Source organism: Cetorhinus maximus, chromosome 21 (genome assembly GCF_964194155.1).
Source record: "Cetorhinus maximus chromosome 21, sCetMax3.hap1.1, whole genome shotgun sequence".
NCBI classification, from domain to species: domain Eukaryota; kingdom Metazoa; phylum Chordata; class Chondrichthyes; order Lamniformes; family Cetorhinidae; genus Cetorhinus; species Cetorhinus maximus.
The window spans coordinates 27,396,056-27,468,144 of NC_135899.1; the positions used below are offsets into that span (position 1 = coordinate 27,396,056).

At 45.6% G+C, this 72,089-nt stretch overlaps 1 protein-coding gene across 1 annotated transcript; it reads left to right on the forward strand.

The window, feature by feature from the left end:
* Window positions 1-15,241: 15,241 nt before the first annotated feature.
* On the forward strand, window positions 15,242-43,246 carry LOC144695547 (netrin-G1-like). Its single transcript, XM_078566418.1, has 5 exons — window positions 15,242-15,484; window positions 33,367-34,010; window positions 36,872-37,044; window positions 39,218-39,244; window positions 43,017-43,246. The coding sequence occupies exons 1-5, from the start codon at window positions 15,242-15,244 to the stop codon at window positions 43,244-43,246; spliced, it is 1,317 nt and encodes a 438-aa protein (XP_078422544.1).
* Window positions 43,247-72,089: the final 28,843 nt, after the last annotated feature.

Consider the following 72,089-nt stretch of genomic DNA (forward strand, 5'->3'; position numbering starts at 1 on the left):
TTGATTGGAGGAGGGTGTGCGTTGGGCGTTTGATTCAAGATGATACATGTCTATTGGGGGCTTTCTTTGGAATGGATGAGTGTGTGATGGGTTTGATTGGAGATGGTGAGTGTGTGTTGGGGGTTTGATTGGAGATGGTGAGTGTGTGTTGGGGGTTTGATTGGTGATGGTGAGTGTGTGTTGGGTGTTGTTTGGAGATGTTGAGTGTGTGGTGGGGGTTTGTTTGGAGATGGTGAGTGTGTGGTGGGGGTTTGTTTGAAGATGGTGAGTTTGTGTTGAGGGGTCTGATTGGAGATGGTGAGTGTGGTGGGAGTTTAATTGGTGGTGGTGAGTATGTGTTGGGCATATGTTGCAGATGGTGAGTTTGTGTTGGTTTGTGTTGGTGTTTTGATTGGAGATGTTGAGTTTGTGGTGGGAATTTAATTGGTGGTGGCGAGTATGTATTGGGCGTTTGTTGGAGATGGTTTGTGTGTTTTGGGGCATTGAGTGGAGATTGTGGGTGTGTGTTGTAGGTTTGATTGGAGATGGTGAGTGTGTTTTGGGGGTTTGATTGGAGATGGTGAGTGTGTTGGGGCGTTTCTTCAGAGTTGCTGAGTGTGTTGATTGTTTGATTGTAGTTGGCGAATGTGTGTTGGGTTTGACTGGAGATGGTGAGTGTTTGTTGCGGGGTTGATTGGAGAATGTGAGTGTGTGCTTTGTTTGATTGGAGATGGTGAGTGTTTTTTTGGGGGTTTTATCGGAGATGATGAGTGTGTGTTTTGGGGGTTGATTGGAGATTGTGAGTTTGTGTTGGGAGTTTGATTGGAGGAGGGTGTGCGTTGGACGTTTGATTCAAGATGATACGTGTCTATTGGGGGCTTTCTTTGGAATTGAGTGTGTGTTGGGTTTGATTGGAGATGGTGAGTGTGTGCTGTGTGTTTGATTGGAGATGGTGAGTGTGTGTTGGAGGTTTGATTGGAGATTGTGAGTGTTTGGTGGGAGTTTGAAAGGAGATGGTGAATGTTTATTGGGGGCTTTGATTGGAGATCGTGAGTTTGTGTTGGGAGTTTGATTGGAGGAGGTCGGTGGGTCTTGGGGGTTTGATTCAAGATGATATGTGTCTATTGGGGGCTTTGTTTGGAGTTGATGAGTGTGTGTTGGGTTTGATTGGAGATGGTGAGTGTGTGTTGGGTTTGATTGGAGATGGTGAGTGTGTGTTGGGTTTGATTGGAGATGGTGAGTGTGTGCTGGGTTTGATTGGAGATGGTGAGTGTTTATTGGGGGGTTTGATTGGTGATGGTGAGTGTGTGTTGGGGGTATTATTGGAGATGGCGTGTGTATAGTGGGGGTTTTGATTCTATATGGTGGGTGTGTTGGGCTTGAGTGGAGAGGATGAGTGTATAGTGGGGGGTTTGATTCTATATGGTGGGTGTGTTGGGCTTGAGTGGAGAAGGTGAGTGTGTTTTGGGGTTTTCATTGGATATGGTGAGTGTGTGTTGGCAGTTTTATTGGAGATGGTGAGTGTGTGTTGGGTTTTTGAACAGAGATGGAACGTGTGTGTAGGGGGTGTGAGTGGAGATGGTGAGTGTGTTGGGGGCTATAATCGGAGATGGTGAGTGTGTGTTGGGGGTTTGTTTGGAGATGGTGAGTGTGTGGTGGGTTTGATTGGAGATGGTGAGTATGTGTTGGGGGTTTGATTGTAGATGAGTGTGTGTTTGCTTTGATTGGAGATGGAGAGTGTGTTAGGTTTTATTGATGAATGTGAGTGTGTGCTGTCTGATTGGAGATGGTGAGTGTGGGGTGCGAGTTTGAATGGAGATGGTGAGTGTTAATTGGGGGGTTTGATTTGAGATGGTGAGTGTGTGCTGGGTTTGATTGGAGATGGTGAGTGAGTGTTGGGTTTGATTGCAGATGGTGAGTGTGTGTTTGGGGGTTTGATTGGATATATTGAGTCTTATTGGAGGGGTTAGATTGGAGATGGTGAGTGTGTGTTGGCTGTTTGATTGGAGAAGGTGTAAGTGTGTTGGGGGTTTGATTGGACGTAGTATGTATGTGTTGGGTGTTTGATTGGAGATGGTGTGTGTGTGTTGGGGGTTTGATTGGAGATGGAAAGTGTGTGTGGGGGGTGTGAGTGGAGATGGTGAGTGAGTGTTGCGGGCTATAATCGGAGATGGTGAGTGTCGGTTGGGTTCAATTGGAGATGGTGAGTGTGTGTTGTGTTTGATTCGAGATTGAGTATTTTTTGGGCGGTTGTTATTGGAGATGGTGAGTCTGTATTTTTGGGGTTAATTGGAGATCATGAGTTTGTGTTGGGAGTTTGATTGGAGGTGGTGAGTGTGTGTTGGGGGTTTGATTGTAGATGAGTGTGTGTTGGCTTTGATTGGAGATGGAGAGTGTGTTAGGTTTTATTGATGATTGTGAGTTTGTGCTGTCTGATTGGAGATGGTGAGTGTGGGGTGCGAGTTTGAATGGAGATGGTGAGTGTTTATTGGGGGGTTTGATTGGAGATGGTGAGTGTGTGCTGGGTTTGATTGGAGATGGTGAGTATGAGTTGGGTTTGATTGGAGATGGTGAGTGTGTGTTGGGTTTGATTGGAGATGGTGAGTGCGTGCTGGGTTTGATTGGAGATGGTGAGTGTGAGTTGGGTTTGATTGCAGATGTTGAGTGTGTGTTGGGTTTAATTGGAGATGGTGTGTGTGCTGGGGGTTTGATTGGAGATGGTGAGTGTGTGCTGGGGGTTTGATTGGAGATGGTGAGTGTGTGGTGGGGGTTTGATTGGAGATGGTGAGTGTGTGCTGGGGGTTTGATTGGAGATGGTGAGTGTGTGCTGGGGGTTTGATTGGAGATGGTGAGTGTGTGCTGGGGGTTTGATTGGAGATGGTGAGTGTGTGCTGGGGGTTTGATTGGAGATGGTGAGTGTGTGGTGGGGGTTTGATTGGAGATGGTGAGTGTGTGCTGGGGGTTTGATTGGAGATGGTGAGTGTGTGGTGGGGGTTTGATTGGAGATGGTGAGTGTGTGCTGGGGGTTTGATTGGAGATGGTGAGTGTGTGCTGGGGGTTTGATTGGAGATGGTGAGTGTGTGCTGGGGGTTTGATTGGAGATGGTGAGTGTGTGGTGGGGGTTTGATTGGAGATGGCGAGTGTGTGCTGGAGGTTTGATTGGAGATGGTGAGTGTGTGCTGGGGGTTTGATTGGAGATGGTGAGTGTGTGCTGGGGGTTTGATTGGAGATGGTGAGTGTGTGCTGGGGGTTTGATTGGAGATGGTGAGTGTGTGGTGGGGGTTTGATTGGAGATGGTGAGTGTGTGCTGGGGGTTTGATTGGAGATGGTGAGTGTGTGCTGGGGGTTTGATTGGAGATGGTTTGTGTGTGCTGGGGGTTTGATTGGAGATGGTTTGTGTGGGCTGGGGGTTTGATTGGAGATGGTTTGTGTGTGCTGGGGGTTTGATTGGAGATTGTGAGGGTGTGTCGGGGGGTTTGATTGTAGAGTGAGTGTGTGTCGGGAGCTTTGATTGTAGAGTGTGAGTGTGTGTCGGGAGCTTTAATCGAAGATGGTGAGTGTCTGTTGGCTTGGATTGGAAATGTTGAGTTTGTGTTGGGAGTTTGTTTGGAGGTGGTCAGTTTGTGTTGAGGGGTCCTATTGGAGATGGTGAGTTTGTGGTGGGAGTTTAATTGGTGGTGGCGAGTTTGTACTGGGCGTTTGTTGGAGATGGTTTGTGTGTTTTGGGGCATTGAGTGGAGATTGTGGGTGTGCGTTGTAGGTTTGATTGGAGATGGTGAGTGTGTGTTGGGGCATTTCTTCGGAGTTGCTGAGTGTGTTGATTGTTTGATTGTAGTTGGCGAATGTGTGTTGGGTTTGACTGGAGACGGTGAGTGTTTGTTGCGGGGTTGATTGGAGAATGTGAGTGTGTGCTTTGTTTGATTGGAGATGGTGAGTGTTTTTTGGGGGGTTTTATTGGAGATAGTGAGTGTGTGTTTTGGGGGTTGATTGGAGATTGTGAGTTTGTGTTGGGAGTTTGATTGGAGGAGGGTGTGTGTTGGGTGTTTGATTCAAAATGATACATGTCTATTGGGGGCTTTCTTTGGAATTGATGAGTGTGTTGGGTTTGATTGGAGATGGTGAGTGTGTGTTGGAGGTTTGATTGGAGATAGTGAGTGTGTGTTGCGGGTTTGATTGGAGATGGTGAGTGTGTGTTGGGGGTTTGATTGGAGATGGTGAGTGTGTGTTGGGGGTTTGTTTGGAGATGGTGAGTGTGTGTTGGGGGTTTGTTTGGAGATGGTGAGTATGTGTTGGGGGTTTGTTTGGAGATGGTGAGTGTGTGTTGGGGGTTTGTTTGGAGACGGTGAGTGTGTGGTGGGGGTTTTAATCTAAGATGGTGAGTGTCTGTTGGCTTGGATTGGAGATGTTGAGTTTGTGTTGGGGGTTTGTTTGAAGATGGTGAGTTTGTGTTGAGGGGTCTGATTGGAGATGGTGAGTGTGTGGTGGGAGTTTAATTGGTGGTGGTGAGTATGTGTTGGGCGTATGTTGCAGAAGGTGAGTTTGTGTTGGTGTTTTGATTGGAGTTGTTGAGTTTGTGGTGGGAATTTAATTGGTGGTGGCGAGTATGTATTGGGCGTTTGTTGGAGATGGTTTGTGTGTTTTGGGGCATTGATTGGAGATTGTGGAAGTGCGTTGTAGGTTTGATTGGAGATGGTGAGTGTGTTTTGGGGGTTTGATTGGAGGAGGTGAGTGTGTGTTGGGGGTTTGATTGGAGATGGAAAGTGTGTGTGGGGGGTGTGAGTGGAGATGGTGAGTGTGTGTTGGGGACTATAATCGGAGATGGTGAGTGTGGGTTGGGTTTAATTGGAGATGGTGAGTGTGTGTTGCTGGGTTGATTAGAGGATGTGAGTGTGTGTTGTGTTTGATTCGAGATTGAGTGTATTTTTTGGGCGGTTGTTATTGGAGATGGTGAGTCTGTATTTTTGGGGTTAATTGGAGATCATGAGTTTGTGTTGGGAGTTTGATTGGAGGAGGTGAGTGTGTGTTGGGGGTTTGATTGTAGATGAGTGTGTGTTGGCTTTGATTGGAGATGGAGGGTGTGTGTTAGGTTTTATTGATGATTGTGAGTGTGTGCTGTCTGATTGGAGATGGTGAGTGTGTGGTGCGAGTTTGAATGGAGATGGTGAGTGTTTATTGGGGGGTTTGATTGGAGATGGTGAGTGTGTGCTGGGTTTGGAGATGGTGAGTGTGTGCTGGGTTTGATTGGAGATGGTGAGTGTGTGCTGGGTTTGATTGGAGATGGTGAGTGTGTGCTGGGTTTGATTGGAGATGGTGAGTGTGTGCTGGGTTTGATTGGAGATGGTGAGTGTGTGCTGGGTTTGATTGGAGATGGTGAGTGTGTGCTGGGTTTGATTGGAGATGGTGAGTGTGTGTTGCGGGGTTGGAATAGAGATGGTGAGTGTGAGTTTTGGGTGGATTGATTGGAGGAGGTGAGTGTGTGTTGGGGGTTTGATTGGAGATGGAAAGTGTGTGTGGGGGGTGTGAGTGGAGATGGTGAGTGTGTGTTGGGGACTATAATCGGAGATGGTGAGTGTGGGTTGGGTTTAATTGTAGATGGTGAGTGTGTGTTGCTGGGTTGATTAGAGGATGTGAGTGTGTGTTGTGTTTGATTCGAGATTGAGTGTATTTTTTGGGCGGTTGTTATTGGAGATGGTGAGTCTGTATTTTTGGGGTTAATTGGAGATCATGAGTTTGTGTTGGGAGTTTGATTGGAGGAGGTGAGTGTGTGTTGGGGGTTTGATTGTAGATGAGTGTGTGTTGGCTTTGATTGGAGATGGAGGGTGTGTGTTAGGTTTTATTGATGATTGTGAGTGTGTGCTGTCTGATTGGAGATGGTGAGTGTGTGGTGCGAGTTTGAATGGAGATGGTGAGTGTTTATTGGGGGGTTTGATTGGAGATGGTGAGTGTGTGCTGGGTTTGATTGGAGATGGTGAGTGTGTGCTGGGTTTGATTGGAGATGGTGAGTGTGTGCTGGGTTTGATTGGAGATGGTGAGTGTGTGCTGGGTTTGATTGGAGATGGTGAGTGTGTGCTGTGGGGTTGGAATAGAGATGGTGAGTGTGAGTTTTGGGTGGATTGATTGGAGATGGTGAGTGTGTGTTGGTGGTTTGATTGGAGATGGAAAGTGTGTGGTGGCAGTTTAATTGGAGGTGTTGAGTGTGTGTTGCCTTTCATTGGAGATGGTGAGTGTGTTGTGGATTTGATTAGAGGTAGTGAGTGTATGTTGGTGGGTTTGATGGGAGATGGTGATTTTTTGAGGGGTTTGATTGGAGATGGTGAGTGTGTGTTGGGGGGTTGATTGGAGATGGTGAGTGTGTATTTTGGGGGGATTGATCAGAAATGGTGAGTGTGTGGTGGGAGGTTGATTGGAGATGGTTTGTCTGTGTTGGGGGTTTAATTGGAGATGGTGATTATGTGGTGGGAGTTTGGAGGTGGTGGTTCAGTTTTGTGGGGTTTGATTGGAGATGTTGATTTTTTGTGACGGGTTTGATTGGATATGGTGAGTGTGTTTTGGGTTTTTCTTTGGAGATGGAGAGTTTGTTGGCAGTTTGGTTGGATGTGGTGAGTGTGTGTTGTGTGTTTGATTGGAGACGGTAAGTGTGTGTTATGTGTTTGACTGGAGATGGTGAGTGAGTGTTGGGGTTTTGATTGTAAATGGTGAGTGTGTGTTGCGTTTGATTGGAGATGGTGACTGTGTTGTGGGTTTGATTAGAGATAGTGAGTGTCTGTTGGGGGGTTAGATTGGAGATGGTGAGTGTGTGTTTTGGGGGGATTGATCGGAGATGGTGAATGTGTGGTGGGAGGTTGATTGGAGGTGGTGAGTGTGTGCTGAGGGTTTGATTGGAGATGGTGAGTGTGTTTTGGAGGTTTGATTGGAGATGGAAATTGTGTGATGGAGGGTTTGATTGGAGATGTTGAGTGTGTGTTGGGTACCTGTTTGGAGACGGTTTGTGTGTGTTTGGCGTTTGATTGGAGATGGTGGGTTTGATTGGAGGCGGTGATTGTGTTGGGGGTTTGATTGGAGATGGGGAGTGTGTGGTGGCAGCTTAATTGGAGGTGGTGAGTGTGTGTTGGGTTTGATTGGAGATGATGAGTGTGTGTTGGGTACTTGTTTGGAGACGGTTTGTGTGTGTTGGGCGTTTGATTGGAGATGGTGAGTTTTTGTTGGTAGGTTTGATTGGAGTTGGTGATTGTGTTGGGGGTTTCATTGGAGATGGTGAGTGTGTGTTGTGGGGTTGATTGCAGAATGTGTGTATGTGTTGGGTTTGATTGGAGATGGTGAGTGTTTATTGGGGGGTTTAATTGGAGATGTTGAGAGTGTGTTGGGGTTTTGATCGTAGATGATGGGTGTATGTTTAGGGTTTGATTGGAGGTGGTGAGTGTGTGTTGGGGTTCGATTAGAGATAGTGAGTGTGTGTTGGGGGATTTGATTGGAGATGGTTTGTCTATGTTGGGGGTTTGATTGGAGATGGTGATTATGTGGTTGGAGTTTGGAAGTCTTTGTTGTGGGGTTTGACTGGAGATGGTAATTGTGTGTGAGTGGTTTGATTGGAGATGGTGAGTGTTTTTTTGGGGGGTTATTTGGAGATGTTCAGTGTGTGTTGGGGTTTTCTTTGGAGATGGTGGTTGTGTGTTGGGCTTGATTGGAGTTGGTGAGTGTGTTTTGGGGTTTTCTTTGGAGATGGTGAGTGTGTGGTGGAAGTTTGATTGGAGATGGTGAGTGTGTGGTGGAAGTTTGGTTGGAGGTGGTGAGTGTGTGTTGGGGGTTTGAGTGGAGATGGTGAGTGTGTTGAGGGTTTGATTGGAGGTGGTGAGTGTGTGTTGGGTGTTCGATTGGAGATGGTGAGTGTGTGTTGGGTTGATTGTAGATGGTGAATGTGTGTTGCGTTTGATTGGAGATGGTGAGTGTGTTGTGGGTTTGATTAGAGATAGTGAGTGTCTGTTGGTGTGTTTGATTGGAGATGGTTTGTCTGTATTGTGGGGATTTGATTGGAGATGGATTTTTTTGTGAAGGGTTTGATTGGAGATGGTGAGTGTGTGTTGGGGAGTTGATTGGAGATGGTGTGTGTGTGTGCTTTGGGGGGATTGATCGGAGATGGTGAGTATGTGTTGGGGGTTTGATTGGAGATGGAAATTGTGTGATGGAGGGTTTGATTGGAGATGTTGAGTGTCTGTTCATGGGGTTTGAATGGTGATGGTGAGTGTGTGGTGGCAGCTTAATTGGAGGTGGTGAGTGTGTGTTGGGTTTGATTGGAGATGATGAGTGTGTGTTGGGTACTTGTTTGGAGACGGTTTATGTGTGTTGGGCGTTTGATTGGAGATGGTGAGTTTTTGTTGCTGGGTTTGATTGGAGGTGGTGATTTTGTTGTGGGTTTGATTGGAGATGGTGAGTGTGTCGCGGGGTTGATTGCAGAATGTGGGTATGTGTTAGGTTTGATTGGAGATGGTGAGTGTTTATTGGGGTGTTTAATTGGAGAAATAGAGTGTGTTGGGGTTTTGATTGGCGATGGTGAGTGTGTGTTGTGGGTTTGATTAGAGATAGTGAGTGTCTGTTGGGGGGTTTGATTGGAGATGGTTTGTCTGTGTTGGGGGTTTGATTGGAAATGGTGATTATGTGGTGGGAGTTTGGATGTCTTTGTTGTTGGATTTGATTGGAGATGGTAATTGAGTGAGTTGTTTGATTGGAGATGGTGAGTGTGTTTTAGGGTTTTCTTTGGAGATGGTGGGTGTGTGTTAGCAGTTTGGTTGGAGGTGGTGAGTGTGTGTTGGGTGTTTGAGTGGAGATGGTGAGTGTGTGTTGAGGGTTTGATTTGGGGTGGTTTGTGTGTGTTGGGGCTTTGGTTGGAGATTGTGAGTGTGTGTTGGGGCTTTGGTTGGAGATGGTGAATGTGTGCTGGCAGTTTAATTGGAGATGCTGAGTGTGTGTTGGGATTTTGATTATAGATGGTGAGTGTGTGTTGCGTTTGATTGGAGATGCTGAGTGTGTTGTGGGTTTGATTAGAGATAGTGAGTGTCTGTTGGGGGGTTTGATTGGAGATGGTGATTATGTGGTGGGAGTTTGGAGGTCTTTGTTGTGGGATTTTATTGGAGATGGTAATTGTGTGAGGGGTTTGATTGGAGATGGTGAGTGTGTGGTGGAAGTTTGGTTGGAGGTGGGGAGTGTGTGTTGGGGGTTTGATTGGAGATGGTCAGCGTGTGTTGTGTGTTTGATTACAGATGGTGAGTGTGTGTTGGGGTTTTGATTGTAGATAGTGAGTGTGTGTTGGGCGGTTTGATTGAAGATGGTTTGTCTGTGTTGGGGGTTTGATTCGAGATGGTGATTGTGTTGGGAGTTTGGAGGTCTTTGTTGTGGGGTTTGATTGGATATCGTAATTGTGTGGGAGGGGTTTGATTGGAGATGGTGAGTGTGTTTGCGGGTTGATTGGAGATGGTGAGTGTTTGTGTTGAGGGTTTGATTGGAGACGGTGAGTGTGTTGGGGGGTTGGATTGGAGGTGGAAATTGTGTGATGGAGGGTTTGATTGGAGATGTTGAGTGTCTGTTCAGGGGTTTGAATGGTGATTAAGAGTGTGTGGTGGCAGCTTAATTGGAGGTAGTGAGCGTGTGGTGGGTTTGATTGGAGATAATAAGTGTGTGTTGGGTACTTGTTTGGATATGGTTTGTGTGTGTTGGGCGTTTGACTGGAGATGGTGAGTGTATGGCGGGGTTGAATGCAAAATGTGAGTATGTGTTGGGTTTGATTGGAGCTGGCGAGTGTTTATTGGGGGTTGAATGGGAGATGTTGAATGTGTGTTGGGGTTTGCTTTGGAGATGGTGGAGTGTGTCTTGGTCTTGATTGGAGATGGTGAGTGTGTGGTGGAAGTTTGGTTGGAGGTGGTCAGTGTGTGTTGGGGGTTTGATTGGAGACGGTCAGTGTGTGTTATGTGTTTGATTGCAGATGTTGAGTGTGTCGGGGGTTTCAGTGGAGATGGTGAGTGTGTGTTGGGTGTTTGATTGGAGATGGTGAGTGAGTGTTGGGGTTTTGATTGTACATAGTGAGTGTGTTGGGGGTTTGATTGGAGATGGTGAGTGTTTATTGGGGGGTTTATTTGGAGATGGTGAGTGTGTGTTGTGGTTTTCTTTGGAGATGGTGGGTGTGTGTTGGGTTTGATTGGAGATGGTGAGTGTGTTTTGGGGTTTTCTTTGGAGATGGTGAGTGTGTGGTGGAAGTTTGGTTGGAGGTGATGAGTGTGTGGTGGGAGGTTGATTGGAGGCGGTGAGTGTGTTTTGAGGGTTTGATTGGAGATGGTGAGTGTGTATTGGGGGTTTGAGTGGAGATGGTGAGTGAGTATTGGGGGTTCGATTGGAGATGGTGAGTGTGTGTTGGGGTTTTGATTGTAGATAGTGAGTGTGTGTTGGGGGGTTTGATTGAAGATGGTTTGGCTGTTTTGGGGGTTTGATTGGAGATGGTGATTATGTGGTGGGAGTTTGGAGGTCTTTGTTGTGGGGTTTGATTGGAGATGTTAATTGTGTCAGGGGTTTGATTGGAGATGGTGAGTGTTTATTGGGGGGTTTATTTGGAGATGGTGAGCGTGTGTTGGGTTTGATTGGAGATGGTGAGTGTGTTTTGGGGTTTTCTTTAGAGATGGTGAGTGTGGTGGAAGTTTGGTTGGAGGTGATGAGTGTGTGTTGGGGGTTTGATTAGAGACGGTGAGTGTGTGTTGGGGCTTTGGTTGGAGACGGTGAGTGTGTGTTGGGGCTTTGGTTGGAGATGGTGAGTGTGTGTTGGGGCTTTGGTTGGAGACGGTGAGTGTGTGTTGGGGCTTTGGTTGGAGACGGTGAGTGTGTGTTGGGGCTTTGGTTGGAGACGGTGAGTGTGTGTTGGGGCTTTGGTTGGAGACGGTGAGTGTGTGTTGGGGCTTTGGTTGGCGACGGTGAGTGTGTGTTGGGGCTTTGGTTGGAGACGGTGAGTGTGTGTTGCGGGTTTGATTAGAGATAGTGAGTGTCTTTTGGGGGTTAGATTGGAGATGGTTTCTCTGTGTTGGAGGTTTGATTGGAGATGGTGATTATATGGTGGGAGTTTGGATGTGGTGGTTCAGTTTTGTGGGGTTTGATTGGAGATGGTGATTTTTTGTGAGGGGTCTGATTGGAGATGGTGAGTGTGTTTTGAGGGTGTGATTGGAGATGGTGAGTGTGTGTTGAGGGTTTGATTAGAGATAGTGAGTGTCTTTTGGGGGTTAGATTGGAGATGGTTTCTCTGTGTTGGAGGTTTGATTGGAGATGGTGATTATGTGGTGGGAGTTTGGATGTGGTGGTTCAGTTTTGTGGGGTTTGATTGGAGATGGTGATTTTTTGTGAGGGGTCTGATTGGAGATGGTGAGTGTGTCTTGAGGGTTTGATTGGAGATGGTGAGTGTGTGTTGAGGGTTTGATTGGAGATGGTGAGTGTGTGTTGAGGGGGTTTGACTGGAGATGGGAATTGTGTGTTGGAGGGTTTGATTGGAGATGGTGAGTGTGTTGGGGCTTTGATTGGAGATGGTGAGTGTGTTGGGGGTTTGATTGGAGATGGTGAGTGTGTTGGGGGTTTGATTGGAGATGGTGAGTGTGTTGGGGGTTTGATTGGAGATGGTGAGTGTGTTGGGGGTTTGATTGGAGATGGTGAGGGTGTTGGGGGTTTGATTGGAGATGGTGAGTGTGTTGGGGGTTTGATTGGAGATGGTGAGTGTGTTGGGGGTTTGATTGGAGATGGTGAGTGTTGGGGGTTTGATTGGAGATGGTGAGTGTTGGGGGTTTGATTGGAGATGGTGAGTGCGTTGGGGGTTTTGATTGTAGATGGTGAATGTGTATAGAGGGTTTTGATTGGAGATGGTGAGTGTGTTGGGGGTTTGATTGGAGATGGTGAGTGTGTTGGGGGTTTGATTGGAGATGGTGAGTGTGTTGGGGGTTTGATTGGAGATGGTGAGTGTGTTGGGGGTTTGATTGGAGATGGTGAGTGTGTTGGGGGTTTGATTGGAGATGGTGAGTGTGTTGGGGGTTTGATTGGAGATGGTGAGTGTGTTGGGGGTTTGATTGGAGATGGTGAGTGTGTTGGGGGTTTGATTGGAGATGGTGAGGGTGTTGGGGGTTTGATTGGAGATGGTGAGTGTGTTGGGGGTTTGATTGGAGATGGTGAGTGTGTTGGGGGTTTGATTGGAGATGGTGAGTGTTGGGGGTTTGATTGGAGATGGTGAGTGTTGGGGGTTTGATTGGAGATGGTGAGTGCGTTGGGGGTTTTGATTGTAGATGGTGAATGTGTATAGAGGGTTTTGATTGGAGATGGTGAGTGTGTTGGGGGTTTGATTGGAGATGGTGAGTGTGTTGGGGGTTTGATTGGAGATGGTGAGTGTGTTGGGGGTTTGATTGGAGATGGTGAGTGTGTTGGGGGTTTGATTGGAGATGGTGAGTGTGTTGGGGGTTTGATTGGAGATGGTGAGTGTGTTGGGGGTTTGATTGGAGATGGTGAGTGTGTTGGGGGTTTGATTGGCGATGGTGAGTCTGTGTTGGGCTTTTGCTTGTTGATGGTGAGTGTGTTGGGGGTTTGATTGAAAATGATGAGTGTGTGTTGGAGTTTTGATTGGAGATGGTGAGTGTGTGTTGTGGGTTTGATTGGAGATGGTGAATGTGTATTGGGGTTTTGGTTGGAGATGTTGAGTGTGTGTTGGGGGTTTGATTGGAGATGGTGAGGGCGTTGGGGGTTTGATTGGAGATGGTGAGTGTGTTGGGGGTTTTGATTGGAGATGGTGAATGTGTATAGAGGGTTTTGATTGGAGATGGTGAGTGTGTTGGGGGTTTGATTGGAGATGGTGAGTGTGTTGGGGGTTTTGATTGGAGATGGTGAATGTGTATAGAGGGTTTTGATTGGAGATGGTGAATGTGTATAGAGGGTTTTGATTGGAGATGGTGAATGTGTTGGGGGTTTTGATTGGAGATGGTGAGTGTGTATAGAGGGTTTTGATTGGAGATGGTGAATGTGTTGGGGGTTTTGATTGGAGATGATGAGTGTGTTGGGGGTTTTGATTGGAGATGGTGAGTGTGTATAGAGGGTTTTGGTTGGAGATTTTTAATGTGTGTTGGAGGTTTTGATTGGTGATTGTGGGTGTGTGCTGGGGGCGTTGACTAGAGCCGCTGAGCATGTGTTGTGTGGTTTGAACAATGACGTTGGGCTCAGAATGGTACTGTGGATTTTGACGTTTGAGTTGAGGGGAAGCAACTTTAGGTGGGAGGTAGTGAGATATTCAGAGACTATTTCTGCTCACAGTGTAGCTGCTTATTAAAGCCCATAGTATTTATTCTGGAGGATGGGATATTAATATCCCAGGTACTAGTCTGTGTATGAGTCACAGCTCAGAGTAACACCTTGTGTTGTAAAATTGGCTGTGGGTGGGGTCACAAAAGCCAGAGATTGTCAGTGTTTAAAGGGAAAACAGACTGAGAATAATTTTGCTTTTCCAGTGGGAGCTGCTGCTGAGATTGAGTGGAGAGGTGTAAGAGGAATAGTTTTTTGATTTTGCTGTTACTCCTGACCTTTTCCGAATGAGCTGATTCAAATCAGTCCAGAGACTTAAACTCAGAATCCAGGCTGACACTCCCACTGCAGTACTGAGGGAATGCTGCACTGTCAGAGGGCCAGTGCTGAGGGAGTGCTGCACTGTTAGAGGGCCAGTGCTGAGGGAGTGCTGCACTATCAGAGGGTCAGTACTGCAGGAGACCTGCACTGTCAGAGGGTCAATGCTGAGGGTGTGCTGTACTGTCAAAAGGTCAGTACTGAGAGAGTGCTGCTCTGTCAGAGGGTCAGTACTGAGAGAGTGCTGCTCTGTCAGAGGGTCAGAACTGTGGGAGTGCTGCACTGTCAGAGGGTCAGTAGTGAGGGAATGCAGCACTGTCAGAAGGGCAATACTGAGGGAGTGCTGCACTGTCAGAGCCTCAGCACTTAGGGAGTGCTGCACAATCGGATGGACAGCACTGAGGGAATGTTGCTGTCAGAGAGGCAGCACTACTGTCGAATTTGCTTTCATTTAGTTTGGACCAAGGCTCTTTCTGTCCTCTCAATTTGATTTAAAAGTTCAAACAGCCATTATTTCTAAGAGTAACAGGGGAATTCTCACAAAAGTCCTGGCCAATATTTATCCCTCAATCAACATCACCAGATAAATAGGTTCGTTGGCCATTTGTCTTATTTGGGATCTTACCTTCTGCAATTTATCCGCCACCTATTGGTTTCTGTGATTCACAACTGGTCACCATTTCTGTACTATTGCAGATAATGGAAAGCGAAGACTGAAGGTGGGAGTTGATGATCAAAGATCAGGAGCAGCACTTGTTCTGAAATCCATTGATTTGATTTCTCTGTGAACACGGAGCTGATTCCAGAAGGAAGAGATGATCGGTGGGAAACAGACTCTGGTCAGGAGACATTCTTCACATTGGCTCCAAGCACTGACTAATCAGCCAATCAGAACATTTGTCTAACACAGTGAACAGCTGGGAAAAACAGCTGGATCCAAACACCCGGAATATCAGCACCAACGCTGGGAAAAACAGGTGGAATTCTAACACCCGGAATATCAGCACCAATACTGGGAAAAACAGGTGGAATCCAAACACCCGGAATATCAGCACCAACACTAGGAAAAACAGGTGGAACCAAACACCCGGAATATCAGCACCGACACTGGGAAAAACAGCTGGAATCCAAACACCCGGAATATCAGCACCCACACCAGGAAAAACAGCTGGAATCCAAAAGCCTGGAATATTAGCACCAACACTGGGAAAACAGCTGGAACCAAACACCCAGAATATCAGCACCAACACTGGGAAAAACAGCTGGAATCCAAAAGCCTGGAATATCAGCACCAACACTAGGAAAAACAGCTGGAATCCAAAAGCCTGGAATATCAGCACCAACACTGGGAAAAACAGCTAGAATCCAAACACCTGGAATATTAGCACCAACACTGGGAAAACAGGTGAAATCCAAACACCCAGAATATCATCACCAACACTAGGAAAACAGGTGAAATCCAAACACCCGGAATATCAGCACCAACACTGGAAACACAGCTGGAATCCAAACACCCAGAACATTTGTGCAAGTTGGGATCCCCCCTCTCTGAGTGAGTATCTAGTCAGAGTGGAGACCCCCCGCCCCGAATCATCCCCTAGACAGACTGAGAGCCTCCCTCTCCCAGTGGGGTCCAGTAGAAGCGATGTGTCTGTCCAGTTTGTTGCCCATCCAGGTCCTTTGTGCGACCCTGTCTCTCGCCGCACAGCACTTCCCGTCCTGGGGTCACTACGACCTGTGTAAGACTCGGCTTTACTGGGACCAGGGGATGAGTTGGGACTACATGGCCTGCCAGCCTGAGGCCTCCCTGCTCACCAGGTTCCTGAAGATCAGGTTGGATCCCCCTGACAGTACGTGTGGAGAGAGCCCTGAGATGTACTGCACGCTGGTGAGTAGAAACCTTTCAGAGCCAGTGAGTCACACTGCGAATGGACGCTCACTGAATGGCCTTTAGCAAAGTGAATTCTGTCCAAACTCCCACACTGGGTTTATTGACAGGGGCATTGAGTACAAAAACAGGGATGATATGGGAAACCTTTATAAACCACTGGTTAAACCCCAGCTGGAGGAATGTGTTCAATTCTGGACACTACATCTTAGGAAGGATGCCAGGGCCTTGGAGAGGGTGCAGGGGAGATTTACTAGAATGGTAGCAGGAGTGAGGGGCTTCACGTGGAGAGACTGGAGTCGCTGGGGCATCTCCTCTGGGGGATGTGTCCAAGTGTGTTCCTGACCCCGTCCTATCTCTTCTGGTGAATCATAGAATCATAGAAAATTTACAGCACAGAAAGAGGCCACTTGGCCCATTGTGTTTGCGCCGACCAATAAATGAGCCACCCAGCCTAATCCCACCTACTGGAAAAACTCAGCAGGCCTGACAGCGTCTGTGGAGAGAAAGGCACAGTTAACGTTTCGAGTCCATATGACTTCTTCAGAGCCTTTTGCCTTTATCAAAGGACTCCATGGGTCTTCTTAACCACCTTATTGACCTGTCCTGCTAGCTTCAGGGATCTGTGGACATTCATTCCAAGGTCCCACACTTCCTCTGCACCTCTCAGTATGCTCCCATTTATTGTGTGATCCTTTCCCTTGTTTTATCTACCCAAATGCATCACCTCACACTTCTCCAGATTGAATTCCATTTGCCACTCATTTGTCAACCTGGCCAGTGCACTGATATTTTCCTGCAGTCCATTGCAATCCTCCTCACTGTCAGCCGCGCGGCCAATTTTTGTGTCATCTGCAAGCTTCTTGATCATTCCCCCTACATTTACATCCAAGTCATTACGATATACCACAAAAAGCAGGGGACCTAGTACTGAGCCCTGCAGACCCCCACTGGAAACAGCCTTCCAGTCGCAGGAGCCCTCATCAACCATTACCCTTTGTTTCCCGCCGCTGAGGCAATTTTGGATCCAGCATGCTACATTCCTCTGGATGCCATGGGCTTCTACTTTTTTAATCAGCCTGCCATGTGAGACCTAGTCAAAAGCCTTGCTAAAATCCAGGTAGACCACATCAACTGAACAACCCTTATCAATCCTCCTTGTTACCACCTCAAAGAAAATTCAGTCAAGTTAGTAAGACATGACCTTCCTTCAACAAATGCATGCTGACTGCCCTGGATTAGCCCATACCTTTCTAAGTGACAGTTTATCCTGTCCCTCAGAATTAATTCCAACAATTTGCCCACATCGAGGTCAAACTAACTGGCCAGTAATTATTCAGTCTATCCCTCACTCCCCTTCTAAACAAAGGTACATTAGCAGACCTCCAATCCTCCAGCACCACACCTGTATCCAGTGAGGATTGGAGAATGATGGTCAGACCTTCCGCTATTTCCTCCCTGGCTTCTTTTAAGAGCCTGAGGCGCATTTCATCCAGCCCTGGTGATTTAACCACTTTCAAGGATGCTAATCGCCTGAATACTTCCTCTCTCCCTATGTTTATCCCATCCAGCACTTCACACTCCCTCCATTCCTTTCACACTAAAACTACCCCATTTAATATTGGGGTAGCTAAAATCCCCGACTATTACTGCCTTAATGTTATTGCACTTCTCCGACATTTGCCTACATATTTGTTCTTCTATCTCCCTCTGACTGGGGCTCTTTAGTACATTCTCAGTAGTGTGATTGCCCCTTTTTTGTTCCTAAGTTCAATCCGTATGGCCACAATTGATGACCTTTCTAATGTATCACCCTCCTCACAGCTGTAATTGCTTCTCTAACCAAAATTGCCACCTCCCCCTCCCTTTGTATCCTCCTCTCTATCCCCTCCGAAAACCCTGTGACCATGAACGTCTAGCTGTCATTCCTGTCCCCCTTTAAGCCATGTTTCTATAATAGCTATGGTATCATCGTGCCATGTTTCTATCTGTGCCCTCAGCTCACCTGCTTTATTTGCCCTGCGCCTTGCATTGGAATATGTACTCTTGGACATTGCCAAACTCTTTTATTTTTTATTTCCTATCTTTTGTTCCCTCTGTCTTCCAGACTCACTCACTGATTTCCTGCCTTTCATTCCTGTTTCTGATTTTGCCCCATCCAAGTTGACCCTCAGGTTCCCAACCCCCATCCCCACCCCACCCACTACCAAACTAGTTTAAACCTTCCCCAACAGCACTAGCAAACCTCCGGGCATGGATATTGGTCCCAGCCCCACTGAGGTGCAGACCATCCTGCTCTTTCAGGCCCCACCTGCCCCCAGAACTGGTCCCAGTGTTCTAGGAATCTGAACCCTTTCCTGTAAGGCCATCACTCCAGTCACGTATTCATCAGCTCTAACCTCCTATTTCTATGGTCACTAGCACGTGGCACTGGTAGTAATCCAGAGATTGCTACCTCTGAGACCCTGCTTTTTAATGTCTTACCTAAAATCTGCTTTCAGCACCTCATCCTTCTTTCTATCTATGTCATTGGTACTAATGTGGACCACAATCTCTTGCCGTTCACCCTACCCCTTAAGAATGCTCTGCAGCCACTCTGTGACATCCTTGACCCTGGCGCCAGGAAGGCGTCATGCCATCCTGGGGTCACATCTACAGCCGCAGAAACGTCTGTCTGCTCCCCTAACGATCAAATCCTCTATCACTATTCCTCTTCCACTCTTCTTCCTTCCTGCCCGTGCGGCTGAGCCACCCATGGTGCCCCAAACTTGGGCCTTGCTGTATTCCTCTGAGGAACCCTCACCCTCACCGGCTCTCAAGATGGAAAACCGGTCCTTGAGAGAGGTAGGCTCAGAGGACTCCTGCACTACCTGCCTGGTCCTCCCAGACAACCTGGCAGTCACCTATACCCTCTCTGCCAGCACACTCCTGGCCTCCGGTGTGACCACCTTCGTGTGACACGTGCTATCCACATAGTCCTCAGCATCATGGATACGTCACAGCGACTCCAGCTGCTCGAGCTCTGGAACCTGGAGCTGAAAACCTGGAATATGTCCAGTTGAGTTCCTGACCCTGTCCAATATCTCCAGTGGGGAATATGTCCAATTGTGTTTCTGATGTGCCGGGTTATGGGGCGAGGGCAGAGGATTGACACTTGGTGAGTTGCTCATTTGGAGAGCTGGTACGGACACGATGGGCAGAATGGCCTCCTTCTGTGCTGTAACAATCCTGTGATTCTTATCCCGTCCAATGTGTCCCGTGGGGAATCTGTCCAGTTATGTTTCCAGCCACTGATGTTTATAATCTTCAGTTTCTCCGGGGTCCCTGGGAGACCTTTCACTTTCCGGAGTTCTGATTTTCACCCAGCGGTCTCCAGACGGGATTCCGATGAACGTTGTTGTAACCTCACCATATCTGACAATCTGATCTGATCGGGCCTCAGTCCAGTATAAACTCTCCGGCAATGAAGTCACTGTAAATGTAAATTCGGGCCTGTTACTAAATATTAATTATCCCCTCATTAAATTAATCACTTCCTCAGGAAAACTGGTCCCTACATTATTGTTCAAGGGAAAACTCCTGATTTAATAATCAACCGTATGTTTCAGCAATAATTGGAAATGTATAATTTATTACAGAAGATGTGGGTTATCAGAGGGATTTATTCTCCAGGTCAGTTAGTAATCGGTTATAAAAATGATTGGAGTCTTCGAGGTAAATCCTACAGCTGTACCATACCGCACAGTGGGAGCTGTGTCTGGAACACTGACCGGGCCCAGTGAGACCAGGCTCGGTGTCACTGCCGCCATTTCACCGCCTAAGGACGTCCCAAAGCGCTTCACAGCCAACGAGTATCTCTTTGAAGGGTAGTCACTGTTGTCATGTAGGAAACACAGCAGTCAATCTGTGCACAGCAAGATCCCAGGGAAAGCAATATGACAACGACCAGGTCATCTGTTTCTAGTTGAGGGATAAATATTGGCTTCCTGTCCACCATGTTGGGGTTTACTAGGTCGGTTAGTGCCCGAAAAACATGACCGAATTTGGAGGCCCTTTTCCTCTAATTTATATTTTTGATTCTGTAGCTGTATTTTTTTTTTACACATGTCTTCGTTCCTTCTTTCCCAATCTGTTCCATCTCCTGAATTCCTGTTCTTTGATTCTGTATTCGGTGTGAGTGGGTGAGTGAGACGGAATGACTCGAGGGTGAGAATGTATTCAGCCTGTGGATGTGACGCTGGTGCAAAGATATTAATTCCTACACAGATGCTGTGGTGATATAACACCCCGGGGTATGGTGGTGCCGGGGTTATATTACTGAAGCAGTAACCCAGAGAGCGGGAGCTCAATCCCACCAAGGGGTTTGAGGCTGGACTGAGGGAGATACTGGGGGCTCTGCTGTTAGACCAGTCACATTGTCTTACAGCCAGCTGGTGGGATTTAAATTCAATTAATCATCTAGATTGAAAAGCTAAGCCAGTCTCAGTAATGATGGCCATGAAACCATTGTCGATTGTTGTAAAAACCCATCTTGTTCACTAATGTCCTTTAGGGAAGGAAATCTGCTACCCTTACCTGGTCTGGCCTACACATGACTCCAGACCCACAGCAATGTGGTTGGCTCTTAACTGCCCTCTACTAATGGCCGAGCAAGCCGCTCTGTCCAAGGGCCATCAGGGATGGGCAGTCAATGCTACACTTGCCAGCGATGCCCACATCCCATAAAGGAATTAGAAAAAACCCTGATCTGAACAGACAGCATTTTTCAGCAGAAACCCTGACTCTTCCCCCAACAGCACTGGCAGGAGTTCAAAGATCAAAGTTATCTGCCCATCGCCATGTCTGTACTTCTCCTCCCCTTTCAACACATGCCAGCACACACACAACACACACCCTAAGGAGATGAGACAAACAGCCAGTCACTAACACTCTAACTAAAGAGATCAGAAGAAAGAGTGATTCAGTCTCCCAGTTCTTCACAAAAACAACAAAACCTCAATCAGATTAATACATCAATTGAATGTTCGAATCAAAATGAAATGGGATGAATTTAATCTACTTTACATTTCAATGGGTTTTATTTAAGATGCAAATGAATGAAATGTAAATGTAAATTAGATATCAGTGATGGTAGCATAGTGGTTATGTTATGGGACCTAGTGATCCAGAGGTCCGGGCTAATGTTCCACAGGCATGAGTTCAAACCCCACCATAGGAATTTAAATTCAATTAATTAAATCTGGAATACAAATCGAGTCTCAGTAATGGTGGCCATTAAACCACTGGATCGTCATAAAAACTCACCTGGTTCACCAATGCCCATTTAGGAAGGAAATCTGCCGTCCTTACCTGGTCCGGCCTACGTGTGACTCCCCCAGCAATGTGGTTGACTCTTAACTGCCCTCTGCAAATGGCCGAATGAGGCACTCAGTTGTCAAGAAGGTGACTCATCACCAATTTCTCGAGGGCAATTAGGGATGGGCAGTATGGTTTGTGGGTGAGGGTTGGGTCTAGTGGAGAGAAAGTTTGTTAGTGGATTTTTCGGAGTGTCTGGCAGGAGAATAGGGAGTTGGAGAGGCGGAGAGGTTTAGGGAGGGAATCCCAGAGCTCAGGGCAATGGCAGCAGAAGGCACAGGCCGCCAGTGGCCCGCTGGTGATTTAAACTGGGCGTGTGCTGCTGCCAGAAGTGAAGAAGCTCCGAGTTAATGGAGGGTTGTGTGGCTGGAGGAGATGACAGAGAATACAGGCCATGGAGAGATTTCAACACACAAGAATATTGAGGTTTGTCAGACCAGGAGTCAACGTAGGTCAACAAGCACAGAGGCAATGGGTGAATGTGATTGGGTACGAGGATGGATCTGAGCAGCAGTTTTGGATGACTTAAGGCTTATGGAAGCCGGCTCAGAAAGCGTTGGAATGTTGACTGTATAAGGTACAGAGGCAGTGCTGAGGACTTCAACAGCAGATGGAGTGAGGCAGGGATGGAGCCAGACGATGTTATTCAGGTGGTCTGGGTTGTAGAGATCAGATAATTATTTTCTTGGTTCTTTCAGACTAAAAGGCGTCAGTTAATTCTCATCGATCCTGGTGTTGTAAATGGAATGTTCCACTGACTCTATAATCCTCCATTTGATGAATCTCTGGCACCAGCTCAAAGTATTCACATCCAATTCCACTTTAGTGTCAATTTGTTCATTGATTTGAGTGTTTCTCAAGCTACAAAAACAAAACTCGCAATGACTCTGCCCAAAATGATGGATCAGCCACATCTGGGATACAACTAACAGATTGGACTCCTCACTGTAGAAGAGAGATGGGACACAGGATACAGAGAGTCAGTGTGACCCAGAGAGAGAGAGAAAGAAAAAGAGATGGAACACAGGATACAGAGAGACACAGTGTGACCCAGAGAGAGAGAGAAATAGAGAGAGAGAGAAGGAGAGATGGAACACAGGGTACAGAGAGACACAATGTGACCCAGAGACACAATGTGACCCAGAGAGAGAGAGAAATAGAGAGAGAGAGAAGGAGAGATGGAACACAGGATACAGAGAGACACAATGTGACCGAGAGAGAGAGAAATAGAGAGAGAGAGAAAGAGAGATGGAACACAGGGTACAGAGAGACACAGTGTGACCCAGAGAGAGAGAGAAATAGAGAGAGAAAGAGAGATGGAACACAGGATACAGAGAGACACAATGTGACCCAGAGAGAAAGAGAGATGGAACACAGGATACAGAGAGACACAGTATGACTCGGGGGATGAGTGAGATGGTACGTTCGCTCTGTAATACCGCAGTCTATTCTATTGTTTCTGCGGCTAAAGCTTTCATACTCAGATGGAAAATGGAGGGTCTGAGCGAGAGTGGATTAAACCTGCCACTGTGGACTTTGTCTCCATTAATCCTCACCCTGACCCGTATTTCACTCACCGCCCACTGTCCCCAGTAAACCCGGCTGCACATTAAACTTTACTAATCTCTGTATTCCTGGAGCAGAGCTCCCCCACTGCACTGCTCTCTCTGGGGATGTTCTGCTCACTTCAGCGGCTGAGAGAGATGAATATTTGAAGAATTATTTATTGTTGTTGTGGCAATGACTGACTGACCTCTGACCCTGTCATCAGGGAATAAATGTTTCTATCGACTGGTTTGAATGATGAGGACTCTTGGTTCTGTCTCCTGTTATACACTGTTTCGTGTTCCCTGTAATGCCAACATGAAAAATTTAATTATGGACACAGATAGAGACAGACAGGCAAGGTCAAGGGTTCAAGTCCGACTCCAGAGACTCAAGCACCTAATCCAGGCTGACACTCCCAGTGCAGGACTGAATTCCCCCCGGCGTTCTGGGCCAATATCTATCCTTAAATCAAGATCACTAAAAGCAGTTTATCTGGTCATAATCACATTGCTCTTGGTGGGATCTTGCTGTGCAGAAATTGACTGTGGCGCTTTCTACATTACAACAGTGACTACGCTTTAAAAGTCCTTCACTGGCTGGAAAGGCACAATAAAAATCAATTGTTTTTCTCTATCATGCTTCCTCTTTTCAAGTCTCTTTCCTCTCTCTCATCCTCCCTCTCTCTCTCTCTCTCTCTCTCTATTTCTATCTCTCTTTTACGCTGTCCTTCTCCCACTCCCTCTCCCCACCCCCACCAAGCATTGCATTGACTCATTCACCAGAAACACTTTTTTTTGAAACCGTTCACAGGATGTGGGCTTCGCTGGCTAGGACAGCATTTTTTATTGCCCATCCCTAGTTGCCCTTGAGAAGGTGGTGGTGAGCCGCCTTCTTGAGCCGCTGCAGCCTACGTGGCATAGGAACGCCCACAGTGCTCTTAGGGAGAGAGTTCCAGGATCTTGACTCAATTTTGGATTTTGATGTCTTTTGATGATGGAGTTTAGTTCTTGCTGTGAGCTCCTGTTTTATCGTGCCCCCCGCCGCCACCACCACCACCACCCCCACCCCCCACCACCACTGACCCGCTCAGTAATGGAGCAGAAAAGAGACTGGGATTAAAGTGGTTGTTCCAATTTAGCTTCACGGACAGTCTGTGGGTTACCTGAGCACCTGCTCACAGCCCTGTGTCTCAGTGAGGGGCCGGGCCACTGGGGCAGATTCGTTTGGGGAGAAGATTCTTTATTGGAGACCTTTCATTAGAAGGAGGTCACCCTCTGGGGGAGGAGAATTTCAAAATGGGTGCTCAGTGTTTAATGAAAGGATGAACGTGATCTTTAAGGATCGATCTACACAGGGTCCTGTTAATAATGTGGGATTTACACTACTGGTGGTTGGAGATTTACAGAAGTTCCTCATTCTTTCTGCAGTCTGCTTTCTGTTCTCTGAAACCTCCCTCTGGTCTTCTCATTTCTGAAATGTTTAGACCCAAGCACCAGGTGCAGAGTTCTGGGTGTCGTGAACTTGAACAGACATTCATTTCTGTCAATTCCCATTGTTCCTAATTAAATCCCAACACTTATAATCCCATCGAGCTCCCTCTCAAGGTGTTGACATAAAACAGCAGTTCCTTCACTTAATTCATTCTCAGGGTGTGGGGCTCATTAACATTTATTCCCCATCCCTGGTTACCCTGAGAAGGTGTTGCTGGGACGCCTCCTTCTTCTGCCACTGGCAGATTTGATATGACTGAGTGTCTCCCTCGGTCACTTCAGGGAGTAATTGAGAGTCAACCATGTTGGCGTGGGACTGGAGTCACGTAGACTCCCACACCAGGGAAGGACAGTAAATCTGGAAGCTCAGGGTCTAATGAAAGGTGATTGTGATCTGTTAGAACTGATCTGCATTGGGTCCTGTCAATAATGCGTGATTATACCACATGCCCAGTACTGCAAGTCAGGCCAGAGAGAAGGTCAGACTGAAGGATCTGCCTGGGAAACCAAAGACTGTCAAAAACGGGTTTCCTTTCCTAAAGGAAATTAGTGAACCAGTTGGGACTCCACAGCAATCCGACTTTTACTGACCCTTTATGCAGGGTTAGAAAGAAAAAAGTTGCATTTTTATAGCCACCTCAGGATGTGACTAACAATTAGGCTTGTCCCACATTTCCAGCCCCCCCCCCACCCCCTGGCCTTCCCCTCACCCCACTTCAAACTCTCCTCATTAAAACCTCCCTCTTTGACCAAGCTTCTGATCACCTGTTTTAATATCTCCTTTGGTGTCTCAGTGTCAATCATTGTCTGATTCACGCTCCTATGAAGCACCTTGGGGCATTTTCCTATGTTAAAGGCGCTACATAAATTCACACGAACAAAGGGCCTGATCAATCGCTGCTGGGAAGTGACAGGAATCTGTGGTATTGAATTTAATGGAGCCACTGACCTCTCTCCTTAATAATCCACAATGAACATCATTAACCAGGGGACTGAACCGTACTGATAGCGAGTGGTTTACTTAGTGAGACCGACAGGATCTTAGGCAGATGACACATTGTAAATCCAAGATAACAACAATTAAAGCTCTGAAATAAAAGTCAAGTGGTGAGTGGGTTTGTCAAAGTAACACTGATAGATAAGATGCTGCGATTACACTCCAGTGTGGCAGGAAGAGTTTCTGGAATATATGATCCTGATTTTGAAATCTCTTCCCTTCCCGTGTTGATACAGCCACACACAGCAGGACCGTGTTGTGTCTCTCTCTCTGCCTGGGCTGGATGGTGAGGTTCAATGACTGTTTCAACAACAACAACTTGTATTTACATAGCACCTTTAACAGTGTGAAACATTGCAAAGTGCTTCACCGGACAGTAAATCAAGTCAAAAGTGAAACGAAGACACATAAAGTGATAATAGGAGAGGTGATCAAAATCTCTGACATAGGCACAGGTTTTAAGGAGTGTCTGAAAGGAAGAGAGAGAGCTGGCGAGTCAGAAAGGGGGGAATTAGGAGAGCATAGGCTCCAGGCAGCTGAAGGCACAGCCACTGTGGTGGCAGATTTAAAATCAGTGATGCTCAAGGGGCCAGAGTCGGATGAGCGCAGAGATCTGACCGTGTTGTGGGGCTGGAGGAGACAGAGAGATAGGGAGAGCTGAGGCCGTGGAGATATTTGAAACCAAGGCTGAGAATTTTTAAATTGAGGCGATGTTGGACTTGGAGTGAGTGTAGGTCAGTGAGCACACGGGGGGTAATGGGACAATGGAACTTGGTGTGAGTTAGGGTTAGGGGCAGCGGAGTTTAGGATAAGCTGAAGTTTACGGAGGGTGGAAGATGGGAGACCGGCCAGGAGAGCGTTGGAATAGCCGCGTCTGGAGGTGACACCGGCACAGATCAGCCCAGGGGAACAGGGAACAGGAAATCTTGTCGGGAAATGTGCCCTGGTTAGGGATTGAGAATAAGAAAGAGCTCGAGGGAATGGTGGAGTGAGACGTTCTCTCCGTCTCTTGCATTAACTCTCGCTGTGGTTTCGCGCTGAACTCCCCCCAGGGATGCGGCTCTCGAGATTCCTGTTTAAATAGCATCATTTCATCAAAGTTTCAGTTGTAGCGCTGGGACACGGGGCTGCTGTTGATGTACCGAGGACACAGCGATTCAGGAGCACTTAACCTCTGTCCTGTTCAATTAGTCATTCATAATTTACACAGCTTTAGGATTCTGTTACTAATATTCACTGGATTCGCTTAACATAGAGAATTAAAAATAATCACTGCCAACATGCAGCTTCAGTTAATGACTTCAGTCGATGCTGTGACAATTGTAGATTCATTAATCTCAATTCTCTCATTACCACTCTCCATCTTTAACACACATATTAGTTTGATAGATTGTTGCAAACAGCCACTTTATACAGATTCTTCTCTATCATGGTGACTGAGCTGTGTAATCATTTGGAAATGGAGGTCGGGCTGATTCAGTGTTGCTGATGTCAGGTAGAGCAGCAGTGTGGCAGATCATCAGAATTCACCGCAGCAACTCGCCAAGGCTCCTTTAACAGCACCTCCCACACCAATTCCCTCCATCACCAGCGTACTGTGGCTGCAGTGTGTACCATCTACGGGATTCACCGCAGTAACTCGCCAAGGCTCCTCCGACTGCACCTCCCACACCCTCTCCCTCCATCACCAGCATACCGTGGCAGCAGTGTGGCAGATCATCAGGATTCACCGCAGCAACTCGCCAAGGCTCCTTTAACAGCACCTCCCGCACCAATTCCCTCCATCACCAGCGTACCGTGGCTGCAGTGTGTACCATCTACCGGATTCACCGCAGTAACTCGCCAAGGCTCCTCCAACTGCACCTCCCACACCCTCTCCCTCCACAACCTAGAAAGACAAGGGCAGTAGGTACATGGGAACACCATCTCCTCCAAGTTCCCCCCTGAGTCACACACCACCCTGACTTAGAATCATCAGAAAACGAGGCAGCAAAGGAGGAGGCCATTCAGCCCATCATGCCTATGCTGGCTCTTTGAAAAATCAATCCAATTAATCCCCTGCTATTTCCATAGTCCTGCAAACTCCTCATGGAACAGCAGTTGTTTCCAAATCCTGTGCTGTTCTATAACTCATGTCTGTAAATATTTCAGCGATGTGAAGCTATTTTTAGTTAGACAGTGAACATCATTCTCCAACACGACAGTGATATAATTCCTCAGCTGTCTAACTGCCCAGTACAGAGTGCAGTGTGATGAGGCACCGACATATTTATGAAGACATCTCCCTGAGATAATTAGAGTGCGTGAATATTCCGACAGTCCAACATAGTATAGAGGCAGCTTTACTTTTTATCTAACCTATGCTGTATCTGCTCTGGGAGTGTTTGATGGGGACAGTGTAGAGGGAGCTTTACTCTTTTTCTAACCCCGTGCTGTTCCTGCCCTGGGAGTGTTTGATGGGACAGTGTAGAGGGAGCTTTACTCTGTATCTAACCCATGCTGTACCTGCCCTGGGAGTGTTTGACGGGGACAGTGTAGAGGGAGCTTTACTCTGTATCCAACCCCGTGCTGCACCTGCCCTGGGAGTGCTTGATGGGGACAGTGTAGGGGGAGCTTTACTCTGTATAAACCCCATGTTGTACCTGTCCTGGGAGTGTTTGATGGGGACAGTGTAGAGGGAGCTTTACTCTGTATCCAACCCCGTGCTGCACCTGCCCTGGGAGTGCTTGATGGGGACAGTGTAGGGGGAGCTTTACTCTGTATAAACCCCATGTTGTACCTGCCCTGGGAGTGTTTGATGGGGACAGTGTAGAGGGAGCTTTGCTCTGTATCTAACCCTGTGCTGTATCTGTCCTGGGAGTATTTGATGGGACAGTGTAGAGGGAGCTTTACTCTGTATCTAACTGTAGTAATTATGGTTTGGGGAAATATTGTAGTCGCTTTAAGAACATTCCTGTGTTGTAAGATCACATCATCTGTTTAAACCAGTGAGTTACCAGCACAGGCAACCTCTAGGGGAGAGTCCTTCTTTAAATATGGAGTTTGATGCACACGTGTAGCTGCTGCTGCTGTCTTGTAAATAAAATTAAATGTGTCCACCTGAAAAGTTGCCTGGAAAATCAACTCCATAACAAGCTGGCGACTAGTATTAATCAGATTGGGCCTGTACCTTGCCCCTCGATTGTGAGTATCTAATATAATTAAAAAAGAAAGGAAGATACATTCATCCAAAATGCCACAGTTTGGCAGAATTCGTCCCTATGAGCCAACCACAGATGATTGGTCTCAATATATAGAACGCCTTGCATTTTTCTTTCATGCAAACAAAATCACGGGGGAGGAAATGAGGAGAGCAATTCACCTGAGTATTTGTGGGACCAAGGCTTATAGTTTAATTCGAAGCTTGACAGCCACCAGTGCCCAGGATTTGAAGACTTTCAGTGAATTAGTAGACCTCATTAAGGGACATTTTTGCCCCAAGCCCTCAGCCACAATGCAGAAGTTCAGGTTCAATTCACAGAACAGAGCCCCAGGGGAGAAAATTGCCAGCTACATGGCGAACAACTAACAGAATATTGTAATTTCAGTGAAACCCTGAATGACGTGATCAGAGATCGTTTAGTGTGTGGCGTGCAGGAAGACACTATTCAGCGAAGATTGCTGGCTGAAGTGAATCTTGATTTTAAGGAAGCTTTAGAAATAGCGCTGGTGATGGAAAGGATGTGTAAGGGACTCACATGCAACTCAAAGGGCGCAAAATGGTGCCGTTCTCCTAGTCGGGTGGGAACAGTCAGTCGAAAGTGATGTGAAAAGCTGGGACTCCATCGCCAAGCAAGGAACAGCCCCGCCAACCGAAAAATGAGAGAAAACAGCTTAGCAACTAAATCAAAAAATAACTTTCATTGATGAGCAAACAATCAGTCTTCTAGTGATCGGCAGTTTTCAAAAGTGGAATGTTATATTTGTCACAGAAGTGGACACATAATGAGACAGTGCAAAGCGCAATTTAAACAGGCTCCCAAACAACAAACAAAGTCCAATGAAATCTATAGCGTAGAAGAGCCAGAAACAACCAGTTCTGACAATTATTAATTATTCAACATGAAAGTTGGGAAGACAGAGCCAATATTGTTACAGTGCAAGTGAATGGTAAACCATTAAAAATGGAAGTAGACACAGGTGCTTCTACCACTGTAATAGGAGAACACACTTTCAGATATTTAAATAAAGGTGATCAACAATTAAATTTGGGACAAACATCTGCCAAGTTGAAAATGTACACAGGCGAAGGAATCCAAGTGTCACCAGGCCAACTGTTCATTATAGACACCAGTCGGCACAACTACCAGTGATGGTGGTAGAAGGTGAAGGGCCAAGCCTTCTAGAGTGTGATTGGTTGAAGGAGATTAAATTAAACTGGTCCGAAATCTTCCAGTTGCGAGCAAGTGGACTACCAGAGCTGCTAAAAAAAATGACACCATCTTCAAGGATGCACTGGGAAAAATCTAAGCCCTACAAGCCAAGATTTACATGGACCCAGAAGCAACCCCTCGTTTCTTGAAAGCGAGACCGGTGCCATACGCCCTGAGAGAGAAGGTTGGCGCTGAGCTGAACTGGCTAGAGAGGCTGGGTGTCATAAAAACGGTTCAGTTCTGAGTGGCAGTACCCGTAGTCCCTGTCCTTAAACCAGACAGGACTGTCTGGATCTGCAGGGACTATGAACTAACGGACAGGTACCCTGTTCCCAAGATTGAAGACTTATATGCCAACCAGCAGGAGGGACAACATATACAAAGCTTGACATGAGCCACGCATATCAGCAACTGGAGCTGGATGATGCCTCCTGGGAATTCGTTACCATAAATACCCTCAAAGGGTTATACCAATATACGCGCCTGCCTTTCGGTGTTTCCCCAGCCTGTGCCATTTTTCAGGGGACAATGAAGAGCTTACTACAGGGAATACCTCAGGTTGTGGTCTACCCGGATGATGTACTGATAACTGGATTCACAGAAAAGGAACGCTTGGCTAATCTAGAGGAAGCTCTGAAACGATTTTTAGAAGCAGCAGTGTGCCTGAAGAAGGAAAAATGCACTTTTCAAGCAAATGAAGTCATTTATTTGGGCAGCCGGTTAGATGCCCAAGAGTTACGCCCGGTTGAAGAGAAGGTTAAAGCAGTAAGAGAGGCACATGCACCCAAGAACACCTCTGAACTGAAATCATTTTTAGGGATGATAAATGATTATAGGCGATTCCTTCCAAACTTATCAACAGTTCTATCCCCTCTACATTCACGGCTAAGAAAATACCAGCATTGATTTAGGGAGTCACCCCAAAAAGAAGCCTTCATGAAAGTAAAACAGCTCTTACACTCTTCAAATTTATTAGTGCATTATGGCCAGATGAAGGAATTGGTGCTAACCTGCAACGCGTCCCTCTATGGAGTGGGAGCGGTACTATCTCACAAGATGGACGACAGGCACAGAGAGGCCAATAGGCTATGTATCCAAGACACTTACCACAGCTGAGAAAGGATATTCTAAGATCGAAAAGGAAGGTCTGTCGATTATTTTTGGTGCAATAACATTCCACCAATACGTGCACAGGAAACATTTCACGATAGCATCAGACCATAAACCACTTTTGGGTCTGTTTAGTGAGGAAAAAGTCTATATCTCCCATAGCCTCTGCAAGAATACAAAGATGGGCCCTAATTTTGGCAGCATATGAATACACCTTTGAATAGACCAGGGATTCATATAATAAATGCCAATGCCCTAAGTCACCTTCCTTTGCAAGAAAATGATGAACATGACTCAATCCCACAGGAGTTCTTGTAGTGATGAAATTTCTAGATTCCTCACCAGTTTGTGCCAGGCAGATAAGAAACTGGATGAATCGTGGTCCCATCCTGTCTCGAATGAGAGACCAAGTGTTACATGGTTGGTCCCAGGAACTAGTCTCTGATGAATTAAAGCCATTTTTCAACCGAAGACACGGGATGAGCAGTCAAGATGGTATTTGATTATGGGTGCACAGGTAATATTTCCTGCACAAAGATAGGAACCACTTTTCGTTGAGCCAAACAGTGCCCATCCAGGGATTTCCCGATTTAAGATGAAAGCGCAGAGCTATCTTTGGTGGCCAGAGATGGACAGCGATATTGAAAATGTGGTAAAACACTTGGGAAATGTCAATAGTTGCATAAGTTGCTCTTATTACACCCATGGGAGTGGCCTGGTAGACCCTGGGTGCGATTGCACATTGACTATGTCGGTCCTTTCCTTGGAACCATGTTTCTATTGATTATAGATGCTCATTCCTAGTGGTTAGACATTTATGAAGTAAAGTCACCAACGTCAGGCACTACTATAGCAAATCTACGCCAGAACCTCTCCATCCATGGATTGCCAGAGGTAATCATCTCAGATAATGGCACTGCATTTACGAACGCTGAGTTCCAATGATTTATCAGTCTCAACGATATCAACCATGTGAAGACTGCACCTACCATCCGGCTCTAACAGACTGGCAGAAAGGGCAGTACAATCTATTAAGGCAGGAATGAAAAAGTTAACAGGTGATTCATTGGAGACCAAACTTGCTTGTTTCCTATTTCACTACAGAACAACCCCCCCACTCCCCCATATTTCGACAGGAGCAACACCAGCAGTTTTACTGATGAGGCGCCGCCTTTGGACAAAACTAAGCCTGGTACTTCCCAATTTGGAGGGGGAGGTGGAGAAAAATCAAGGGAACCAAAAAGTGATTCATGATTTGTATAATCATGAGTCACTTTTTGGTTCCAGAAGCAGGATATGTAAAGAATTTTGGTGGAGGACCGAAGTGGTTACATGGTAAAGTGAGTTATGTGACCGGACCATTCTCGTACCATGTAGAAGTGGAGGTCTGGGTCACCCATAAGCATGTGGATCATTTAAGGAAAAGAGAGATACTCCAACAAAATGTTCCACCTGTAACCATTGCTGAACCAGTGGCTCCTGTTGAAGTTGTTCAACCAAGGACAAACATGCCCGATGTCTCTGTCGGAGTGGAAGATACTGAACTGCCTGTGACTAATGAGGTGCCTGATGTTAATGTGATTCCAGAGAATGTGTTTCTTGCAAAAGAATCTGAAGTCGTTGTGCTGTGGCATCCCACACAGATCAGGAAACCACCTGATATACTGAACTTGTAATTTCATGACCTGTGTAAATATTGTAATGTCATGAGATAAATATCCTTGCAAATACTAAATGTACAGATAAGTTAAAAGGGAGGAATGTGGTAGTTATGGTTTTGGGAAATGTTGGACTGTAGCCTTAAGAATAATTCTGTGTTGTAAGGTCACATAATCTGTGTAAATCAATGAATTAGCAGTGTGGGGAACCTCCTGGGGAGAGTTCTTCTTTAGTTATGGAGTTTGATGCGCACATGTAATTTCTGCTGCTGTCTTGTAATTAAACATAAATGTTTCCACTAAGGAAAGCTGTCTGAAGATCAACTCTGTAAAACTAACCTGTGTTGTACCTGCCCTGGTTTGATGTTACAATGTACAGGGAGCTTTACTCTGTATCTAACCCTGTGCTGTACCAGCCCTGGGAGTGTTTGATGGGGACAGTGTAGAGGGAGCTTTACGTTGTATCTAACCCCGTGCTGTACCTGTCCTGGGAGTGTTTGATGGGGACATTGTAGAGGGAGATTTACTTTGTATCTAACTCCGTGCTGTACCTGGGAGTGTTTGATGTGACAATGTACAGGGAGCTTTACTCTGTATCTAACCCCGTGCTGCACCTGTCCTGGGAGTGTTTGATGTGACAATGTACAGGGAGCTTTACTCTGTATCTAACCCTGTGTTGTACCTGCCCTGGGAGTGTTTGATGAGACAGTGTAGAAGGATCTTTATTCTGTATCTAACCCATGCTGTACCTGTCCTGGGAGTGTTTGATGGGGAAAATGTAGAGGCAGCTTTATTCTGTATCTAACCCCATGCTGTACCTGTCCTGGGAGTGTTTGATGGGGACAGTGTAGAGGGAGCTTTACTCTGTAGCTAACCCGTGCTGTACCTGCCCTGGGAGTGTTTGATGGGGACAGTGTAGAGGGAGCTTTACTCTGTATCTAACCCGTGCTGTACCTGCCCTGAGAGTGTTTGATGGGGACAGTGTAGAGGGAGCTTTACTCTGTATCTAACCCCGTGCTGTACCTGCCCTGGGAGTGTTTGATGGGGACAGTGTAGAGGGAGCTTTACTCTGTAGCTAACCCGTGCTGTACCTGCCCTGGGAGTGTTTGATGGGGACAGTGTAGAGGGAGCTTTACTCTGTATCTAACCTGTGCTGTACCTGCCCTGAGTGTGTTTGATGGGGACAGTGTAGAGGGAGTTTTACTCTGTATCTAACCCCGTGCTGTACCTGCAATGGGAGTGTTTGATGGGGACAGTGTAGAGGGAGCTTTACTCTGTATCTAACCCACCTTAATCCTGTCTCTATTTCCAGGAGAATCCGTACATGTGCAACAACGAGTGTGATGCTCGCACACCTGAGCTCGCACACCCACCTGAACTGATGCTGGATGATGAGGGGCGAATTCCCAACACCTTTTGGCAAAGCGTCTCCTGGAAGAGTTTCCCCGAGCCCCTCCTGGTCAACATCACTCTGACATGGGGAAAAAGCATCGAGCTGACCGAGGACATTGTCATCACCTTCGAGTCAGGCCGGCCGGAACAGATGGTCCTGGAGAAATCTCTGGACCATGGCCGGACGTGGCAGCCCTACCAGTTCTACGCAGCCGACTGCCTCAACTCCTTTGGGATGGAAGCGAGAAAGGCCGGAGATCTGAGGCCGGCCTCTGTGCTAGACATCATCTGCACGGAGGAGTACTCCAGGGGATACGTGTGGAAGGTGGACAAGATGGTCCGCTTTGAGATCCAGGAGCGTTTATCCCTGTTCGGGGGGCCCCGTCTCGGTGACATGGCCTCGCTGTATGGCCAGCTGGACACCACCAAGGAACTGAGGGACTTCTTCACCCTGACCGACCTGCGGCTCAGGCTGCTCCGGCCGGCCACCGGGCCCACCAGTGTTGACCCACTCAACCTCTCCAAGTACTTCTACGCCATCTCCAACCTGGACATCCGCGGCCGGTGAGAGCTCCCCAACCCTTCTGGGCAGAGTCACTGAGGCCACACCTCACGCCCAGGGAGCATGGGGTCAGGCTCAACATCTGGGCAGCACCATCAGGGGGAACATCTGGGGGGGGCACCAACATGGTCAACATCTGGGGGCCACTAGGTGAGGAATAACATCTGGGGAATATCTTGGGACAGCACAATCGGGGAACATCTGGAATCACTCTATCTGTGCAAACACCTGGAGTTACTCTACCAGAGCTAAATTCTGGAGGCAGTCTATCAGGGTTAACATCTGGAGTCACAACCTGTGCTGACATCTGGAGTTAGTCTGTCAGGGTTAACATCTGGAGTTACCCCATCTGGAGTTACTCTACCAGAGCTAACATCTGGAGTTACTCTACCAGAGCTAACATCTGGAGTCACTCTATCAAGGTTAACATCTGCAGTCACTCTATCAGAAGTTACTATCTGTGCTGACACCAGGAGTCTGTCTATCAGGGTTAACATCTGGAGTCACTCTGTGCTAACATCTGGAGTCACCTCTCACGTCTAATCTCTGGAGTCAGACCATCAAGATTAACACTTGGAGACACTCTCTCAGGTCTAACATCTGGAGTCGCTCTCTCAAGTCTAACATCTGGAGTTATTCTCAAGCCTAACACCTGGAGTCACTCTATCAGGGTTAACACCTGGAGCCATTCTCTAGGTCCAACACCTGGAATCACTCTCTCAGGCCTAACACCTGGAGTCAATCTCTCAGGCCTAACACCTGGAGTCACTCTCTCAGGCCTAACACCTGGAGTCACTCTCTCAGGTCTAACACCTGGAGTCACTCTCTCAGGCCTAACACCTGGAGTCACTCTTTCAGGTCTAACACCTGGAGTCACTCTCTCAGGTCTAACACCTGGAGTCACTCTCTCAGGTCTAACATCTGGAGTCACTCTCTCATGTTTAACATCTGGAGTCACTCATTCTAAGGGAGAATCTCAGAGGGTGAGAGCTCCTCACTGTTTCTGCTCAGACTCTAATCTGAGTGCTCGGTAACTGGTGAGGGTTTTACTGAAATAGACCAGGATCCCACACCCTCAGCACCATCGGCTGCCCCTGTGTCGGCTGTGAATCCTTCCCTGAAGGCTGTGTGACAGTGTGCATGGACCAGCTCTCTGACAGCTCCCCCTGCCCCTGGTGATGGGCTTGTGAATGAGCTTTCAGAGCCCTGCTGTCTGGCTGACCCTGAGGGAGCGATTTCCTGCTCCGTATTCAGCCAAACCAGCCACACGGAGCGAGCAGAATCTGTCCCTGTCGACACTGCCCACCTCCAGTCTCATCAGGATTCAGAGAATCAGGCAGAACAGAAAGAGGCCGTTCAGCCCATCGTCTCTGTGCTGGCTCTTTGAAAGAGCTATCCAATTAGTCCCACTCCCTTACTGTTTCCCCAGTGCCCTCTATCCTTTCCCAATTATTATTGAATCTGCTTCCACTGCCCTTACAGGCAGTGAGCTCCAGATCACAACACACTGTATATAAAAATAAATCTCTTCATCTCCACCTCTGATTCTTTTACCAATTTCCTTCAATTTGTGTCCTCCTGTTACTGACCCTCCTGTCACTGGGAAACAGTTTTTCCTTATTTAATGTAACAAAACCACCCCATGATTTTCTGAATTATTCTGACTGAACGCTTCCTTCGTGTTCGATCTCTGTTCAGTCTGGATCAGTGAGTTCCCCTTCGCTCGTCGCACAATCTCTGGGACTCGGAACCATTCCCTCATTATTCTACACTCAGGCCTCTGGGAGACTCACTGGTGCTTATAGCCCAGGAGAATCTGCAGACACTAATTAGAGAACAGGAGCAGGAATATGTTTACATTGCTGTTGAACTGTCTCCAAGGAGCTGTCTGGGTTTTGCCAAGTTTAGTAAACAGTTCCCAGAACTGGGAATGTGCAAAATGTGCACCGTACAATCTGCAGATTTTGAAGCTTCTCTTTGACCGTGAGTTAAAGCGGCTCGATGCTGTTAACACAGAGTCACCGAGAGCAGCGCTCTCACACTTCACCGCAGAGAGAGCGGCCCAACAATTTGGGCTTTTCCAATTGCATTTGCTAAACAACAACTTGCATTTATATAGCGCCTTTAATGTAGGAAAAAATCCAAAGGTGCTTCACAGGAGGGTAAATCAGGCAAAATGTGACACAGAGTCACATATAGAGATAGGAGGACAGGTGACCAAAAGCTTGGATCAAGAGGGAGGTTTAAGTCTGAAAGGAGGAGAGATTGGGAGAGAGTTGGAGAGGTTTAGGGAGGGAATTCCAGAGTTTAGGGCCCAGGCAGCTGAAGGCACCGTCACCAATGGTCACATTTCATTTAATAACGCTCCTGTTAAACGCTTTGGGGTGTTTTAACCACATTAAAGGCGCTATAGGAATGCAAAGTGTGGTGAGTTTTGTTGTTGTTAAGAAGGGAACAGCCTGCATCTCCCCAGCACCTTTCACAAACTCAGGACGCCCCCCCCCCCCCCCCCCCCAAAGAGCTTTACAGCCAATGAAGTGTTATTCTGGGAGGTCCTGGGGATGTGACAGGTGCTATACAAATACAAGTTCTTTCTTTGAGGGGTCTGGGTCTGAGCTGATTGTAAACCCTCCCCTCACTTGTACTTGTTGCTGCTCAGAATCTGACCGTCGATCGGCAAAAACACAACCAGAAACTGTGCTGCCTGCCTGCTTGGAAATGCAATAAGTGGGGGTAAAAGATACTGCTGATTTGCAGAGTGAAGCTGGTAAAGGGGGAGTGGACTCCCAGAGCGGAGAGTCCGGTTTCTAACAGAGCTGGTCAGGTTATTTCATACCAGCTTTGCTGTTTGTCTGTTTCCCAGGTGCAAGTGCAATCTTCACGCCAACAACTGTGTCCTGAAGAAGGGGAAGCTGAGCTGTGAGTGTGAGCACAACACGACAGGGCCGGACTGCGGGGGGTGTAAGAGAGGTTTCCAAGGTCGGCGGTGGAGAGCGGGCTCGTACCTCCCAATCCCCAAAGGGACGGCCAATGTCTGTGAGTAACGAGCATTTCTCCGGGCCCGGCGCAGTGTCGGCGGAAGATTCACTTCGTAATTTCGTTCTCGTCGTAACTCCCGGCAGCGCATCCACTCTGAAATACAACCCGAGTGATATTTGTGACTGTGTTAAGGTGGAGACAGAGACTCAGCGGGGTGTTTGTACAGAGAATCAGCCAGCACAGATACAGGCTGCCGTTCAGCCCGTTGTCCCTGTGCTGTCTCTTTGAAAGAGCAAACAAAATAGGCCCACTCCACTGCTCGTTTCTCCATAGCCCTGCAAATCTCTCTTTTTCAAGAATTTCTTCAATTCCCGTTTGAAAATCGGGAGTGAATCTGTTTCCACCGCCCTTTCAGACAGTGCATTCCAGCTCAACACAACTGGCTGTGCAAAAGAGACAGAATCTCCTCCTTTCCCTCTCTGGCTCCTTTGCCAATTATCTTCAGTCTGTGCCCTCTGGTCACTGACCCTCCTGCCTCTGGAAACAGCTTCTTATTTACCCAATCAAAGCCCTTCCCGATTTTTGACCCGGTCTGTCAAAGTCAGTGAGCAAGGTGGAGTTGCTGACATTGGGTAGAGGCTGAGGATATAATAGCCTTCACCCCCCCTGGCGGCATTTCGTAGGGATCGTTCCCTCTGGGACACCTTGGTCCACTCCTCCATCACCCCCTACTCCTCAACCCCCACCTATGGCACCTCCCCATGCCCATGCAGAAGATGCAACACCTGCCCCTTCACTTCCTCTCTCCTCACCGTCCAAGGGCCCAAACACTCCTTTCAAGTGAAGCAGCATTTCACTTGCATTTCCCCTAACTTAGTCTACTGCATTCGTTGCTCCCAATGCAGTCTCCTCTACATTGGAGAGACCAAACGTAAACTGGGCGACCGCTTTGCAGAACACCTGTGGTCTGTCCGCAAGAAAGACCCAAACCTCCCTGTTGCTTGCCATTTTAACACTCCACCCTGCTCTCTTGCCCACATGTCTGTCCTTGGCTTGCTGCATTGTTCCAGTGAAGCCCAACGCAAACCGGAGGAACAGCACCTCATCTTCCGACTAGCCACTTTACAGCCTTCCGGACTGAATATTGAATTCAACTACTTTAGATCTTGAACTCCCTCCTCCATCACCACCCCCTTTCCATTTCTTCCCCCTCCCTTTTGTTTTTTCCAATAATTTATATAGATTTTTCTTTTCCCACCTATTTCCATTATTTTTAAATCTATACCTGTAATGCCCTGTCAGTCTTTCCACCCCACCCCCACTAGAGCTGTACCTTGAGTGTCCTGCCATCCATTCTTAATTAGCACATTCTCTTAGATAATATCACCACCTTTAACACTTCTTTGTTCCTTCGTCTGTGACATCTTTTGATTATCTGCTCCTATCACTGCTTGCACCACAACCCCCCCCAACTTCTCCTCCCCAACCCCCCACCCCCCCACCTTAAACCAGCTTATATTTCACCCCTCTCCTAATTTTACTCAGTTCTGTTGAAGGGTCATGAGGACTCGAAACGTCAACTCTTTTCTTCTCCGCCGATGCTGCCAGACCTGCTGAGTTTTTCCAGGTAATTCTGTTTTTGTATATAATAGTCGTATGGGTTAAATGTGCTGAAACCTCAGTGTGGACAGACACACACACGGATACAGAGGCAGCGGCGAGGTGGAGACTGATATGTGAATGGCATGTTAACAGCTGAATGAACAAACAGCTGCAGGAGGGTGAAAGGAGAACAACAGTCTCTGGAACAGATTAAGAAGTGAAGGTTGGGAGGGATATCTGTGGTCAGTGCTGTACGTGGAATGTCCCGAGATCGGAAAACAGGTAGTAACACAAATGGGCACTGGGGAGAGCTCTATGTGATTACTGACACCCTTACATATTAACCCTGTCTGCTTACACATTAATCACATGTAGTGTGAATGCACTTACTCACTAACCCTGCGCTCACCTTATGTGAGCACTTTAGAAACTCAGCCTTATCTCAGCGAGGGCTGCTGTGAATGTTCAGGGGATGCAGCATGTGAATCCACAAAGAAATCTTTGATCGTGAGTTTGAGTGAGGTCGACCTCACGATCACTGCATCGGATGAGATGTGTTAGTGTGTTTATCAGTAAAGGTTGTTAATCAGACGTCTCTCTAACTGTGTGTTTCTGTTTCATTCTCCAGGCGTCCCTGACACCATCACCAATGGATGTAAGTAGGACCTATGCTGTTTAAACTCTGACCTACTGACACAGAGCCATATCTGTATTGGAACAAAACACTCCATTCAAACCTCCCACAGCCCTCATTGACCAAGGAACACATGTAGGAGTGAACAGTGAGTGAGTGTGGACAGGTGTGGGTGTGGACTGGGAGTGAAAGTAGAAGAGGTGTAGGAGTGATCATGGCGTGAGTGTAGAACAGGTCTAGGAGTGAACGAAGAGTGAGTGTACAACAGGTTTGGGAGTGAGTGGGGAACAGGTGTAGGAGTGAACAGGGAGTGAATGTGGAACAGGTGTAGGAGTAAACATGGAGTGAGTGTGGAACAGGGGTAGGAGTGAACAGGGTGTGAGTGTACAACAGGTGTGGGAGTGAGTGTGGAACAGGTTTAGGAATGAACAGGGTGTGAGTGTGGAGCAGGTGTAGGAGTGAACAGGGAGTGAGTGTGGAACAGGTGTAGGAGTGAACAGGGTGTGAGTGTGGAGCAGGTTTAGGAGTGAACATGGAATGAGTGTGGAACAGGTGTAGGTGTGAACAGGGAGTTTCATTCATTCAAGGTATGTGGGCTTCGCTGGCTGGGCCAGCATCTATTGCCCATCCCTAATTGCCCTTGAGAGGGTGATGGTGACTGAGCCACTGCAGTCCATGTGGTATAGGTACCACGGTGCTTTTAGGAAGTGACTTCCAGGGTTTTGACCCAGCAACAGTGAAGGAATGGCGATATATTTCCAAGTCAGGATGTTTCAGGTAGACATTGATAGATTTATGATTAACAATTACATAAAGGGTTATGGGGATAGTGTGGGTAAAAGGCATTGACGTGTTGGATCAGCCATGATAGTATTGAATGGCAGACCAGGTTCGATTGGGTTCTCTTGTTCCTATGTTTCCTGTGTTAAATCAGGATGGTGAGTGGCTTGGAGGGGAACTTCCAGGTGGTGGTGTTCCCATCTATCTGCTGCCTTTGTCATTCTAGATGGTAGCAATTGTGGGTTTGGAAGGTGCTGTTAAAGGAGCCTGGTGTGTTTCTGTAGTGCATCTTATAGATGGTACACACTGATGCTACTGTGCGTCGATGATGGAGGGAGCGAATGTTTGTGGATGTGATGCCAACCAAGTGGGCTGCTTTGTTCTGGATGATGTCAAGCTTCTTGAGTGTTGTGGGAGCTGCACTCATCCAGGCAAGTGGGGAGTATTCCAATACACTCCTGACTTGTGCCTAGTAGATTGTGGACAGACTTTGGGGAGTCAGGAAGTGAGTTACTCACCGCAGGATTCCTAGCCTCTGACCTGCTCTTGTAGCCACAGTATTTATATGGCTCATCCAGTTCAGTTTTTGGTTAATGGTAACCCCCAGGATGTTGATAGTGGGGGATTCAGCGATACTTATGCCATTGAATGTCAAGGGGCAATGGTTAGATTCTCTCTTGTTGGAGATGGTCATTGCCTGACACTTGTGTGGTGCGAATGTTACTTGCCACTTGTCAGCCCAAGCCTGGATATTGTCCTGGCCTTGCTGCGTTTGGACATGCCTAAGATAGGCCATAACTCCCATACTGACCAAGAGTCATAACTCATAACGCTGACTGCAAGTGACCATAACTACCTACATTAACCAGGAGTGTGATGCCTGATCAGAAACATGTGTGGAAACTGGACTTTCGGTTACCTGGGCCTGAGTAAGGCTTGGAATTCCCTCCCTAAATCTCTCCGTCTCTCCCTCTCTCTCTCCTCTTTTAAGATGCTGCTTCCAACCTCCCTGTTTGACTGGGCTCTTGGTCAACTGTCGTAATATCTCCTCTCATGTGAGTTTTGATGGTGAGATGGAGATTGGAAATGTCTGCTCGCTTGTCTCTCGCACCCTTTTGCAGTGGTGGACAATCTCCACTCGAAGTTTGTGTGCGTGCGTGTGCACACAGTACAGATATTGTGTTCGGACAGTGTGTTGCTCTCCAGCCGAGATTAATAATTGCTGATTTCTCCCGACACGTGCGGCTGACCCAAAGCTGATTCACACACGGCCAAGTACCCCGCGGTCACGAACCCAAAGCTAGGTAGGAGTTTTCAGACAATGTGACTGGCTTCAATCAAAAAGAGAGAACATTTAATCATCAATTTAGACCCATTCCCCATCTTGTTCTTTGGCTCCTTAAGACCTGCGTTTTTGGCCAGTTTTCCCAAAGTCCCCTTACAGCAGCTTGCTGTTCATACTGCTGCCTGTCCCCTGAATCTCCATACTCTGTCCTTAGCCATGACACTTTATCAAAGGCCTTTTGAAGATCCAAATTCATTATTTCTACCAACATTTTCCATATATAATGTGTATTTTCTCCCTAAAAAATTGTCTCCAAGTTAGAGTGTGTATTATACAGGGAACAACTCAAAACTAATCTTTTTTGAGCTGGTCAAGAATCGTTTCCTGATGCATTGTGAATAATAACATACATTTAATGTTGTGTTTCGATGGTATTTTAAATTATTCCTGTTTCTAAGACATAAATGAGAATCGTCTCTTGTTTTCATTAACCTCCTGTCATTATAAACTTAATTCCAGGTTTATTTGGCCAGGTGGTCTACGAATGCCTCGTATATGTATCTTACTGCCCCAAGTTAACCTGAGAAACGTGTCTAATGTTACGTGCTGCGTTTGATCGATTGACAAAACACTGGCAGCTCATTCGGCCAACCTGAGCATCACATGTTTTGGCTAGGGAACTGGCTGCTCAGCAAACAAGCGTGGGAACAGACCCATTAGCTTAGTCAGGTTTACTCATTACTTTTGCCAACAATGGGTGAATTTGACCAAATTATTGCAAAAGTCTAGATGTGGATTATATATGGTGATAAGGCAAGTTTGACGTTTGATCATGATAAACAGACTATTATATTCAGATAATTATGGCACTGCAGCACCCTGATGTACAATTTCTGTAACTCCTTTAAAGATTGCAGTAAGGTTGGTCAAGCATGACCTTCCCTTTTTGAATTTGTGTCAATATTTTTTGTTATATGTTCAGTTACTAGATGTTTTTACTATTACATTTTTGAATAAGGATTCCATTATGTTTCCTATTAGGAATGTTAATCTAATTGGGCTATCGTACCCTGGATTTGTTCCATCTTCCTTTTTAAAGAGAGGAATCACATTTACTGTCCATCTGTCCTCTCGCAATATTCCCTTTTCTGATAAATATTTATATCTATGTACTAGTGCTTCTGTTATTTCTTCCCTAGCTCCTTTTAATATCCACAGGTACAATCCATCTGGTCCAGGGGTATTATCCTCCCTAAGTTTGATTAGTTTATCGATTATCTCCATCCTTTGCATCTTTACATCTTTTTTGATTTCTTTTTCTAATGTCATGTTCCCCCAGGTTAGTCTTCTGGTAAATACCGAGACAAAGTCATTTAATATTTCTGCCATCTCCTGTGAGTTTATTGTATATGGATCCCTTAGTAACCCTATTTCTATCCTGATTTTCCATTGGTCGAATACTTCATGACTTAATTTTACTTTCAATGACTATTTATTTCCGTAGTTTTTCTGTGTTTTCCTAATTGTTTATTCATTTCTTTCCAAACTTTTTGTGTTTCCTTTGGAATCTGCAATGATTAATCTTTATTATATTCTCGCTGTCTGGATATTTTTCTAATAAAATCTGGTCATAAAAGTGTGGTAATGGGGAGTGGTGACAGTGGAAACAATCTGTAACGTGGGGAGATTTTTAATGGTCTGACCTTTCTTTTCTCTCTCCTCTTGCAGTGGGCATGTGTGATAATTTGCTGACCCGCTGTGAGAATGGAGGAGTGTGTGAGGATAATGGGAGGTGCCTCTGTCCCGCTCCCTACACCGGGCTCCTGTGTGAGAAAGTCCAGTGCGCGAAGGAAGTGGGAGGATGTGTCTCCCAATCCCCCCGGGACCCCACCTTACACCGGGTGTTGTTGTCACTGACCGTGCTGCTCACCGCTGCTAACGCCCGCCCACCACTTTGAGCCGCTTCCTCCGAAGGTGCGGAGAGCGGCAGGAAAATCCAGCGTTAACTGAGTCACTGTTAAAACATGCTCCCCTCCTCCCCCACCCCACCCCCCGCCGCACTCCTGGGAATGGTAAACTGGAACCGGGGTCTGAGCCCACTCAGGCTGACTGCGTCTGAGAGGCTGCAAGGAATGGACAGTGAGTGGGGACTAGACTCTCTGACTCCCCGTGGGACCCAGGCAACTGCTCATATTCATTCTCCAAGCGCCAGTCACTCTTCCCATCTCCAGCTTCGGGACAAAGAAACAAGGAAAGGACTCGGATTTCCACACAGCCTTTCATCACCTCAGAACGTCCCAAAGCACTTCACAGACAATGAATGACCTTTTCACCAAGCAGCCATGTGATACTGACCAGATCATCTGTTTTAGTGACGTGGATTGAGGAATAAATATTATAACTGGGAAGAACTCCCCTGCTCTTCTTCAAATAGTGACTGTGGGATCTAACATCCACCTGAGAGAGCAGACGGAGCTTCAGTTTAATGTCCCATTGATAGACTGCACTTCATCTGATGCAGCTCTTACTTTCTCTCTCCTCCATCCTGTCCCCTTTTTCCCTCCATCATCCCCTCCATCTCTCCCTCAGCCTCCTTCCTCCTCTCTCTCTCCCTCCATCCCCCCTTGTCTCCTTCACTTCGTTCCTCTCCCTCACTCCCACCATCTTCCCCTCTGTCTCTCTCTCCTTCTCCCTCTCACCTACACTCCCCTCTCCCTCCATCCTTCTTTCCCTCCTGTCTCCTTCACTTCCTTCCTCTCCACCTTTCCCTCACTTCCTGCCTCTTCCTCTCCCTCCTTCCAACTGTCCTCTTCACTTCCTCCGTCTCCCTCCTTCCCTTACTTCCTTCCTCTTCCCCTCCCTCTCTCCATCCTTCTCCTTCTCTCCTACACTTCTTCCCTCTCCTTCCCCCTCTCCCTCACTTCCTCCCTCTTCCCCTCCCTCTCTTCCTCCTTCCCCATCTCATTCACTTCCCTGTCGCCCTCTTTCACTCACTTTATCCCTCTTCCCCTCCCTCTCCCTCCCCTCCCCATCTCCTTCACTTGCCCCATCTCTCGCCTTCCCTCACTTCCTCCCTCTTCCCCTCCCTCCCTCACTCTTACACTTCCTCTCTCTCCCTCTTCCTCACTTCCTCCCTCTCTCCATTAAGGGATGGCTGAGTGGGGACTAGGCCTCTCACTCAGTGCATCATGACCTGAGGCAATGTGAGAGGCAGTTTCGAGTTCCCCACAGCTTGGGCTTCAGAGTGAGTTGCTGTGTAATCCTGGCCACTGTGGTTTTTGTGGAATCTCTTCCTCCGACTCCCTCCTTAAGAAATCCCACTCCTACCCTGGTCTATCCATGGAGAATGGATTGGTCCCATTCGGGAATAATCCTGAGCAGCGATCACAGTGTTAGTGTGTTTAACTGATTGTTTTGTATTAAGATGAAGTTATCTTCTTGCAATGCCACAAGGTGTGATGTGGTTTTTGTCTAAATGATTGTCTGTGTTGGTGAATATATCTATCACTGTGGAACTCCCAGCTATGGCAACAATGAGACTATTTTCTTTGTCTGATTTGGGGTGAGGGGAGGGGGGAATTGGGTTCAGGGGGAAAGGGGGAGGGTTCAGGGAAGAGGGGAGGGGAGGAGGATTAGGGGCCGTGCTGGCGACAGCCGTGTTGGCCAATTGCTGCTGTTGCGGGATCTTGCTGTGCACAAACTGGCTCCTGTGTCTCCTACATAACAACAGTGACTACACTTGTGAGGTATTTAATTGCTTGTGAGGCAGTTTTCCATCCACCTCCATCAATTTGTCCTGAGTTTATTTTACACAGAGGATTCGAAGCTTTTACTACAGTAAAATAGACGACATATTATGTCCTGAAAATATTTCAGTCGGTCTTCTAAGAGACAGGGACATTATTCATCATTGATTTTTTGTTCAGGAGAACCTCCCCCTAACTTGTATCGGGAACTCCTGTCAATTATTTCCTGAGTTCAAGGAATTATTATCATAGCCCCTTGATCTGACATTTCAGATGATTAAATTTTGTAAAATCGCTCAACAGGTTCTGAATGTCCCCGCTGGACACTTTTATCACAATTGAACACTCCAGACTTGGTTAACAGATCATTTAAAGATTTATAGACAGATTTAACATTTGCTTGTTCCTGATGATTAAAAAAAAATGATTTTCACTTTCGATTGGAACCATCCACATTGAGTTGTACAGGAACCCAGTATTTGAGGGACATATTTCCCTGTTGTTTATGACTCTTGCCCTTCCAGCTGGTGGAGGTGGAGGTGGCAGATTTGGGAGGTGTTGGTAAAGAAGCCTTGGCGAGTCGCTGGGTGAGAGGATGGAGCTGGTGTTGAAGGTGAGAGGGACCCAACTACCCAACACTGGTCACATTACTCACAAACACTTCGCACAACTTTACACTTCAGCCTCAGCTGATTGATGGCAGTGAGGTTAGGGCCAGTCACCATTAATAACCCCCCACCCTTTGTATGTGGGAAGGATGGAATGAATATTCTGGAGATTACCTATAGAATTTAGAGTTTGATTTAGGAACACAGGAACATAGGAGCAGGAGGCCATTCAGCCCATCGAGGCTGCTTCACCATTCAGTTAGATCATGGCTGATCATCTACCTCAACGCCACTTTCTTGCACTTACCCCCATATCCCTTGATGTCATTAATATCCAGGAATCTATTGATTTCTGTCTTGAATGTCATTATGGCCCCAGCTGATGCTAATACTGGACAAGTCAGATCCCAGAATGAAATCTGGCTTGATAGATCCTAACTTTTTTTTTAGAAACCACAGAGGAAAATTACTGAACAAATTCACAAGAGTCTGCTGATCAACTTTTAATGCAAAGCATAAAATATTTATTAAAACAAGAGAACTGAACTATATTACACCAGACAAACAGGTTGGAAAGATCTCAATACAGACACAAGAAGATGATTCAAATTCACACTATTCCTTTACCCCAGCAATATCTCTATAGACACACAAACCAGTGAAGAGTTACCACTAGCTTGACACAAAGGCTTCTCGCTTAGGACTGGCACAGTTGCAAATGGTTTTCTTCCGATGAATTCCTGAGCATCCGCTTGATGTTTCTCACCCAACTCATATCCCTCCCTGAAACACCCAATAACACCACACCAAAAAACACCACTCTAAACTCACTGTTTCTTCAATTGCAGAGCAAACAAATGAGTTCCCTAAACTCAGTCTTCCAGTAGCACCTCTGCTAAACTGATCACTTTAGTGAGTCCTATACCTGAATATTCAATTAACTACTGTCCCAATAGCCTTGTAGTTTTACTTCTCAGAGAGGTTAAGCCCTGTCTTATCTCACTGACACACACACTGAACTTTCCTCTCTCACTCAACTTTCTTCCTGTTTTTGTGTTGCTGGATCATTGTTCGCTAGGCTCCTGTAAAGCTTTTTCCATTTTTTGTTTTGTTTCCACTGAACATCCAACACCTTTTAGCCCATCTCTTTAACTTCAGGGGTTGTAAGACCTCATTAAAAATGTACATATACAAACAAACCCAAAAGACGCAAAACTTTTTAGTCACAATCCAGACTCCCAGGCACCCATATTCGTAAGCAAAACTTAACTGAAACTGAAACCATTTTTACCTTTTTTTAACACACACAAATGTATAGATAGGCTGGAATTTTTCAGCCCCTCACACCAGCGGGATCTTCCAGTCCCGCCGATGTGAATGGAAATTTCATTGACTCGCTGGCCCTGCTGTGGTGCAACCTGCTGCAGGTGGGCTGGACAATTCCGGTCTTAAATTCAACTTTAAATTATACATTGTTCTTAATAACATGTTCAATGATTGAGCTTCTACAGCCCTCTGGAGGTAACGAATTCCAAAGATTCATCACCCTCTGAGTGAAGAAATTCCTCCTCATCTCAGTCCTAAATGGCCTGCCCCTTATTCTGACACAGTGTTCCCTGGTTCTAGACTCAGCAGCCAGGCGTAACATCCTATCTACATCGACCCTTTCAAGCCCAGTAAGAATTCTGTAAATTTCAATGAGATCACATCTCATCCTTCGAAACTCTAGAGAATACAAGCCCAGTTTCCTCAAACTCTACTCATAAGACAATCCCACCATCCCAGCAATTAGTCTGGTGAAATTCTGTTATGCTCCCTCTATGGAAAGTATATCCGTCCTTAGATAAGGAGTCCAAAACTGTACACAATACTCCAGTTGCAGTCTCCTGGTAAACTAGCAAGTAATATAAAAATGGAGAGTAAGAGCTTCTTAAAATATATAAAAAGGAAGAGAGAGACCAAAGTGAACATGGGCCGCTAACAGGATGAGGCTGGGCAAGTAATAATGGGGAACCAGGAAATGGCAGAGAAGTTAAATAAGTACTTTGCTTCAGTGTTCATGGTAGAAGGCACTAATAGCATTCCAATACTAAATAATCAAGAGGCAAAAAGGTGGGGGGAGGAGGAAATAAATACAATAACTATCACTAGAGAAAACAGTACCAGGGAAACAAATAGGGCTAAAGTCCGATAAGTCCCTTGGACATGATGGGTTGCATCCTAGGGTATTAAACGAAGTAGCTGCGGAGATAGTGGATGCATTGGTAGTAATCTTCCAAGAGTCCTTAGATTCTGGGAAAATCCCAGAGGATTGGAAAGCTGCCAATGTAACACCCTTATTCAAAAATGGAAGGAGATAAAAAACAAGTAACTATAGGCCAGGTAGCTTAACATCTGTCATTTCGAAAATGTTAGAGTCTATTATAACGGATGTAATAGCAGAGCATTTAGAATTACACAACCTAATCAAGCAGAGTCAGCATGGCTTCATGAAGGGGAAATCATGCCTGACAAATTTATTAGAATTCTGAGAGGAGGTAACAAGCAGGATTGATAAAGGGGAACCAGTAGATGTGTTATATTTGGATTCCCAAAAGGCATTCGATAAGGTAAGGCTACTTAATAAGATGAGCCCATGGTGCTGGGGGTATTATATTAGCATGGATAGAGGATTGGCCAACTAATAGAAGACAGAGAGTTGGGATAAGTGGGGCATTTTCAGTATGGCAACCCGTAACTAGTGGAGTGCCACAGGGATCTGTGCTGGGGCCTCAGTTATCTACAATATATATTAATAACTTAGATTAGGGAAGTGAATGTACTTTCACCAAATTTGTGGATGATGCAAAAATAGGTGGGAAGGCAAGTGGCGGGTAATGTTGTCGATCTCACATTCACTCTGTATCACACTCACTCTGAATTGCATTCACAGTATCACACTCACTCTCTATTACTGTTTCTGTTTGTCCCAGTTTCTCTCTCAGTGTTTCTCTCACTGTTTCTATGTTTTACTGTTTATCCTCTCTGTTCCTCTCTATTTCTCTGTCTCTCTCTTTCTCTGCATGTTTCTCTTATTGTTTGCCCCTCTCTCTCTCTGTTTCCCTCTCCCTGTTTCTCTCTTCCTGTATAATATTGGATATCCCCCAGCTCCGACCTCCCCCTTCCCACCCAATAATAATGGCTTCGCGCAACTGGTATTTAACCTTCTTCATCAATTATATTCTTGCGCTCTCGCCACTTCACCCCTCCTCCCACATGATCACCCACAACTACAGTCCGTCAACACGTGCCATCTCAATGCCAACCTCTGAGTCAGGTAACCATGTTTGTAGTATAGACCACCCAAGTAAAATTGTGACATCTCAGTTTCTCTTTCATTTTCTGTCTGTTTCCCTCTCATTCTTCATCTCTCTGCTTCTCTTCTCTTTTAACTTCATTTTGGGGCAAACTGTATCAACATTTGTGTTTGAAGCATGAACTGCAGTGGTTCAAGAAGGCAGCTCACCACCGCCTTCTCAAGGGCAATTAGGGATGGGCAATAATGCTGGGCTAGCCAGCAATGCCCACATCCCATGAATGAATAAAAAAAAACAGAATACAGAGAAGCCCCATCGGGTGCCGAGAAGTGAGAGAGATTTCCCTCCAGTTCCTGCCCAGCTTGAGCTCAGGACAGGATGCAGGGTCTGGGTGGCTGGAAACAGCAATGGCAGCATCGCCTTCCCACAATGCAGCTGGTCTGGGAAAAGGCTCCATCGCCTGCACGGGCCCTGCTGCACTCTGGGAGAGGGAGTCAACTGACTCTGTGACACCAAGCCTGGACAGGATGGGGCGGAGCCAGAGCTGAGGGCGGCCATGTCTGCGCAGAGAGGTCACTTCTGGAAGGCCGTGATGAGCTCACAGGCTCCGCCCCCTTGTCCTCCCAACCAGTGGGAGGCGGGGCTCCCTGAGCTGCTGCGAGTTCCCAGCCTGGAGAAACCATGGCAAAGCAAGATCCCACACACATTGTTTACCCCCCGCCGCTGCCAACTCCCACCACCGGGGAGAATGCCAATTACAAAAACTGTAAATACCCTGCTGTTGTCATGATTCCCTTCCATTCTCCCAGTTTCTCCCTCCAATCTGATCTAACGAAGCCGCCTCCCAGTTCAGTGTTTCTGACTTGCCTTCTTTTTCCATCCAGTGAGGATTCACCCCCATCACAACTGGCGGGGCTTCCACTCTGTCCATCCCATGTATCCCTCCTGCTCTCAACTCTTCCTCTCCCTCCCAGAACTACAATTGGATTCTCCTCATCCTCACCTTCCACCTCCGCCAGCTTCCGGATCTAACGGGTCACCTCCAGCATCTCCAGCGTCATGCCACCACTTAGCACATCTTCCCCTCTCCTCTTCTTTCTGCAAAGCCCAAGGGACTGTTCCCTCCACGACCTCCTGATCCACGCCACAACCCCCCGCCTCCCCCCCAATCCCGCAAAACTGCCTCCCCTTCCCAGGCACGTCACCGTGTCCCGATATGAGCAGCCTGGACCTGAAGAGCTCAGAAGCAGCAGAGGAACATAGGAACAAAGGAACAGGGGTAGTCCATTCAGCCCATCGAGCCTGTCCCACCGAGGGAAGTGAGCACAAACCTCAGGGAGCGAGGATAAACATCTAAAAGTGACTTCAATGCAAGGGAAGGTGCTGATTGGTGACTTTTTAAAATATATATCCGTAAGTGTTTAATCATTGACCTGAAACATTGGATAGAATTTTCCCATGGGATTCTGGACCCCGACCACCTGACCAAATGGGAATGCCGAGCCCCACTTTTGCCACCTCCGAGCTTGTCCCCACTCCCTCCCCCGCACACAATATGGGCAGTTGGTGAGCCTCCAATGCTGCAGCCCAATCAGAGGTACGGCAGCTCTGGAACCTCAGCAGCCTCACCGGATTCCCTCCCCACTCAATTCCTGGCACAGCCTAGGATTGTCATTTGGCTTGAATCTGGTCAATAATTTGAGTATTTGCTGAAAAAAAGAGACATGCTTTTCACTTTTGATCGAGAGAATCTTCATGTCTTGCACTCATCAGGGCAGTTTGCAAGAATACCAATAGTAAAGGGAACAACAATTTGTACTGCATGAGAAGAGAGCGCTGGTTGGTTGGCAATTGGTCCCCGATGGGTAGAGTCATTGACAAGGAGAACACACCAGGGAAAAGTTAACTTGCAAACAGTCTTGATGAGTGAAAGCTGAAAAGCTTTGACAGCTTGTCCCTTTTTTCAGCAACACAGCAAGAATTATTGAGGAAATCCATGAGCTTGTTACGACATGGTTTTCCAGAGATCACAAAATATCCCAGAGAACAGATCCCCCGAGATCACTGTAACACAATGAGCTCTGATACGTTCACCAAACAAACTGACACAGATTTAAGATCATTGGTCAAAGAATCAGAGGGGACATGAGGAATTATTTTACATACATATGGGCATAACAAACAAATGTACAAATTAGATGCAGGGGTTGGCCACTCGGCCCTTCGAGCCTGCTCTGCCATTCAATGAGATCATGGCTGACCTGATTGTAACCTCAACTCCACATTCCTGCCTACCCCCGCTAACCTTTTACCCCCTTGCTAATGAAGAATCTATCTACCTCCGACTTAAAAATATACAAAGACTCTGCTTCCACTGCATTTTGAGGAAGGCAGCTCCAAAAACTCACAACCCTCTGTGAGAAAAGATTTCTCTTCATCTCTGCCCTAAATGGGTGACCCCTTGTTTTTAAACAGTGGCCCCGAGATCTAGATTCTCCCACGAGAGGAAACATCCTTTCCACATCCACCCTGTCAAGGCTACTCAAGATCTTAAAGGTTTCAATCAAGTATTTTATTTTAATTACAGTGAGTTGTTGTGATCAGGAATGTACTGTCTGAAAGATATAGTGCTGAATAGTAACTTTGAAAATGGTCGATAAAAACTTGAAGAGAAAATGTTTGGTGGACCGCGAGGAAAGATCAACAGCGTGGGATTAAGCAGTTAGGCCCGTTTAAGAGCCAGGACAGGTATGATGGACTGAGTGGCCTCCTTCTGTGCTGCAAGAGCCAATGAGTTAGGTAAGGCTGACTTCAATCAGGTGACACAGAGACTGTCCAGTGTAAGCTGGGCTGATCTGTTAATTGGTAAGATGAGAAGAGGGTCATCAGGTGTTTAAAGAAAAATAATGTGATACAGAAGCAGGGAAATATAGGCCAGTTAACCTAACATCTGTTGTCAGAAAATTGCTGGAGTCTATGAAAAGGATGAGTGAATACCTTGAAATTGTCCAGCTGATCAGAGAGGAGGCAGCATGGATTTGTAAAGGCTAGGTCATGCCTGATGAGCCTGCTTTGCATTAAAAAAAAAATTCTGGAGACAGAAGTGTAGACAGAAGAATGCTTACGGATATTAATTACATGGTCTTCCAGAAAGCATTTGACGAAGTCACTCAGAAGAAACTAACAGTCATTTGGTAGTAAGGAGCTTAAGCATTACTGCAAAACGAGACTTTTTTTTATGCCTGTTTCAATTAAAGGAAATAAGTGACAACCGTTCGCTGGTTCATTCCCTAGCCACCTGATCAATCAGAGTCAAGCTGCCTGGTTTAAATTTCAAACAATTAACTGTCAGCCACCATCAACTGGTGCATTCTCCATGGCAACGTCTCTACAAATCAGAGTCCACTTGCCAACCAATCAGCACTCTCTTCTCATACAGTATAAACATGTTGTTTCCGCTGACATTGGTATTTTCTTGCAAATTGTCCTGATGAGTTCAAGATGAAAAGCTTCAACAAAAAAATGTCCTTTTTTTCAGCAATTCATAAGAAACTGTTAGCTAAAGTTGATGCTCATGGAATCAAGAGAAAATTATTGACCAGGTTAGGAAATAGGCTGAGCAACAGGAGACGGAGGATAAGGGTTGGTAATCTAATTGCCAGAATATGAGTAATGGTGACCCACAAAGACCTTTGTAGGAACTTCAACTATCACTGCATTTATTAACAGCTTAGCCGATAGGATAGGAAGCCACATAGTCGAATTTGATGATGGCACAAGGATGGGCAGCATTGTCGGCTGTGTAGATGGAAACGTGAAATTACAAAGAGATATCGATCAATTAAGTAAATGGGCAACATTTTGTCAAATGGATTTCAATGTATAGGCAAATGTGGGGCCATCCACTGTGGACCTGAAGAAAGGTAGAACAGGATACTTTCTAAATGGTGAAAAGTTAGAAGCAGTGGAGGTCCAAAGAGGATTTGGGTCCAGGTGTACAGATCATTAACATTTTATAAGCAGGTACAGAAACTAATCAGAGAACTAGTGGAATGCTGGTCTTTACATCACATGTAGGCCAGACCAGGTAAGGATGACAGATTTCCTCCCCTAAAGGACATTAGTGAACCAGATGGGTTTTTAACAACAGTTGGCAATAGTTCCATGGTCAGCATGAGACTTTTCATTCCAAATTGTTATTGAATTCAAATTTCACCATCTACCGCGGTGGGATTTAAACCCAGGTCCCCAAAGCATTACCCTAGTCCAGTGACAGTATCACTATGCCACCACCACCTCCCCCTTAGGGTTGTCCTCCCTGGAGTTTAGAAAGGGAAGGGGGTGATTTGATCAAAAGTTTTCAAGATATTAGGGGAACAGAGAGAAACTATTTCACCTGAAACAAGAACAGAAAATGCTGGAAAAACTCAGCAGGTTTGGCAGCATCTGTGGAGAGAGAAACAGAGTTAACGTTTCGAGTCCGTATGACCCTTCACCTGTTTGGGGAGTCCAGAACAATGGAGTATAGTATAAAAATCAGAACTAGACCTTTCAGACATGAAATTAGGAAACTCTTTTACACGCAAAGGGTGGAACTCTCTTCCACAAATGTAATAGGGGTTCAGTCAATTGTTAATTTTAAACCTGAGACTGATAGATTTGTTTAACCAAATGTATGAAGGGATATGGTGTAAAAGGTGCTGTCAACTGGTGTAGTTAGGTCACAGTTCAGCCATGAACTCATTGAATAGCGGAATAAGCTCAAGGGTCTGAATGGCTGACTCCTGTGCCTAGTTTGCAGTCTCAGTACACAGGACCGGGGTTGGAAAATGTAAGAATGTATTATTTTACCTTTTTAATGTACAATCCCTTCTTTAACTATGTGATGGTTTCTTTATTTCTTTTATATTAATTAATGGGGTCCGGCTGTGGTGTAGCCCTGTGTGTGGGGTCTGTCTCACAGTGGTAGCATAGAACCATCGGGGTGAAAGAAGAAGAACCCAGACTGAAGATATGAACTGTACTGTGGGCTCAAAACACAAAGCATGATGTTCAATTTAGTCTTGCCAGAACTAGCAAGGTCTGCAAAATTATTTAAATCATTAGGAGAACTGGCCTCAAACTGTGAGGATGTTAGATCCCTTTTGTGCTCATTAGAGGTAGTTAAGAAGTCTGTCGATACTGGCCTGGGGATTGATACCAGTGTAAGGGATAACAAACCGGAGTCAGGCTGGTTCTATTCCTTCAAGCATGACCTTGTGAGAGGCCCAGGACATAAGAACAAGGGAAAAGAGCACTGACGTAATTGAAAACCAATTAAAAAGGCTAAAAAACTTTAGATTACTTTAGATGCCACAGGGCCATAGCAAAGAAAAAAATGTAGAAAGAGTCCACAAACACATCTTAGCTGCAGTGGGTTAGAGTGATTTGGTCAATCACACATAAGACATGCACGGAGGATTCATCACTGGACTGACCACCATGATGGACTCCAGCTCGCAAGGAAGCTAAGCAACCGGTATCATTATTTGCATGTATTATTGCTTAGTGGTCTAATAAAGGTGTATCACATTTGGTGGAACTTCATCCAGGTTGATGTGTGTCATTGATATCTAGAGTAGAGACAGAAGAATCTTTAGACCAGGAGTAGGGTCTTACAAAAAGGACTGACCGTATTACTGGTGTTCATGCCCAGTGAAGCCGCATGGCAGGAGCAAAGCCTGGTCATGTGACCATGCAACCCTGGAAATGGGAGGGGCTAGGGCTGCTTTGTGACATCATCCTGGCTGTGGTGTGATTGGCTCCTGGCTCCTTTGTGATGTCACCTGGAGGCAGGTTTATGCCCCCCCAGTTACACATCAATGGACTGAGTGACTGGAGTCAGCAGCTGTGACACTGTGAGTGACTTTAGCCCATCCAAATAGGGGGATGGAAAGGAAAGGAGAATTTAACATTGACTTAAGTAATTCAGCCAAATGCTGATAATTGCAAGTATAATTAAATTAATTATAACCTTGGCCATTAAAATCGTCTCATCGTATTCCAGTTACAGATTCTTGAAATAATATTAATACCTTTATTATTGAAAGATTCTTAGAGTGAACAGTATCTCAGGGTGCTGGAGAGAGAATCTGAATCATCACCACAATAACTGGTGTTGGAGAAAGGTCTCTGGGTTCACAGATCAGATCTGCTAGGGCCAAGACACTCAGCACTGAAAACAAGATGACACAGCAAATCTTCATGATTGTAAAGGTGAAGAACTCTACTGAGATCCCATCAGTCCATGATTAGACTGAGGTGAGAGTTTAACCATGAACATACAAACAAGGAGCGGGAACAGGCCATTCGGCCCCTCGAGCCTGTTCTGCCATTTAATAATATCATGGCTGATCTGATAGTAACCTCAAATCTGCATCCCAACTACCCTCGATAACCTATCACCCCCATGCTTACCAAGAATCTATCCACCTCTGCCTTAAAAATATTCAAAGACTCTGCTTCCACCACCTTTTCAGGAAGAGAGTTCCAAAGACTCACGGCCCTCTGAGTGAAAGGATTTTGCCTCATCTCTGTTTTAAATGGGTGACCCCTAATTTTTAAATAGTGCCCCCTAGTTCTAGATTCTCCTACAAGAGGAAACATTCTCTCCACATCCACCCTGTCAAGATCCCTCAGGACCTTATGTTTCAATCAAGCCGCCTCTTACTCTTCTAAGCTCCAGCAGCTACAAGCCTAGTCTGTCCAATCTTTCCTCATAAGACAACCCACCCATCCCAGGTATTAGTCTGGTAAGCCTTCTCTGAACTGCTTTCAGTGCATTTACATTCTTCCTTAAATAAGGTGACCGATACTAAACACGGTATTCCAATGTGGTCTCACTAGTGCCCTGCACAACTGAAGCATAACCTCCCTACTTTTATATACAATTCCCCTCACAATAAATGATAAAATTCTATTAGCTTTCCTAATTACTTACTGTACTTGCATACTAGCCTTTTGTGATTCATGCACCAGAGGTCCCTCTGCACTCAGAGCTCTGCAATCTCTCACCAATTAGATATGTTCTCTTTTATTCTTCCTGCCAAAATGGACAATTTCACATTTTCCCACATTAAACTTCATCTGCCATATCTTTTCCCACTCACGTAACCTATCTATATCTGTTTGTAGCCTCCTTATATCCTCTTCACAACTTACTTTCCTCCCTATCTTTGTGTCATCAGCAAATTTGGTAACCATCCCTTCAATCCCTTCATCCAAGTCATTTATATAAATAATAAACAGTTGAGGTCCCAGCACTGATCCCTGTGGCATACCACTCATTACATCTTGCCAACCTGAAAAAGGCCCATTTTAGCCTACTCTCTGCTTCCTGTAAGCCAATCAATCTTCTATCCATGCCAATGTATTACTCCTTACACCATGAGATTTAATTTTCTGCAATAACCTTTGATGTGGCACTTTATCAAATGCCTTCTGGAAATCTAATTACAGTACATCCACCAGTTCACCTTTATCCACAGCACATGTTACTCCCTCAAGGAACTCCAATGAGTTGGTTAAACACGATTTCCCTTTCACAAAACCATGTTGGCTCTGCCTGATGACCTTGAGCTTATCGAAGTGTCCTGCTATAGTTTCTTTAATAATAGCTTCTAACATTTTCCCTACGACAGATGTTAAGCTAACTGGCCTGTAGTTTCCCACTTTCTGTCTTCTTCCCTTTTTGAATAATCAAGTTACATTTGCCATCTTTCAATCTAAAGGGACCTTCCCCGGGTTTTGGAAAATTAAAACGAATGCATCAACTATCCCACCAGACACTTCTTTTAAGACCCCAGGATGAAGTCCATCAGGATCCGGGCTCTTGTCAGCCCGCAGCTCCAACAATTTACTCATTACCACTTTTCTGGTGACTGTAACTTTCCTGATTTCCTTCCCCACTTCCATTTCATGGTTTATAGCTGCTTCTGGGATGTTACTTGTATTCTCTATTGCGAAAACTGATGGAAAATACCTATTCAATTAATCAGCCATCTCCATGTTTTCCATTATCAATTCTCCAGACTCACTTTCTGTAGGACCAATGCTCACTTTGTTAACACTTTTATTTTTTTAAATATTTGTAAAAACTCTTGCTATCTATTTTTATATTTCTTGCTAGCTTTCTCTCATACTCTACTTTTTCCTTCCTTATTGGTCTTTTAGTCATTCCTTGCTGTTCTTCATACTCTGTCCAGTCATCTGACCTTCCACCTGTCTTTGCACAATTATTTGCTTTTTCTTTAAGTTTGATACTATCTTTAACCTTTCTAGTTAACCAGGGGCAGTGTGTCCATCCTTTGGACTTTTTCTTATTTGTTGGAATGTATCTATTCTGTGCATTCTGAAATATCCCCTTAAATATTAGCCACTGCATCTCTGTTAACCTACCCCTTAACCCAATTTGCCAATTCACGTTTGCCAGCTCAGCTTTCATGCCCTCATAGTTGCCCTTATTTAAGTTTAAAACTTAGTCTCAGACCCACTCCTCTCTCCCTCAAACTGAATGTAAAATTCAATCCTGTCGTGGTCGCTGCTTACCTAGGGGCAACTTCACTATGAGATCATTAATTACTCCCATCTCACTGCACAATACCAGGTCTAGTATAGCCTGCTCTCTGGTTGGCACCAGAACATGCTGTTCTAAGGAACTATCCCGAAAACATTCAATGTACTCCTCATCTAGGCTATCTTTGCCCAGCTGACTTTTCCAGTCTACATGTAAATTAGAATCTCCCATAATTATTGTTGTGCCTTTCAACAAGCTCCAATTATTTCTTCCTTTATGTTCAACCCTACCATGTGATTACTGTTAGGGGGCTGTACACAACTCCCACAAGTGAGTTCTTGCCTTTACTATTTCTCATCTTTACCCAAACCGTTTCCACATCCTGGCTTCCTGAACTTAGCTCATCCCTCTCTATTGTGCTAATACCATCATTAACTATCAGAGCCCTCCCTCCACCTTTTCCTCGCTTCCTGACCTTCCTAAATATCCTATACCCTTCAATATTCAGGTCCTAATCCATGCTCTCCTGCAGCCATGTCTCTGTAATGGCTAGCAAATCGTAATTATTTATTTCTATGTGCGCTTCCAGTTCATCTGCTTTGTTTTGAATGCTTTGTGCATTCAGATACAGAGCTTTTAGTTTTATCCTTTTATTCTTTTTATAACCTCTAGTTTCATCTGTTGATTTACTGTTAGGTTTGTACCGTCTATCCCTTCCTGTCACAGCCGGTTTTTCATTTCCCGTAATAATAACTTTTTCTTTTGTCTTGAAGTAACGAATGAATCACCCAAAAGCTCTTAATTGATGTAAAGTCATTTATTAAAGAAAAATAAGAGAAATAAAAAAAAGACCCACTTATCAATTTAAATAGTATTTTAATGCCCCTCTTCGTCTCATTGGAAATTCGCTGCCTTTCTTAGTCTAGTTGGGAAAAATAATGACCTTCTTAATCAACTCTTAGCAATAAAGCTGCTCTAGCAATACAATGCCCAAATATGTTCTTAAATAGGTAATAAATAAATAAATCCTAAATATTTAGTAAATAGTCATACAACCACCCCGAGGTGGCCAGCTCCTGTTGGTTGCAGCTCTCTCTTCCCGACAATCGGTCAGCTTCCTTCATTGTTGGCTGCAGCTCTCCTTCTGTCTAATATAATGAGGTTACATTAACAGCTTCTTTTATATATTTTTTTCTTTCAGTGGTGGACAGGATGTTACATCGCCGGGGCGTCATTGATAATAGCCTTGGATCACGCTACATCCAAGATTACACTGCAAAATAAGGGCTCATGGTGTGGCGGGTTATATGTTAGCATGGACAGATGATTAGTTAGCTAACAGGAAACAGAGAGTAGGCGTAAATGGGTCATTTTTCAGTTGGCAAGATGTGATGAGTGGAGTGCTGCAGGGATCAGTGCTGGGGCCTCAACTATTTACAATTTATATCAATGATTTGGATGAAGGGACTGATTGTATGGTTGCTAAATTTGCTGATGACACAAAGGTAGTAGGTAGGGAAGTAAGTCACGAAGAGGACAGAAGGGGTCTGAAAATGGATATAGATGGGTTAAGTGGTTAAGCAAAAATTTGGCAGATGGAGTCAAATGTGGGAAAATGAGACCTTGTCCACTTTGGCAGGAAGAATAGAAAAGCAGCTTATTATTTAATGGAGAGAGATTACAGAACTCTGCAGTTCAGAGGGATCTGGGTGTCCTGGTACATGAATCAGGAAATGTTAGTATGCAGCTCCAGCAAGTGATCAGGAAGGCAAGTGGAATGTTGGTATTTATTGCCAGGGGAATGGAATATAAAAGTAGGAGTGTTTTGCTACTGTTGTACAGGGTGTTGGTGAGACGACATCTGGAGTACTGTGTACAGTTTTGGCATCCTTATTTAAGAAATGATATAAATGCTTTAGAAGCAGTTCAGAGAATGTTCATCTGATGGGAGGAGGGGTGGGTTATCTTATGATGAAAGATTGGACAGGCTGGGCCTGTATCCATTGGAAGATCCTGAGGGGACTTGACAGGGTGGATACTGAAAGGATGTTTCCCCTTGTGAGAGAGACTAGAACTAGTGGACACAGTTTAAAATAAGGAGTCCCCTATTTAAGATGGAGAGGAGAAGATTTTTTTTCTCTCGGAGGGTCATGAGATTGTAGAACTTCTTTCCCCAGAGAGCGGTGGAGATGGGGTCAATGGATATTTTTAAGGCAGTTAGATAGATTCTTGATGAGCAAGGGAGTCAGAGTGATAGGCAGGAAGATGGAAACAGGGCCACAATTAGATCAGCCATGATCTCACTGAAAGCCGGAGCAGGCTTGAAGGGCCGAATGGCCTACTCCCGCTCCTAACTTGTACGCTCGTAAAACCAACAATATATCGCGTTTTTGTTTAAAACTTAAAATTAAAACCCATAAAACACTTCCATGTTACTTAGACCTCCTTTCAGTAAACTCCATCATGTGAAGACAACGGGAACAGTTGATTGGCTGGATAGTTCAAGCAGATATGAACCGTCTCACTGGCAAACGTTCTGATAGGGATTAACAGGAATGATGACTCGGGAAGACAGAAGTCAACACTTGTATCTCTAAAGAGTTATGGGTGAGGTAAAAGAGGAGAAAAGTAATCTCTATGAATTTCCCCTCTGATCCAGCCTTGGCCAGTGTCTGTACATTGGTCAGCTCGGTACCATAGGCCTCTGGAGAGGAAATAGAAACAAACAATAAACTGAATTGAAACAAATTGGATGTTAGAAACTAAGAGTGAGATTCATGGCCCATCAAATGGAGCCAAACCCACTCTATAAGCAGCAGTGGGAAAGGAAATGTAAGTGGGAAATTTTGATTCCTCCCTTGGCCAGTGACCCAGAGCATTTGTGCTTCAATGTCCCAGTTATTACAAATTCAAATCTTCCTTCCTTCCTTATTTTTTCCTTCCTTCTGGGTCCAATTTCATCCAATTCAGATCGCTCCACTGATCAACACTTCAATGTTACTTATATTTGTCTGATTTGGTTTCCAAGCCTTTTGTAACAGGCCTCATAAGTATTAATCTGGTGTTCACTGTTAGTCTCTTGATCTGCAGGCAATCCAGATTAATTGTGAACAACCAACATTTTGAACACACAAATCTGTCATGATCTGAGGATCCTCATTTTGTTCAGAATCCAGCTTCCTCACAGCTTTACATTTTCTGAGTCTTCCCTTCACAACCTCGCGTCGAATGACTCTCATTAAAGCAGAGATGCCGTTATCTCCCTCTACACGGAAAGTCCAGCATTTCTCCATCTGCCTCGGCACAGCTCCAGGTGTGAACAAGATGGATGTTGCTGAGTGTGGCTACACATGTCCTGCCCCTTCAGCAGCACTCTCTTGTCCATTGGACAGTCCTGAAAATACGCTGTCGGAGAATATGGGACATCTGAAGGACAGTCCTGGTCTTCAATTATGAGGTGAAATTAAAGAATTGAAGAAATCGGAGCTGAGAAATTGCTTAAGTTTGATGTCTCACACACACAATAGTCCAGCTCCTTGTTCGTGTGTTCGTAAGATTCCTGTGTGTCACATCCAACTAAAAGAAGTGGGAATGTGTTCACAATTTACCCAAGGAGGTTCTGCAGAGCAGGTGGCAGAAATAGTTAATAAAGTATGTGAAGGGGAAGTCTTTCCATGTGTACAGGATGGAATAGGTAAAGATATTAAAATTTTAAGAGACACAGGGACTAATCAATCCTTAATGTTTTGGGATAGTGATATTTGTTGTTCAGGGGGAGTATTTCAGGAAAAGGTGATAATAAGTGGGGTTCATGGAGATGCTAAACCTATTCCATTGTGGAAGGTAAATTTAAAGAGTAAGTGGAAAACAGCTGAGGCGGTTGTTGGAGTAATGGAAAAATTTCCCATCACAGGTATTCAATTTGTTTTGGGTAATGGTATAGCTGGGTCACAGGTGTAGGTGATGCCAATGGATGAGCATTCGACACAGGTGTTGCAGAAAGAGCATCCTGGATTGTTTCCAGATTATGTAGTAACAAGATCACAGACTCACAAGTTGAGACAGGAAGAGAGAGAAGCTAAAAGGCAAGGTAAAGGGGTTGAATGTTCAGTTAGCTGATACTATCTTTGATATGATTGTTCAAGGAGAAAGAATGAAGGAAAATGAAGTGGAAGTGTTTAGCTCAAGGAAGTTGGTAGAGTTACAACAAAAAGACCCACAAATAAAGCAGTAATGACAGACAGTTCACTCAGAAACAGAGGCCAAATGTATTCCACAATGTTATTACCCTAAACGTGATGTGTTAATTTTTTAAAATTCATTCATGGGATGTATGGGATGCTGGCTGAGCCAGCATTTATTGTCCATCCTTAGTTGCCCTTGAAAAGGTGGTGGTGAGCTGCCTTCTTGAACCGCTGCAGTCCATGCGGTGTAGGTACACCCACAGTGCTGTTAGGAAGGGAGTTCCAGGACTTTGACCCAGTGACAATGAAGGAACGGCGATATATTTCCAAGTCAGGATGGTGAGTTACTTGGAGTGGAACCTCCAGGTGGTGGTGTTCCCATCAAGGTGCTGTCCTAGTCCTTCTCATGGTAGTGGACGTGGGTTTGCAAGGTGCTGACTAAGGAACCTTGGTGAATTCTTGAGTGTTGTGGGAGCTCCACTCACCCAGGCATGCGGTGAGTATTCCATCACACTCCTGACTTGCGCTTTGTAGATGTTGGACAGGCTTTGGAGAGTCAGGAGGTAAGTTACTCATCACATAGTTCTTAGCCTCTGACTTGCTGTTGTAGCCACAGTATTTATATGGCTAGTCCAGTTAATTTCCTGGTCAATGGTAACCCCCAGGATGTTGATATTGGGGAATTCAGTGATGGTAATGCCATTGAACATCAAGGGGTGATAGTTGGATTCTCCCTCGTTGGAGGTAGTCATTGCCTGACACTTGTGTGGGGCAATTGTGTGGGGCAAATGTTACTTGCCACTTGTCAGCCCAAGCCTGGATATTGTCCAGGTCTTGCTGCATTTGGACATGGACTGCTTCAGTACCTGAGGAGCCGTGAATGGTGCTGAACATGAGGTTAATGAGGAAGTAGAGTCTGTATCAGGTTTTAGCAGATGAAAAATGGATGGAAGCACATCAGCTAGTTATACCATCTGGATACAGAAATGAGGTACTGAGAGTAGCTCATGAAACCCCAATAGAGGCACATTTAGGAATTAGGAAGACTTAGGTGAAAATACAATGTTTTTATTGGCCAGGAATTCATAGTGATGTCGTCAAATCCTGAAGGACATGTCACACATGTCAGGTGACAGGGAAACAACAAGCAGTGATTAAACCGGCACCTTTAATTCTGATTCAAACATTTGAGGAATGTTTTACTAGGGTCCTGATTGATTGGGTAGGACTGCCCCCACCCCGCCCCGCAGACTAAAAGTGGAATTCAAGGTTTCCGGAAGTGATACCTTTGCGAAATATTACAGCAAAGGGAAATGTGGAAGAGTTGACTAAATTTTTTATAAGTTATGGTTAACCAAAAGAAACTCAATCAACCAGGGTTCAAATTTCATGTCACAGCTGTTTAAGGAATTAATGAACAGTTTGGGGATAAAACAGTTTAAGTCAACAGCTTATCATCCTGAATCACAAGGTGCTTTGGAAAGATGGCATCAAACTTGAAAAACCTTGATGAGGGTTTACAGTCAGGACTATCTACGGGATTGGAATGGGGGAATTCCACTCTTGTTATTTGTTATTTATCAATGCTCCTCTATCCTTTCAGGATAACAATGCTGATAGGTTGCGGACTGGCGGGGGACCTCCCACACCTCCTCATCCTCACGCGATATGAGCAGGAGGCCCTGGAGCTGGAGAGGCGCCATGCACCTCGGTCAAGCGGCTGAGATGAGGTTGGGGTGCCAGAGGAAGGTAAGAGTGCAGTGCACTGAGGTGAAACCGTCGGTTTTTGCTACCATTCTATTGTAGTCTCTATATTGATGTGAGTGTCGAGCCTGGAATCGCCATTGATGATCGAAAGACGAGGGCACCACGATGCATATCTCTGTCTCATCAGGGTGCCAGGCGTGCACACTGACAGTTTCATGACTTAAGCTAATGACATGTCCTCCTTTTCCCCTTTAAGGTTCACCAGCAGGTGGTCGTCATGAGGAGCCTGAAGGCCCACCCCTGACCCCTGAGGACCACTATGGTCCCCAGATACCTGCATCACACCCTCTGTCAAGCAGGCACCAGCGCAGATACCAGCACCTCAGTGGGCATAACATACCTGTGTAGTCTATCGGTGCACATTGGTGAGGGCACTTCACATTCGCTTGAGGTGCAGGTGGAGGCAGAGAGTGCCCAGGGCATCAGCATTCGGAGGACTGCTGGACACCAGGACAATGCTCAGCCGATGGCTGATGATGGGCCTCTGGGGTCGTCCATTAGGCAGCAGCTGCTGGATGTCCAGCAGGGTGTGCGGGAGGATCTGGCGGAGATACATGAGGGAAAGCATACCAGGGTGACCATTGTGGAGGAGTCCCTGCAGAACTTAAGCACTGTGTTGACCCTCATGGCTGAACGCAATGCTTCCTCCACGGAGAGAGTGGCAACTCTCATGGAGAGGCTCCTCAATCAGGTGTTCCTGGGAATGCACTCGGACCTGCAAGCCCTTACACTGGCAATGACCTCAGCTGGTCAGTGTCAGTGTGGGGGATGGATTGGGCATCCAGTATCCCAGCTAGGCGACCATCCATCAATGGTGAGCAGGGAGGTCCAAAGCGACCTGATGATGGTGCACAAGCTGCCTGTCGTCTCTGCGGGCTCCTCTCAGGGCTCCGGATGATGGCAGCAGCTCCTCCGCCCCTCTGCCAGTGACCGTGGCACCTGATGAGGCTCCAGCGACTGGAGAGATGCCAGATGTGGCAATGGCCACTCCCCCCAGGTGGGGCCAGCACAGGCTCCACGGGTCAGAGGACCCCCACCAAGGTCATCAAGGCCAACAAGATCTTGTCTCCCATTGTCTCCAATGCCAGTGCCAGTGAGGGGGCAGCACCTACATGTAACACCCGCAAATGAAAACGTAAAGCACCTTGAGCACAACATGGCCTGATCACGGGTGATATTTGTTTCCCCCATTTCTGTTTTCTTTTTCTAATGGTGTGATGGCAAAACTGCTTAATGTTAATTTCTGCAATGTTTCACATTCATAAGTAAACGATATGTTAACTTATGCAACTGGCCTCTGTATGCTTCATTTGTTCTGTAGGTGCAGGGTAGGCCATGATGTTATGATGGACGTGTGTCTCCTGAAACTTTATTGCAAAGGCACATAGTTTATGTTGTTGACCAAGGGATCGAGTATGGAGCCTGCAGCACTGGTTCTTATTTGGTAGTCTGGCTGAAGGAGCGTTGGATGAAGCCCATTGTGGAGGCATGGCTCCTGTTGTACTGCTGCTCGGCCTCTGTTCTTGGGTGGCAGAGAGGCGTCGTGCCACCTTTTGAGGGGATAACCCTTGTCACCCAGCAGCCATCCATCCAGTCGGGCTAGAGAAATGAAGAGCCCCGGCACCTGGTAGTGTCTGAGGATGTGAGCGTTATGGGAGCTGCCTGGGTAGCTTGCACAGATTTGTAGAATCAGCATCCTGTGAGCACACACTATCTGCACGTTCATGGAGTGGAAGCCCTTCCTGTTGACGAAGGCACTGGGCTCACCTGCTGGCGCCTTGATGGCCACATGTGTACAGTCTATAGCACCCTGGACGCGGAGGAAGCCAGCAATCGACGCAAAGCCTCTGGCTCGCTGTGTCTGGCTGGCCTCGTCTGTACGGTAATGAATGAAAGTCAATGCCCACCTGAACAGAGCTTCTGTCACCAGTTTGACACAACTGTGGACAATTGATTGAGAGACTCCACACAGATACCCCACTGACCCCTGGAAAGAGCCGAAGACATGGAAGTTGAGGGCCGCCGTGACCTTCAGCACCACTGGCATGGGGTATCCACCCACACAGTCGGAGTTGATCTCAGGGCCGATTCTCTGACAGATGGAGGTTACTGTCTCCTTTGAAGAGAGGGAGCCTCATTCGGCATTGCACCTCAGACATATTGAGGTAGCTGCATCACCGCCTGTAAACCCTGGCAGCAGGATTTAGGCATCTTCTGCGGCCCATTTCACCTTGGACTTCCTGTTGACTGTTGGGGCCCTGTGCCCCTTGTGCCTGCGCCTCCGCTCCCACAGGTTGCTCCCCTGGAAGCTGCACAGGGACACCTGGCCTCCTTCCCCTTCTGGCCCTCTCTTCCTCCTCAGAGGAGCTGCCTCCAGCGGAAAGCACAATCCCTGTAACCAGGGTAAGAGAAGGCTGTCTGATACCTGGAAGGCCCCAAGCAGTGTGAATCTTCCAGGGGGCTGGAAGACAACATTGAGTCCTGAACTGAAGCCTCTAAAATTCTCTGAATGCAGCTCTGAAGCGAGATGAATTTGTCCTGTTCACAGAAGCAACCAGCAGCAAGTGATATCCTGCACTCCTCACTAATCACTTTGACAAGGCCACTGACCCCTCTTATCCTGCCCGTGGGTGAGGTTTCGCAAATTTTGGCCTGCCCATGTGATGGCCTAAAAAATTGCACGGTCTACGTAAAGCCGGAGACAATTGGTGTCTCTATGACCTTAACTGGCTACTTAATTAATCATGTACCCGCCTAGCAAAATATCACGAAAGCGCGCGTTGATGTTGGCACGCTCGGCCGACGTCAACATGCTTTATTTAATGCTCGAGCGAGTCGGGCGTGCGCCCGCCTGCCAAGCCAAAAACTCTGCCCGTGATGTAAATATGGAGGATACAGTTTCGATAAGGCAACCATATCCTAATAGATTAAGTCCATCAAAATTATCACATGTACAGAAAGAAATTGAATTCATGTTTCAAAACGACATCATTGAGTCTAGTTGCAGTAATTGGAGTTTGCCTGTTGTGATGGTACCGAAACTAGATGGAACATAAAGACTGTGTGTGGACTATTGAAAGGTGAATGCAGTGACAAAAGTGGATTCATATCCTATAACACAGTTGGAAGATTGCACTGAGAAAGTGAGACAATCAAAGTTTATCACTGTTACAAAAGTGTAATAATTTTCATAATATTTTTCTGGTTTGTTGTAAAGGAGGTTTATGTGTGTGAGCGTAGATTGTTCTGTCTGTGTGATTTAATTACATTTGGAATCACGTAGACTGCAAAGTTAAAATTATCAAAAGAAGCTAGGTGTAGAAATGGACTTGACATGGTAATAAGTAAACATGGGTGCTGTCTCAGCATGTAAGGTGTGAATGGAATTTGCATTTTTAAACAGATAAGCAAGGCAAAGGAGTGTGTTTATTTTTGCCAAATGTTACTGACAATATTGGCAGCAATGAAGTTTTATATTATGGGAAAGGTACAGTTCCAAAGACATGTGGAACAATGGAATTTACATATTAAAGAGAGAGAAAAACATATATAAAGGAGAATGAATAAGAGGCTATGTTGAGGGCCATGTAAGATCTAACCAGAGTGCGTGAAACAGCCTTGAAGGAGCCTCCAGACATTTGTGCATAAGTCTGTTGGGACAATAACTGAAGCTGTGGAACACCATTTGTAATTCCATTGTGAAGTGGGTACTGTGTTAACTTGCTGTTTTTTTTAAACCTAAAATCTATTTTGGACTGTTACCTTAAAGAGGGTCTGTAACTAGGAGGCAGGTTAATTGGGAATTTTAGGAGTTGTTATAGCAGTAAGTAATTATAGTCTTATGTATGTGTTTGAAATATTTTATATTGCTAATAAGTATTTTAATTTAATTTTTAAAGTCTCTAAAGGTCTTAGTGGACTCATTACTTCTGAATCAAGTGCTCATATCTTCTCTTAATAAATATAAATTGCAAAACCGTTGTGATAGCATGACAAAGTTTCCCTTGTGGATGATCTGCACACATCATCTCCAATGTCATAAAAGAGGGACTGAATTAGTTTGAGAGATTGTATTAGTTTGAGGAACTGTATTGATTTGAGAGACTATACTAGTTTGCAGGACTGTATTCATTTGAAGGACTGTACTAAAATAGTTTGAGGGGCTGTATTAGTTTGAGGCACTATATCAGTTTGAGGGACTGCATTAGTTTGAGGGACCCTATCACTTTAAGTGGCTATATTTGTTTGAGTGACTCTGTTAGTTTGAGGGACTGTATTAGTTTAAGGGACTTGATGGGTTTGAGGGACTATTATTTTGAGGGTCTATTATTTTGAGGGACTGAATTAGTTTTAGGGGCTGTATTAGTTTGAGGGACTGTATTAATTTGAGAGACTATACTAGTTTGTGGCACTGTATTCGTTTGAGGGACTGTATTAGTTTAAGGGACTTGATGAGTTTGAAGGACTATTATTTTGAGGGTCAATTATTTTGAGGGACTGTATTAGTTTGAGGGACTGCATTAGTTTGAGGGACTGTATTAATTTGAGGGACTGTATCAGTTTGAGGGGCTGAATTAGTTTGAGTGACTGTATTAGTTTGAGGGGCTGTATCAGTTTGAGGGGCTGAATTAGTTTGAGTGACTGTATTAGTTTGAGGGACTGTATCAGTTTGAGGGACTATATTAGTTTGAGTGACTGTATTAGTTTGAGGGGCTGTATCAGTTTGAGGGACTGTATCAGTTTGAGGGGCTGTATTAGTTTGAGAGGCTGCATTAGTTTGAGTGGCTGTGTTAGTTGAGAGACTATTTATTTAAAGTGGTGTATTGGTTTCAGAGACTATTCATTTGAGGGGCTTTATTCGTTTGAGAGGCTGTATTAGTTTGAGTGGCTATGTTAGTTGAGAGACTATTTATTTGAAGTGGTGTATTAGTTTCAGAGACTGTATTCATTTGAGGGGCTTTATTCGTTTGAGAGGCTGAATTAGTTTGAGGGACTGTATTATTTTCACGACCCATTGACACAAATCCTCCACTTTAATTATTTAACTGAATGGCCACAGTTAGAGAGAGCAGCCACACCCCAGAGTGCAGTAGAGCAGCCCTGAGAGGGTAGTTCAAATTTGGAATGTAATTACTGAATGGACATGGCAGAGTGAAGTGATCACTGAAACAATGTGAGATCTAGAGATGGACCTGATTGTGTTTGAATGATCAACACCATTGCTGGGAGAATACAGCTTCCAATTTTCATTAGTTAATTAGTGTGATCAAAATTGTTCAGTCTTTAGGGAGTCCAATTCAATCTCAGCACTAAATATATTCCATCACAACAGGGAGTTAACTCAGCTGTCGCAATCTGTTTGCTAATTATTTTTAAAAAAACTAAGTTGAACAATGTTGCAACCTCAAAGTCCCTGTGGAAATATCAGGGATATAAATTGAAGGAAAACTCCTTCAAAGGAAAACAGTTTTGCTTTTATATAAATTGAAGGCTTTGAATATATTTAATACGGAGAGATTGTAGCACAAGGGGACAGAACACTTCACACAGAAAAATATGGAATCATTTGACAGTATCAGGAAAATATACTACACATCTATTGCCATCATTGGTGTACCTGGTAAGTGACTATGACAACTGAAGTTGTGTAAATCTGTGTGTGAGCTGGTCTTTGGTTTTACTCTGTGACTGAAAATGTTACAAGCTGATCTAGTGGTGACCATTACACAAGCATCCGATCAGAGATACCTATTTGTCATGTGTGAAGCTGAATCAGAGACCATTGCAGGAAACTCTCAGAGAGAAGGTATTATCAGGAGTAGCTATCACTGTACAATTATACTGAGAGTGGTTCACTAGCTGGAATGAAACACAAAGGTTCTATTTTTAAATCATTATTTTAGGTGGCTGTTTCCTCCAATCCATGGATCTGCTTTTGTATTTTAATGAATATAATCAGTGGCCAAGAGCAATATTTTTAATGTTGGTTGAAGATGTTTGATAATAAGCATTTAATCTGAAATGTATTGATATTGTTCTATTTCCTCTTGAGCTGCAGCAACAGAAACAAATGCTATCTATTTACTGACAGGCAAACAGTTTGTTACTGTATACAAATCCTTTTACTCTTACAGTGAGCATCCACTGTAAGCTCTTTATTTGCTGCTGATCAATCACCTTCCTCTAACATTTTTCTGAGAATTTGTGAGTCATGCATGTTGTCTTTTTATGATCGGTTATGATCCCACCTGATGTTACTACTGGACAAGTCGGATCTCAGGGTGCAACCAGCTTGATAGATCCTAACTTTCATTTTTATTTAGCAATGTGGAGGGCAGCCACTGACCAGAGTCACAGGAGTCAGCTGATGAACTTTTTTTTACAAAAGAATAAAACATTTATTAAACAAGAAAAGATGCATTATATTACAATACTCCTTCACCCACAATTATATCTTTACAGATATATACAGATCCGTCAGGATAACACAAGCTTCATAAACTACCTTATAGTCTCATGTTCACGGTAAGTATACAGTCCATGTAAACCAATGGCAACTGTGGTCAGACACACCACACTCTGAAACCAAGAGACAGATGTCACCCCAGAAAGATGCTATGGATCCCTTAGCTGCCCCCAGGCACTTGTCACACTGTGAGCCAACCAGTCTCACTGAACTCCGTCTTTCACGCGATGGTTTCCAATCTCCACTCTTGAAGAGCTCGCTTTGGAATCCTCTCTTGGCTGCCTCCCAAAAGGATCCACCTCCAGGATTTTGAACTCTCCTTCCAATGTTCTTCTCCCCTGGGTCGCCATGCGCATTCAAGCTTCGCATTCCACGCACTGTCTCTCAGATACTCAGACGTGCCAACAGAACACCACTCCTTCACATGCCCAAAGTAAGGGGTCACCAATCTTTGGCTGTCTCCTCCAATCTTCTGGCTTTTTGCAAGCCCACTTTGCCTTGAGTCTACTTCCTGCAGCTTTCTCTCTCTAAACTTGGAGCCTTTGTCTCTGCTCGTTGCTTTCACTTCCACTGAACAGGATCTTGTTCCAGCTTCCTGTTTTTGTCCTTTGTTTTAACTTAAAGGTCTTCTTGGGACCATTCTCTTTTTCCTTTAGGACCTGCTCCCTATAGTTCCCTCTCCCAGTAAAATGCTGACAACTTGGCATATCCCTTGAGATCCAGAACTCACTCGACATTCGCTGTTACTTTAACTTTAGAGCAATTCATCTAAGATTCTTAGACTCATTTTCCTAAGCAGTCTGCTAGTATGTCAGCTAGAGAGAAACTTAAACGGCTCCCTTCACGTTAGAGCATAATCACAAACATAACTCAAAAACTGCTGTTCTGTTTCTCCTTGTGTCTGTGGGCCCCTGTTGCTAGGCAACAGCTTAGCTTTTTCTACTTCAAGAGTCATAAAACCTCATTAAAAATGCAGGCGTATGCACAAACCCACAGACTTGCAGCAATCGGTTTAAAATTAAACTAAAACTCAAGTTCGCCCCTTTCTTAACACACAAATACAGAAGCAAATTAAAAATTAAACTTAAAGCTAAAACTCATTCCTAACACCCACAAATACAGACATAACTTACTTAACCTATCTCTAGTTCCTAACATCTGTCTATTACAGGGGTTGCATATTGGATTATGGGTATTGGATCATCCACTTCTGTAACTGCTTAATGTTTGACAGACCAGTAATTATCTAGAATTCAAGTTATGGCACATGTAACCTACAGCGATCTCTGCTCTTAGCTCAGTGACATGTCTCCAAACGAGGAAAGACATGTGTAACTGAAGAACTTGGTTACGAGTTTTCATAAAACAGAGATCATTCCGAGTGCAGTAAACACTAGCATTATTAAATGGTTAGTAATGAAATAAATAGTGTGCTGCTTCAATAAATAAACCACTTTCAATATCTGCAATGTTATAAAAGATCTGGTGACTGGGATTACTGTGATGACTCAAGTTACAGAAAACAACATTGAATTTACAGCACAGAAACAGACCACTCAGCCCCAATGGTTTATTTTGGTGTTTATGCTCCACACAAGGCTTCTCCTATACCTTTTAATCTAACCCAATTGCCATCACCTTACACTGCTTCCTCCCTCATGTACATTTCTAGTTTGCTGTTTTTTAAATTTGTGCTATTTGCCTTAACTGCTCAAAGTTGTAGTGAGTTCCACATTCTAGCCATTCTCTGATTTAAAACATTTCTCCAAAATGCCTTCTTGGGTTTATTATCATCTTATATTTGTGATCTCTAATTTTTTGAGTCCCCTCCAACTTTTTAAAAAATTTATTCATGGGATGCGGGTGTCGCTGACTAGGCCAGCATTTGTTGCCCATTCCTAATTGCCCTTGAGAAGGTGGTGGTGAGCTGCCTTCTTGAACCGCTGCAGTCCATGTGATGTAGGTACACCCACAGTGCTGTTAAGACACCGTTACATTCTGCAGGAGCAGCTCGGTCCAATCCTGACCTCAGTAGTGGGCAAGGACCGATCCCTGACCCTGGGACTCTGCCTGTAGGAGGGGCGTGGGAGACAGCAGAGAAGAACCAGGAAGTTCTCTGATTCTTCCTGGTCCATAAGCAGTGCTGTGATGGTACTTACCTTCCCCTTGAAGCTGTCCTC

Excerpts from the sequence above, each read along its gene's own strand:
- LOC144695547 (XM_078566418.1), top strand. The coding sequence starts at position 15,242 with ATGTGTCTGTCCAGTTTGTTGCCCATCCAGGTCCTTTGTGCGACCCTG. Across the intron at positions 15,485-33,366 it reads CTGAGATGTACTGCACGCTG|GAGAATCCGTACATGTGCAA; the intron begins GTGAGTAGAAAC and ends CTCTATTTCCAG. Across the intron at positions 37,045-39,217 it reads CAAAGGGACGGCCAATGTCT|GCGTCCCTGACACCATCACC; the intron begins GTGAGTAACGAG and ends TTCATTCTCCAG.